General features: G+C 38.1%; 3 protein-coding genes across 3 annotated transcripts; 1 reads left to right on the top strand and 2 right to left on the bottom strand.

Annotated features, from left to right (window-relative positions):
- Positions 1–4,356: 4,356 nt before the first annotated feature.
- Positions 4,357–5,086, bottom strand: LOC111898011 (uncharacterized). Its single transcript, XM_023893959.1, has 2 exons — positions 4,632–5,086; positions 4,357–4,360 (listed from the first exon to the last, which is right to left on the bottom strand). Exons 1-2 carry the CDS (start codon positions 5,084–5,086, stop codon positions 4,357–4,359), a joined length of 459 nt encoding a protein of 152 aa, XP_023749727.1.
- A 20,537-nt stretch (positions 5,087–25,623) lies between these two features.
- On the bottom strand, positions 25,624–28,827 carry LOC111898012 (uncharacterized). Its single transcript, XM_023893960.2, has 6 exons — positions 28,681–28,827; positions 28,405–28,588; positions 28,224–28,363; positions 27,683–27,783; positions 27,319–27,493; positions 25,624–25,758 (listed from the first exon to the last, which is right to left on the bottom strand). Exons 1-6 carry the CDS (start codon positions 28,825–28,827, stop codon positions 25,624–25,626), a joined length of 882 nt encoding a protein of 293 aa, XP_023749728.2.
- An 8,803-nt stretch (positions 28,828–37,630) lies between these two features.
- Positions 37,631–38,860, top strand: LOC111898013 (uncharacterized). The gene has a single exon (XM_023893961.1). It carries the CDS (start codon positions 37,631–37,633, stop codon positions 38,858–38,860), a length of 1,230 nt encoding a protein of 409 aa, XP_023749729.1.
- Positions 38,861–72,089: the final 33,229 nt, after the last annotated feature.

The following is a 72,089-nucleotide window of genomic DNA, read 5'->3' as shown; positions in this document are numbered from 1 at the left end:
ATTTCCAGCCTTGATTCGTATTGGTATGAACCTCCTTATCCTTTCTTACAACTTGATTCATAACCTTGTTCTAGTTTTATGATTTCATCTTCACCTCTTCTCCTTCTTATTTTATTTGTAATTGTATGTTATACATCATCTCAAGATCCTATCTTCACCCCATATATGGTGGATGATGGATCTAGGGGATTACATGTGGCAAAAGATCATGGAAACCCTAAAAGGGAGAATGATGATTTTATGTGCTTATGTTTATTTTCATGTTGATTATTATTACATCCTTGTGGATAAATGAAATCCTATAGATCCCTAACCCTTTTTAGTAGCACCATTATCATGGGGACTGAATTGGGATGATGAACACATCTTAAAATGTGTTTCAAAAGGAGAAGGATGGATAAGCCAAAAAGGAATCACGGGTGGCTACGATTCTGTTTTCAATCAGATCTGTAGTCATTTTGTAAAAATAATATCTGGAGTTCTAGAACTCAAAAGGACCCCAAACCAGTTCCAAAAGTTCACAAATTGAGTTGGCTAACTTTCTTAAGAAGGCCAACCTCACTGATAGGGGCTTTATCTATGTGAAAGAATGGTATCTTTGCTGTTAGGTCTGATCCGGGTCTGTTCTGATATGTCATTTTGTTTTCATCATTTCTAAGGCTTGGAAAAGGATCCAGAGTGATTCCAAGTTTCTATATGTTCCTTATATTATGAATTTAAGATCTAAAGAATATGGGGTGTTATTTCCAATTATAAATTGGTTAGAATGGATGCACACTCCAGGTCAGTGGGCAGTCACCAGCTTTTGCTAGTGCTGTGATTGTCCATAATGTGAATTTTATATATGGAGTTTGAGAGATGATTTTCATTCAATTCCAACTCTGAGACTTTCACTTGTATGTCCTTTACTTCTCTTAATTTTCTTTTGGACGAATTCTACTCACAAGTTGGGTAGAATTGGCCAACATCACTTGACTGTATTGTTGGAGACAGAAGTGATACACCATTTTGTAAAATTCATATTTAATTCATCTTTTGGAGTTAGAATGAGTTCTTTATAGTTGTGGAAACCAGAGCAATCATAGTTTCCTATAAAATTTAGTTAAAGCTATGTTTCTGTTTTAGATTTTGGAGTAAATCCGTTTTGAACAGCAGGTCTGTTTCAGAGACCTTGCTGTGATTACTCTTTTCTCAACTCATAGCTTCATTACTTCTCCTTTCTAACCTTTAGTACTTCTTAGGTGAGGTTTTGAAGTTTGCTCAAGCTTGGTAGCATTATTTGATTGTTAGCCATCCTTAATACTCACTCAAGGTGAGTTCTCTCACACCGTTGTATTGATGATTGTGTTTGCTAGTTAGCTCGTGTGTGATTATTTGAATTTATTATAAAAGCATGCTATATAAGTATTGTTTTAATTCGTACATGTGCACTGTATGTAACTAATTATGGATATGGGGACACCACCAAAGGATACGGATTTACCGGTGCGGTGGGTAGGTAAGATCACCAACGTAATACTCTTCGTGAGGTGCGGTGATTAGGGCCAAATGATACGGGATCTTCCCGGTGCGGTTCAAACCTACAAGTCCTTCTCGTAATATAGACATTGATTCGTTCTTTGCCTTTATCATTATAATTGGAAAATGGATTAGGGCTAGTAAATATGAATGTTAGTACAATGTCTGTGTTTGAATTCACTAAGCTTCGTGCTTACGTTTTTCCCTTATAACTTTTCAGGTGTTAAGATTAAAGAGGCTAAGGCTTGATGTATATATTAAGGAATCCGAAGGTTAGCATTATGGTCCCTCTCTATTGAATGTACTAGAACCGACTGTTCTGTTTCTCGTTTGAAAAGATGTAAGTTTTCCCTACTTTATAACTATCTTGACTCGAAAATAGTTTGCATTAACTTTCAAGTGGAGCTGTCACATTATGAAAGTAATGCGAAAATGTAAGTACTGTAGTATTGTATATAGTAACTACTGTTGTACTAAATACCTTAAATCAACTATTAATTAAGGTAAAATGTGATATGTTGTAACCATACCTGATCGACTTAGTAAAACACGATGCTCGAAGACATCGAAATAGTATGACATTCGTCACCTATAGACCTGCAGGTCCCACTATATCTAGCAGCAAGGTGTAGGATGGTTAGTCTAGTATAGATCTATACACAACTTCACTCTCTCCCTCCAGGAGACTAAGGTTACAAAACGAGCCACATTTATGTTATAGTATTCTTGTATATGTATTGTATGTACTAGTGTAGTGTATGTTCTCTCTTTCTAGTATGTAGTATGTTCTCTTTGTTGCTCATCATAGTATGTTCTAGTATCTAGTATGAACCGAACCTCTAAACTATACCTCTTATAGTTTACTAGTGTTTTTCTTGACCTGTTATTGAAAAGACTCATTTTAATACTAAGTTATGCTTGTACTTTAAAAATGGAGTTTTGTTAAACTATAAAGTAACATATCTTTAAAAGAGTTTTTGAAATGTTTTGTTAACTTATAAAGACATAAGAAATATTTTGAAAGATGTTTATAACAAACATTTACACAATTATCATTGTGTTTAACTTGTATCCTCGCTAAAAGCATTTAAAACAGTTAAAAGATTCATTATAAGGGTGTGAACTCACCATATGTCGGTGGTTCAATTGAATATGTGCGTAAGGATGAGAAGTTCCACGAATGAAGTCCCAAGACTTAAAGAGTCTTAAATGACATATAATTGCATATATTGACATAAATATAGTGTTTAGAAGCAACCCAATGCAAGAAAACACCTTATGGGACTAGGAAACACTTTGCCCAAGTGTTGGAATCACATGTGATTGAACTAAGGGGACTGTACGGCCACCAATGGAGTTTACGGCCAAGGAAGTTCACGGCCGTAAACTCATGGTCAAACATGCCTAAGTGTGTGGTTTAAGGTCTTACAACATCCATTAAGGTTTCAAGGTTAAAGGCTTGGACTTTAGAAGGGTTTGCTGCCAAAATGGCACACTTATAGGGGTTTACGGCCAAGGGAGATTGCTTGGTTGTAAACTTCTTCTGTTCTTGCATTCTTGATGGTTTCAAGGATCTAATCAGGTGTTTCAATCAGATAACAAGTTAAGGAAAGGATTACTCATGATATTCAAGCTTGAAAAGGTTGATTTCGGCCAAGAACACTAGTGTGTGTTCTTGGTGTTCTTGGTGAAAGTTGATGATTTGAAGATCTAGTCAATAAGATGATTTCCTTGGATGAAATCATGAGATGATACTACATTAAGAAGGATTAACAAAAAACCAAAGGAAGAACAGTTACATTTATGAAGATCTAAGTGAGAAATCTTGATGATACTTGAGAGAGAAATGGAAGTCCTTGGGGAGGAAGTGAAATAATGAAGAAAGCTAAAGGATATGAGACTATAAGGGGGTGTTTACGGCCAACCATGAGTTATGGCCGTATACTCAAGTTTCTTGGCCGTGAACTCCTTTTCAAAGCAAAAAATTTTGGGTTCTCACATCATCCCCCCGTTAGATGGAATTTCGTCCCGAATTTAGCTTTCTTAGAAGTACTACTGGGGTTACACTCCTCGGATTGGCAGAATACCCACTCGTAGACCTGGCAACTTTGTGCTAGTGTTCATTATAGGATTCATACTCGGTCCATATATCATTACCTCATGTATACAAGTCACATATAATTAGGATTATTAAGATGGTCGGATGTGCGACTCTGCCCTAGGTCCACAACCAAACAAGGAATAGGAGATAGGGGGAAACACACACACTAGATCTGCGTAATCATAATCATATACCCCTTTCGCATATACACTGAATAGTAATAGGTGGGCTGTATTCCTCCTTATCCTCTGTGCTCGAACTTGGTCTGCTGGATGAGTGGTATTTCGGAAAGGTATGCGGAACATACAACGGCAAGGCTTCGGAGGACAAAGTACCATTCACACGAGTACTTCGGAGTTTAGAATACGAAAGACAAAACTGTGGTTTAGGTCGGACTGTTGTTACGAAAGATGAAGGTTTAATAAATTTGACGATCGAGGCGATGAAAACATATGAACTTAGTATGGTGAGGACCACGCCAACTCTTGATGAATGATATTAATGGACTCTATACTGAACAAAGTTTTGGCCGATTTGAAAAAAATGTCGGCTATACGATGATGTACCCCTAGTGTGCTCGACAATGTACTCTTTGTAAATGTTCTAGTGATTTCTGATTTCCCCTTGATGTTAACACTTGTACGTATCGTACCGCGATGAGCGAGTACATACAATGAAAGTTCTTTGATAACTAGTGTCGATACTTTATACTACGATCCTCCTTGGTACCACTCTAATCACCTGCGATATACAAGTTATAAATAATAAAGATTAATAAGACGGTCGACTGAGTAACTCTGCCTCTAAGTCTGCAAAATCTTAGTTATGCACAACCCTGTTATACATACTCAGCCGCCATAGCTTCTCTAAACGTATCTTTTAGTTCTCTTGAATATTGTGACTTGTTCCAATAAGTGAGTTATTATAATTACTTTTATGTGTTTATCCTCGAGTATTAATCTTATATAAATATAAATTAATTTTTAAAGTAATTGATAGATCGAAGATGTACCGCTGCTCGTTGATGACTCTGGGGTTGTTTCTCCTACGATGATCATCAGAATTCGTCCATTCGCGACTGAGTTCATTGTTATGGGGCAGTCCCCCCCGGTAGTGTCCGGCTTCGCCACAGCCGTAGCAGGCTTTGTTTTCTTCAACTCCGGGGACATGGGAGATCGGTTGAGTCGGTGCCCTGCAGAAACGGATTGTGTGTCCGTTTCTATGGCAGTTCAGACACTGCATTTCCTGGCATACTCCGGTGTGGTGATAGTTGCACTGTCCACACTTTAGGAGGGTTCCAGCATATTGAATGGCAGGTGCTGGAGTAGCAGGTGTTGTGGCGGCGTACATAGTACTCGTTTGTTGCTCCTGCGGGGTTTCCTGTGTTGTCTGCTTTTTCTTCCTCTTGTTCCCCGAATTTCGTTTGTAGTCCTCTCCCTTTGATGGCTCGGGAACTGGGACTTCCATACCATGGAGAAATCCCTGGTCAATGAGTCGATGGGCCAGGCGTTTGGCACTATCGAATATGGCTAGGTTAGAAGACAACACATCTCCTTAGATCGGCGTAGTTAGACCCCAGATGTATCTTTCTATCTTCTTTCTCCCTGGGGTAACCATCCCGGGGCATAGCGCTGCTAAGTCGCTAAATCTATCGGTGTACGTCACTATGTATGAGCCGACAATCGTGAACTCCCGTAGTTCTTGTTCGAGCTTTTGAACTTCACCCAACGGGTGGTATTCTTCTAACATTAACTCTTTTAGGTTCTCCCAACCTATTGAGTTAGCCACTGATAGGTCCAGTGACTTAACATGGATGTTCCATCATGTAGGGGCTCTGTTGGAGAAGGTGCATGCAACAAACTTCACTTTGCTCCCTACTGGGCACGAACATATTTCGAAAACCGAATCTGTTTTCTCGAACCATCGCATCAGAGTGATGAGACCACCCTTTCCATTAAAGGAATTGGGTTTGTAGTTCATGATGTCCTTGTACGAACACTCCCTTGGGTGTCCGTGAGAATCTTCGGGGTTGGCTACGTGGGTACCACTACCAGATCTGAAGGTACCATTTTTGCCGAAGTGAGCTAGAGTAGTTGCCACTGTGGAAGATATCACTGCTTGGAGAGCAATAGGATCGAATTATGGCGTTGGAGTTGGAGTTATCGGAGTAGTACGTCTGTTTGATCTACGAGGAGGCATCTTTGCTAAAAGAATACAAATATGAGACAAGAATAAGTCTATAGCAGTGGATATAAGCCGAAAGCTGAAAGACAAGGTTATCCTAGTTCTGAGTGTATCAGGTCCTGACTTCCACAGGGTTCTGGAAACAATTCATAAACGAGTCTATACCTAATAAACTTTATGAATTTGGAATGGCTATCCTGGAATGAATATCTGTTACCTGAATAACTGTTACTAGCTGTATGTAAGAAAATAATCCTAACACATAATGTGAGCATTGTTTCCACTAACTCATTAAGTTAATCAAGATTATTATTTATTAGTGTGACGCATAAGACGTTTTGGTTACTTCGGCTGATCTCTCTTTGAAATACTTCTCTTGAACTTGCTCTTGTTCCTCCTTGACTTTTCTGTTGTCTACTATGAGGAAGTGGTTACATCTATCAGGGTTTGTCGTACGAGAATGGAAGTGTCTAAAGAATCTATGATATTTAGGATAACTTTATGGGGTGATCCTTACAGATTCATCCTATCATTGTACAATGTATACAAGTTTTATATAATTCAAGATGAAATAGACCTTCGAATAACTGATCCTACTCCAAAACCACAACCAAACAAGGAACATGTAGTGAAGCGTAGATCACAAATTCTAAGTCTATAAAATCTCAATTATATATAACCTTGGGAGTATACATTGCAAGATAATAGACCTATCCGTAAGGGTCTTTTAAGTTATCAACTAAGTTATTTATATTGTGCCTAAAATACTCCTATATTATTTTAACGTAATGTACTTGGTATGTTTCAAACTTGTTATCGTGTTATAGTATCATGGAATACTCCTATAGTATTATGACTCTATGCAATTCATCTAGAATTCTCTTAGCGTTAGGTAAGTTTTAAGACTGTTGCAACACCACATCACTCCCAAACACATGTTGGTCACATCTCGAATGAATATAGTTGATCAGACTATATTGATCCTAGATATGATTACATAACTGTCCAGGTTTGACCGCATCGTTCAACCTTTAAATACTTCTATTCTGTTCTTCTTCTGATACTTGTTCGAGTATGTTTATATGTATAAGCACGTATGTATAATTTTATAAGGTGTTGTTATATCCTTAAAATATAATATTATCCAGAGCACTTCGGCCCCATTGTATTTATAGTTGTATATCTTTTATCGGTTGATATACTTAGTTCACAATAAACAATGCTCTGATACCAATCCGTCACACCCCAAAACCGGAACGGCGGAAACGTTCGAGCGTGGAGGACGTCATCTTTAGTATCACAAGACATGCATCATAGTAATCAAAGTAATGAACAACCATTTCATTAGAAAGAAAGGGTTTACAAAGTATGTGGTCACATAACATAGAATACAAAGTAAATAACAAAACAAGACTTGAAGCTATACTGCTCCATCTTTTGAATCCCAATGCCTGTACCTATCTACTAGTCTCCAGAGAACACAAGTTATTTTGAAAGCGTAGATAAGCATTTAAGATGGTGAGTTCTTAAGATTTTAGTAATATAAGGAGTTGTAACAAAGTTGTAGTAAGTTGTAAGTTCTGTTTAAAAAAGTTCGTCTGTTCCTCTTGAAAATCCTATATTTCCTGCTTTGATGAAAGATAAGTAAAAATGACTCTAAAATCCTTTCTGTGAGTACTAAGTAGATACAAGTTATATAAAACCTAGAGTAACCAAACAATCGATTGTGTGTATCTGCCCTAAGCCCACAACCAAACAAGGAACAAGAAAAGAGGCGAAAGGAACACATCCCATTGTTTGTTAGATGATCGTTGTATATAACCCTGGCGTATTCACTTGGTACTCGTGGACTTAACTGTAATAGTTCCTTTATATTTGATGAAAAGATTCTTTAAGAAAACCCTTATTTCTTTTAGTAAAAATGGTAACCACATTGGTTCCTTTTATAATCACTTGGCTTATACTAGCTATATATAATCTAATATCGAACAGATAGTTAATTGTGTGAATCACTGGACTAGGAAACACTTTGACCAGGTGTTGGAATCACATGTGATTAAACAAAGGGGAGTGTACGAACACCAATGGAGTTTATGGCCGTAAACTCATGGTCAGACATGCCTAAGTGTGTGGTTTAGAAGAGTTTATGGCCGTAAACTCCTGGTCAAAGGCTTGAACTTTAGAAGGGTTTGCAGCCAAAATGGCACACTTATAGAGGTTTACGGCCAAGGAAGATTGCTTTGCCGTAAGCTCCTTTTGTTCTTGCCTTCTTGATGGTTTCAAGGCTCTAATCAGATGTTTCAACTACATAACAAGTAAAGGAAAGGAGTACTCATGATATTGAAGCTTGAAAGGGTTGATTTCGGCTATGAACACTAGTGTGTGTTCTTGGTGAAAGGTTAAGATTTGAAGATCTAGTCAATAAGATGATTTCCATGGATGAACTCATGAGATGATACTAGATTAAGAAGGATTAACAAGAAAACAAAGGAAGAACACTTACATTTATGAAGATCTAAGTGAGAAAGCTTGATGATACTTGAGAGATAAATGGAAGTTCTTGAGGTGGAAGTCAAATAATGAAGAAAGTTAAAGGATATGAGACTATAAGGGGGAGTTTACAGCCAACCTTGAGTTTACAGTGGCTTTAGCAAACTCAAGTGTCTTGGGCATGAACTCTTCTTTGGTGGTCTTTAGGCTTGATTTTTTGTACAGTGGCTTTAGCAGGGACTTCCTAACACTTATTCCTTAAGTGTGCTAGGCTAAAACTCCTTAGAATGACCTTTAATAAGGCTAGAACTCATTACCAATGAGTCTGACACTGACTTAAGTTGAATGATTAAGTTTTCAAAGAAAAAATTTTCGGGTTGTCACATGTTCTCTTCCAAATCAATATTTCTAATATTCTTCTTGTTCATTTACTGTCTTACTATGATAAGTATCTATATTCTTCATTTATGGCTTGAATACTTTGTAAAATCTCTCACTTCAGACTTGACTGGTGTACCAGACTTGACTGGAACCTTCATTTAGTAGAAGACATTGATCTTAAGCATTAATTCAAGGTTTGATTTTTCGAACCTTGTCCCTGTGCAATCAGATCCTTTGTCATCACATGAAAATCCCGAGTGAAAGAAGCATATATGTTCATATGATTTCAAAATTTTATTTTTTCATCTTCTTCTTCATTTCTTTTTTATTCTTACATAAAAAAACCATTTAAACCATTTCTAGTACATCTTGGATGCTTATTCACTTCATGCATATGTTAGAAATCAGATTTTTGGTGCAATCCTAGTGTAAGATTCGGTGGTTCCAAGGAGTTCTCTATCACAAGAATGAAACACCGAGTTTGGGGCATTGCATAACCCTAAATCCATGGATTGGAATGAATGAACCTAAAAGTTTCTTGTTCTTCTATAAACTCGAGTTTGTTGTTATTTATTTTCGACCACAAAAGAAGTATGCGTGTTCTCTTTGTGAAAGTGACCCTAAGGGGGGTACTCAAAGCTACCAAGGATGACATGCATTCTGTCAGAATATTTTGTTCAGATTTGAACTGCCACAACTCACTCATTACTAACTTTCACACTCACTTGGTATGTAAAACCCCAAGGGCTAGAACCAATTCCTTATTTTTCTATAAAAATAATGATTTAATGGCTATAAATTCAAAATAATCATTTTCAGAAGAGATAAAAATCTAAAAAATTATAGTATTAATGTCTTCAAAGCATACCAAAGCCATTTAAATGTTCAGACGATTTGGACAATGTTTGGTCTTTTATCCATATTTTTCATTAAATTGGAGCATGAAATTACAAATTCGGATCATTGGACTCAAAGACCGTAACAAATGTTTTTCTCAACCTTAGGAACATTATGAGAGCCTGTAAAAGCTAAATTGAGAATTATAGAAACTGTTTACCATTTTTTTTTTGAATTTATCCTTTATTTGGGCTTTAATTAACAAAAAATATCAAATGAACTTCAAAAATGTTTACAAAATTTCTAGATACCAATGCCCTTTGTTAGAACCAGAAAACCAAATTTTGTAATTTATTTCCATGCCTTTGTGAAATTTTGAATACAATGCATTATGAATTAATGTTACCGATAATGAATCGTACACACTTTGGGCACATTTACGACACCACTTGTTGGATAGGTAGTTTTTAGAAAATAGCTTAGTGATATATATCTCACTAGAAAGTATTTGTTCCGTTGGACGTTAGTAGGAATCGTACTCATCACCATCAAACTAAGAAGCCCGAGCCACAAACATTCCATTGTGAGATTCATAGCCCTTATTTTACGATTTTAATATTTTGGGGTGGAAAGCATACTACAATTCCTATGATCATTATTTTATGAACTTGTGTTATGAACTATATGATATGAACTTTTCTGTCTGAACCTTTTATTATGAACTTATATTATAAATTAGGTGTTATGAATTTTTATATTAAGTCCTCGGAGAATCGATACAACCTATTAAATCGTATTCAAGCCGATGATCTTATGGATAGCACTATCTTGGGTCGACATCCCCCACTCGCCAGAACCTCGATTGCCTATTTCCACGAACTGAACTCATGGAAACCATGTACATGATGGAATGGGGCAAGAACGGTCGTTAGGCTTGGTTGTGAATGGAACTCTTTATAGTTAACCCTCATTTTTGCATTCATCATTTAAGTTATTAGTTTTTGTCACACCCCAAAACCAAGAACGGCGGAAATGTTCTGGGGCGGAGGACGTCATGTAAAGTATCACAACACAGTAAATGTAAATAGCAAACAACATCATCCATTGCATTAAATATATAATTTTAATAGAAGCGTGTTCTGTACAGTTATAGATACCAAAATAATGTAAAACAAAATAATATGAGATGAGTCTTGGATGCGCTCCATCTTCTCAAAAGCTGGCCTCGGTACATGTCTACTGATGACCTGAGAGTACAAGTTATTTTGAAAGTGTTTATCAGCATTAAGCTGGTGAGTTCATAAGTATTTTAGTGTCGGGTTTGTTATCAAAACGTTTGAACCTGTCGCAAGTATAAGTTGTAAAATGTATGTAAGTGTTTGTAAAAGTTTGAATCTCTCAGAAAAACCTATATTTTCTATTAAAGTAGCCTTCTACCAAGGCTTAACTGATTTGTATGCTCATTTGTTGAAAAAGTGTGTAATTTCCCAAGTGTAACTATCATTTAACAAAATATAGTTTGTACATTAATGTTTAAGTGAGGTTATCACTAAAAATATGTAATGGGTAAATCATTGTAGTACTGTAGTTTTGTATTATAGGAACTACTGCTGTACTAACTACCTTAAACCGGATTTTATATTAAGGCATTATGTGATAAATTGCACCATACTATCGACTAGTAACAACGACATAATGAATGGTCGTAATAACGAAATGACGTTTGGCACCCGCAGACCTGCAGGTCCAGCTGTAGCAAGCAGCAAGGTGTAGGATTGTCAATCCAGCATAGATCTATACGCAAACTCACGCTCCCCCTCCAAGAGACTCTGGCCACAACTCGAGTCATGACATTTAAGTCATGCTCCGATTTAAATCACGGTAATTTAAGTATTCTAGTATATGTAATGTAATGTTTCTCGTTCTAGTATAGTTGTATATGATTCTCCTCCTAGTATAGTTGTATATGTTCTCTTCCTAGTATAGTTGTATATGTTCTCATAGTATAGTTGTATATGTTCTCATAGTAATGTAATGTATAGACTCATGAATGAACTGACTCATTGATCTAACAGTTGTAATAGTATGATCCTGTGTTACCCCGATGGTAACTCACTAAAGATGTGTCTAGTACGTATGAATATGGAAGTACTTTTATGTCTATATATGTATATTTGATATATAATTAATATTGAAACGACCTTTGGATGGTCACCCGAAATCCCACCAGACCACATCCAAATCGAGAAAAAGGAAATAGGGCGGATGGCCTTCCTAAGCCCTTTAAACATTATTTATACATCTATACATATATGGGCATGCAATTTATAATATAAAAGCATAAATAAGTTTTTATAAGACATTTGAAACATAAATATTAATTCAAGAAAAGATCGACTTGATGTCAATCTATAAAATAATTTGAAGGCATAAGTTTGATGAAACAGTTCAAGTATAAGGAACATGTGTTTGAATCACAGTTGTAAATAAGTTTGAAAAGTAAAAGAGTTTGTAAAACATTTTGAAGTAAAACAGTTTGATAAACAGTTTGAACAGTGATAAAATCATTGGTTTCCTAGTTATTAATCACATGTGATTGAAGCAATAACTATATGTATTTAACTTGTATTCCCCCCCCCCCCATAAAGTATTTAAACATTTAAAATCATTTCAAAGGTTGATTTAAGGGGTATGAACTCACTTGATTGAAGTGGTTGATTTGAAATAGTCTAGAGAAGAATCGAGCAGAACTTCGACAGGAATAGTTGAAAGCGGGGGAAAAATCTCGGGATTCTCGGGAATCTCGGGAATCTCGGGAACACAAAACCTTCCTTCTGGACTTGAAGGTGAAAACCGGGGCTTCGGGAGCTTAACCGCAAAGTTTCAGCACGAGAGATGGAAGAATGGAGCACCTAAACCCGGCACCCCAAGAGTTCTATTTATAGGGGCAATTCTAGTGTGCCACGTCGTGGGGAGCAAGCCTTATCCCCTTACGTTGATTGGATGCCCTCAGTCACTTGCCGGGTCGCGGCCAAGCTGTGCCACGTCGTGGGGGCCTGACAGCCTCGGATTTTGGACCCTGAACTTGTTAAATCCGTAACTTTCGCATACGAGCTACATTTTCGACGTTCTTTATATGCACGCGTAGCTGAAAATGTTATCTACAACTCTCGTTTAGACTTCATCAGCAAATTTTGAATTTATTTTTAATTATTTATTTTTAACGGGCCGGGACACGAAAAGTCTGTTAAAAATCCATAACTTCTTCATCCGGTGTCCGTTTTCGACAGACTTTTCGCCGTTGCGCTACTAATTTTGAGACCTTAGATTCTCATTTAGGTTGTTTCGGTCAAAAGTATCTCGAGCTCTATTTCGTGTGTTTAGCTGTCTACTGCTATACCCGAATCTTGGAAAAATCATAACTTCCTCATCCGAAGTCAGATTTGGACGTTCTTTTTATGTACGCTCACGGTTTGAGGTTATCTATAACTTTCATTTAGATACTTAAGGCTAAAAAATATTGTATTGAAACTTCGCATTTACGAATGAACCAAACACTGGTGGAGCATGCTCAGTGCATGAGATTATTTACTGATTTATTGAAGCAATTTTGGGCAGAAGCAGTTAACACTGCTTGCTATCTGGAAAATATATCTCTATCAACTGCATTTGATCGTAATAGTCCTCAAGATATGTGGTCAGGGAAACCCTCTGAGAATAGTGGTTTACGAAGGTTTGGATTCTTTTCTTATGTTCGTGTGAATGATGGTAAGGTCGAGTGTAGGGAAATGAAATGCATATTTCTAGGATATGCATCTTGAGGGAATGGTCATCATCTGTGGTGTACAGAAGAACAAAATCCAAAATTTGTTAGTAGTACAGATGTAACATTTGAATCTGCTATTTGTAACTAGAGAGTAGGTGGTACAAGTGTTACGGGGAACGACCAGGATGCTAACCAGAAAGTGGAGTTGTTAATCAGAAACCCCACACAGTTTTGTGATAAATGAGGGAAAACAAGGTGGCATGGAACAACTTAGACATGAGGAATCCCTTGTTCAAGCCATGGAAGAAATGTTTGGTGATACTGATGTCGGGAGAGACAAGTTGAAGAAGCTTCTAGAAAACGAGCTTGTGATGAACGATTTAAGAGCTAAAAGGAAGATAACAAGGATGTAGATACAGAGTTATAGAAGAGTAGGATGGTTATATATTTCTCATTACTTTGAGAAAGTCTTGCAATCGTTCTATTGTGATATGTAGTAACTTGTTGGTTCTTCATTGGTGGTTCGAGGCATTGGGGGAAAATCTCATTATGATGTGGTCAAGTGGATATTGCGACACTTGAAGGGAACACTTGTTGTTTTTCGGGTGTTTGGTGCAAATGCACGACATACAAACTTGTTTGGATTGATAGACTTAGACCATGAAAGTGATCTGGAGATAAGAGGTGGCTGGTCTTGTTCAGAGTCTTCTTTTGAAGGTGGAAAAACCTATCATGTTTTATGACATGTTATGCATTCAAAAGTATAGTGCCAAGGAGAATCTGGAATACATGGTGAGAACAACGTTGCCCATAGAGAATTTCAAGCTTGGCTTGGACCTAATTGATGTTGCAGGAGGTTAGACCTTCGAGGCGTGATGGCAGGATGCGAGAGGATGTTCTTATTCAAGGTGGAGTTCATAGGATGCTCAAGTCAAGGTGGAGATTGTTAAATGTGAATCGACTATTTGGATCATGTTCATGGAGCATTTGGAGCGCTTGTAACACAATAGAGAACTTGGGGTTCATGGAGCATGTTACAAAGGAACAGATCATCTGAGAAAGGAATGGATCGCCAGTCAAAGGAATGAATCAAGTGCCAAAGGAACGGATTATATAGAAGGGGGTTTGGAGCAACTGGAAGAGGTTTGGAGCACTTGGGAGTGATAAGGAGCAGAAAGGGAACCTTGTTTCTCCATATGATAAAGGGATGGGCCAAGAGTGATGCTCTTGTGCCATGACATTTCCTCTTGCGGCATAGGGTACCTCTCTTGTTCCATGAGGTACTCTTGTTGCACGATGCATGGCCTTGTTGTGCCATGCATGTTCCTGTTGTGCCATGGTGATGTTGTTGCTAAAATCTTGATGTTCTTGTGCCACACTTGAAGCCCATTGCGCCATCTTTATTCCTTGTTGCACCATGATGGCGCAACTTGGACCCTTTTGGTCCTTGATGAGCCAAATATGCTATGAAGTCCTCTATGATGCTCAAGATCGTTCAAGGATGTTCTGAAGTTGGTATTGTTCAAGGATTACACCATGCTGTGCCACCATGATAGTTTTTAGGCCATTATTTTTCAAGATACACCACTTGTACATCATGACTTTTCACTATGGGACAAGGTGCTCCATCATGTGTGTTGCTGATGCTCATGGGTGTATGACATGGAAGAATATTCTAGAAGATGATGCTTGGCAAATTCGGATTGGTTGACACCTTTCATGGCCCTATAGGCCAATGGGCTTGGCCTATCAGGGTTTTAGACCTGATCCCTCAAGTATAAATAAGGATGATTGTAGAGTAATTTGTGTGTGTGTCATGTATCTTGAATTTTAGAGTGATACGTGAATTTCTGGTGAATTTTACTTGTAACGTCTTTTTGAGAACTCTGAAATAAAGAATATCCCCTCCTGCCCATGGACGTAGGTCACCTTGACCAAACAACTCTCTATCTTGGGAACCTTGTTTGCTCATTTGAAAGCCCAAGCCCCCACTATTGAAGCATATGACATTTTCTTTAAGAAAATTAATAAGAGCTTTCAGAGAGTATTTGAAAGATTATCTGAAATCCAAGCCACTGCTCGAATTTCCTTGGATGTTGGGCCTTCCGAAGCAAGAGGAGGAGATGGATCAAGCCGCAAGGATTGTTCAATCCAATGGAAACCTACCTCGGAGTTCACTCTCCAAGATGAATCGATGATGATGAGTTAATCTAGGTTGTATCCATGGACCTTCCTACAGAAGAAGAAGAAGAAGAAAAAGAAGATGGCAGCCAAATCAAGAACGCTACTGTAGGACTTCAATCGCCTAGGAAAAATCCCCTGTCACTTGGCCATCATCCTTAGCAGATGTACTTCAAAGAAGTCATGAAATGGCTAAAATCTTGACGAAGCTCACCATTAATGCATTCCGAGCTACTCAACCAACGATGCCTCCCATTCCATCTTTAAGAATCATCCTAGTTGATGAAGGTTATCCGGCTAGGAAGCGAAACGATATTCCAGAAAACCCCTGATCACTCTTCCTCTAGAGTTCATTATCTCTGAAACCATTAAACAAGTCATTTCTGACTTGAACAAACCTTATCAAGAAAAAGGGAAGAAAATTTCCTTGAAACCAAACAACCCTAAAAGGACCTTCAGAAAAGTCTGAAGGATGGTCTCAAGCTCAAATAGATATGGCACTTGAAGAAAGCATCCAGATTCAAGCGTTGAAAAATCATCCAAATCCAATGCTAGGCATATCCCTACTCTTCCGAGAAGGGATAATTCGTGATCAAGATATGGTGCCTTCATGTACTTCGATCTGCCCACGCAAGAGCCCGACCAAATCGATCTCCCAATCTATCCCTTCAGAAAGTACTACGTCAAGTTTGCTCCACTTTATCCAAACGATGATCCTCAGACTATCATCAGAACTGAGTGAGAGAGGATGAAGACATATTATTCCAATAATACACGTCCTTAGAAAGAGGTGTGGTCTCGAAATCAAATCACAAAGAATGTTGGGTTTGGAATCAAGGTTCAAAGCAAGTTCGACCTGAATTACATATTGTACAAAAATCACATTTCTTAGAACAAATAAGCTACCATCACTATCACGGACGCAATTTTTCCATCTCTCAAACCCAACGATATTCTCATAATTGTTGCTCATTTCTGAAGTCGTCAAAATTATCAATTGATCATCGAAGCATATAGTACTCCAATTAACTTCTTGAAGGATTATGTAGCTGAACTCTCCAGATCCGCTATCGAGTTGGCACACCTGTTTGGAACAGAAAAAGTGTTGGCGAAAATTTCTTGTGACCTCCCTGAAGCATAAATCCTAGCAAAACGTCCGATTGAAGAACTTGAACTCGGATACATCTATCTGAGAGAGAAGTCAATTAGGAAAGATGTGTCTTGGATAAGAATCTTGTTTCTTCAACCATTCTGCAAAAGTTCATCGCGAATGCTGCCAAGAGTGATGCTCCTGAGGATGTGAAGAATAAGGTTATCAATCATCTCAAATGGTATTTGGAAGTCTGAGGTTGGCTCTATAGTGCTTACCTCTTCATATCTAAAGATGCCAACTAAGTTGACCGATTTGTAAGTTCACTTAAGGCAGATTATTAATACATGAAGAGTGAACCTTTATCAATCCGGGGAAATCAAGATCCGAAGTCAACCTGTGTTCTTCATGTGAAATATTCCGAAGCAAGATCGAGTCTGAGACGAAGATATTCAAAAGTCAAAAGTTTGTACAAGCATTTATTGCTTTTTGTCTTTACATTTTTGTAACAGTTCTTGGGACTATATTGTTTGAGTCTTTTAAGTGTCAGATTGTCAAACACTTAGTTGTAACCAGTACTTAGAATGTGTCAGTGGTTTGTACCAAGTTCATCCTTTGTTATTTAGTGAGTGAATGTTTCATGAGTTATTAACCAAGAATAGAATTATCAATATTCTCTTCACATCAATCCAATATCTCTTGCAAGTTAAACTTCTTTCATTTACATTCTTCTTCTCTTATCTTTTCATTTATTATACTCAATCTTAATTCATTTATTAGTTGAATACTTTATTGATTGTTTATCTTCAAGTCATGACTGGTTTACCAGACTTGAATGGAACTAGTTATTAAAAGCAGAAGTTGATTTTAAAGATCAACTCACGGTTTGAGCTTTCTAACCTTGTCCTTGCGTGTTGATTCTTGGTCTCATATATGACACCGTTTGTACCAATCATGAACGAAACCGCAAAATGCTTATGTTTCACATAGTCGGCGTAGCGAAGGGATGTTTGGGATTGGTGTTTCGGGTGGAAGTTATGAGCCACTTAGAGCATTGAACAATCCAGGCACATGAGTATTGAATTGGGTAGTATGTGATGAATTCGTTGTTATATGTATTATATTTGTGGGTATAGAGTATTGTTGCTTTATGTTTTTATGTTATAAACTGACTTCTTGACTCATTTGGGAAATGTATGTTTCCCTACGACTATTTGTGACTTTTATTAACTCACTTAGTATGGGCTAACACTTGTTTCTTATACTTTGTGCCTTTGGCTCGGTACAGGTAGCTTAGGAGCTTGGATTTGGTGAGGTTAGGGACCTTTATCTTTGGCTAGTATGGTTTTATTTACACGATACAACTTAGACGTGTTTTCGTTTTTGCATTTTGTTTAATAATGGATTTAATAAACTTAAACAATTTTAATTAGCTTAGTTTTTAAAGATGGTAACACGTGGTTTTTTTAAAGCATTAAATTTAAATAACTAAGTCTTCCACTAAAATATTACGTTAAAAATTGTTTAAATTAAAAAATTGGAGTAAAAGTTAAGACGTTACAAGTTGGTATCAGAGCCATGTTGTAAGCGAACATAATACAAAGGCCGATGTTCAGACTCAAAGTGTAGACTGAATCAATTATTTTGTTTTAGACTCTTAACGAGAGAGTGCATGCTGAGAGTTATATGTTATTTTTTGTTAACCTTTAAGACTTTCCATACTTTCTAGTCTAGAAACAATAAACTTTCTCGACATTCAAGAAGCATGATATGCCTACAGCAAGAATGTGTGCATTCATCATGGTGGTGGACAAGGGTTGACACAATGATGAGAACCTTATTGGTTAATTCCATACCTGCTTCCATATGATTTGATACCGGTGGAAATAAATTATTCATGACATTATCTTTCTATTCCGTTTTGTATTACCTCGCTGTTATTTGCGGTTCGTATTAGATATCGAGTTAGCGACAGGAGATTCAATTTTTTTTGGTGGTCACATCTTTCCTGTATATTTGATTCTGATCTGGATTAAGTCATTTGATGTTAACATTAACATTGATTGGTTTTCCACCAATCCGTTTGAAAATGATTGCCTTGAAAATTGCGTGTATTATATTTCATAAGTGAGTGTATGTGTACTTTTGGTGGAGAGAACTCTAGGGTTTATTTTATTCGTTATTGTTAGAAAGTTACACGAGTATCTAGCAAGGAGGTGCAAGATTTTATTAGCTCATTCAGTTGAGGGATCAAGGAAGTAAGTTGGTCTCGCTTATGTGGAAGTGGTTAAGGAGTCTAGTAATGTTCCTCGATGAGTTATCATGTATACCGCCACCACTTCAGGTAGAGTTTGAAACTGATTTGACCCTAGTTTCGACTCCGACATTTAAAAGCATCTTATGGATTGGCTCCTAAAAGAGTAAAAGTGATGATGTTGAAACTTTAAGAGTTTCTTAAGAAAGACCGAGCGTCACACCCCCAAACCGGAACGTCGAATACATTCGGGGGTCGATGACGTCATATGTAGTATCACAACAATTGCCTCATAGTAATCAAAGTAAACACAAGCATTACATTGATTAAGTAAAACATTTACATAAGTCTGATTCGTGTATTTATACATAAAAAATATAAACAAAAGCAGAAGACGAGACTCTATATGCTCCATCTTCTCAAAATCTGGCTAAGGTACCTGTTTACTAACTTACTGAGAATACAAGAAGTTTTCAAAGAGTATCAGCATAAAGCTGGTGACTTCATAAGCATATTTTTGTAGTGAAACCTGTCTTTGAATCTATAAAATGTTTGTATGCTTCCGAAGAAAATCTAATATTTTCTAACATATATGTTTGATACTGTGTTCTGTAGTAATGTACAATGTATTAGTTAGTATGCCTGATTACCGCTAAATGTATTGTATATCATTGTTTTGAATGAAAATCCTTTATATAGAAACCATGGCTATCACCAGTAATGTATAGAATGCCATGTTTGAAAACACTAGTTACCTCCAGTATATATAGTAGTTTCATTACTTAAAATAAAACTATGAGTTGAAAACCCTGAAATCCTCCAGTTGTATTATGTAGTAGTTTTATTAATGAAAATAAAACTAATGAAGAACGAAATATCGTAAACACTATGATTAGTTTATACTATTGTGAGTCGTATAACCATGATTGATATGGCCTAGTGACCCCTATGACGTAACTAGCAGCTCAGGTGTGGCTTTTTCAATCCCGAATAGATCTATTCACAAATCTCATGGTCTCCCTCAAGGAGACTCTGGTTATAGTATGATAGGATTTAACTTGTACCCCGAAAGGTACAATTGAAGTGTTGTCTCATAATCCTTTGTTAACTAGTTTACGCGTAGTTTTGTAAGGTTCTCTATTATTTGAATCCATATAGAAACTGTATAAGGTAATAATTATACTTAAATAACTATTAAATGTTGTTCTCTCGTAGTAATATATATCGTAAACTAAAGCTGTCATAGTTTATATGTTTAGAAATGTATAACTCTGAATCCGTAAAACTATGTATTGAAAACCCCAAATTCTACCTATTATAGTTTGTGATATGTTGTGTACTTAGTTCACATATAGTTCAGAACACTATGCAATTGTGGTTGTACGTTGAAGATGACCCTTATGCTCAGCATGTTACAAAAGGGATAAAAGATCTAAATATTTTATAAAACATGGAAATCTTTTGGTTGTATCAATTGCTTAAGTTTTAAACATGTTGAAATTATTTTGCAAAAGTTCATAAAAATCATTTGTGGTTCCCTTGTATTCCCACCCCTAAAATCCTTAAAAATAATAAAAGCATAGGGGTATGAACTCACTGTTTGTCTTGTGAATAGTCAGACCGCGAGAACTGGGAGTGAAGACTCTCGAGTTGATGCATACGGACCTTAACGGGATCCTATTACAATTAATACACACACACACACACACACACATATATATATATATATATATATATATATATATATATCTAAATTAGCGAACTTGTTTGATAAAGTGTTAGAAAAATAGTTGCTTTCGGTTAAGGAATGGTACCAGGACTTCATTGAATCGTGGAAAACGGGTTTTCAGTCAAAATCACCACTAAGTGAGGGTCTACGGCCGTGAAGAGGGTTTGCGACCATGAAGAGGGTTTGCGGTCGTGAAGGGTTTACAGCCTTTGAAGGTTTGAAATGTGTACGGTCGTGAACTCAAGAACAAGTATACTGGATTCGGTGAAAAACGTGTTCTAGATGCTCCAAATCAACTCCTAATAACGTTTCTCGATGATTTCCGGAAGAATAGGGGTGTCTTTGGTGTTTACAGTCAAGATTTTAGAGAGAGAAGGAGTGAGTGTTCAGCCAAAAAGTGTAAATGAAGGGTCGGTTCTCGTATTTATAGGGGGTTTTCATTGTCGGTGGTGGGGTCCACCTGTCGCTGGCTATAAACGAGTGTACGGCCGTAAATGAGTTTACGACCGTGAACATCACTTCAGCCGAAAACTTTGATTTTAAAAGAAACTCGGGTGATTACCTTGATTTTTCGTTCCAACTCATATATATATATATATATATATATATATATATATATATATATATATATATATATATATATATATATAACTTAATTATATAATCCAAATTATTTTCCACACTAAAAGAATTTGACAGAACTTAATAAAATACAAATTTTATTAATGGAAATTGGCTAACGTTGATCATCCCCCCGTTGGAGGGAATTTTGTCCAGAAATTCAAAAACATAATACAAATCACGAACTCGGAAAGAGATGGGGATACTTCTGGTTCATATAATCTTCTCGCTCGTAAGTGAATTCAAGTCCCCGCTTGGCATTCCAGCGGACCTTCACTATCGGTATTTGACTTTGTTTTGTTCGTTTGATATCCCGGTCCATGATTACGACTGATTTTTCCACGAAATTAAGGTTCTCGTTGATCTCGATCCCATCAAGAGCGATCATAGGGGTTTCTTCGGATAAATACTTCTTAAAAATCGAGACGTGAAAGACGGGGTGAATGTTGCTAAGTTCTTGTTGTAGACGAAGTTTGTAAGCTACAGGATCGATCCTTGCGAGGATCTCGAATGGTCCAATGTATCTCGGATTCAGCTTTCCACGCTTTCCGAAGCATATCATGCCTTTCCATGGTGAGACCTTCAATAGAACATGGTCGTCAACCTGGAACTCCTAGGGTTTTCGTCTCTTATCAGCGTAGCTCTTTTGCCTATCTCTTGAAGCATTTAGTCATTACTGGATTTGTACGATCTTTTTAGTAGTCTCTCAGATGATTTCTGGGCCCGTGAGGGTACTATCATGGACTTGACCGTTGACTAGTTGTGTGTCGCCCACTTCAGCCCAGCATAGAGGGGATCTGCACTTACGGCCATAGAGGGCTTCGAACGGCGCCACCTTGATGCTAGTATGGTATATCTTATTTTAGGAGAATTCGACCAAGGGAAAATGAGTGTCCCACGGAGATGTGATCATATCCAACTTAGTTCTAAGAGCTTTCTGTAGTGACTGCCAAAATCTCGAGGTGAATCTGTTATCCCAATCGGAGATAATGGACACAAGCACACCATGCAGATGAACTATCTCTTGGACGTATATTCATGTAAGTTTCTCCATCTTGAATGTCTCTTTGATCGGCAGGAAGTGAGCAGATTTAGTCAGTCGATCGACAATAACCCAGATGGCATTGTGTCCACTCGGAGACCTGGGTAGCTTAGTGACGAAATCCATCGTAATCCTTTTTCACTTCCACTTAGGTATTTCTGGCTGCTAAAGTAGACCTGAGGGCTTTTGATATTCCACCTTCACCGTGGCGCAAGTCAGGGACTTGCCCATGAAGGTAGCGATCTCTGTTTTCATGTTCGGCCACCAATAGAGTTGTTTGAGATCCAGATACATCTTATCTGAACCTGGGTGAACGGAATATCTAGTCTTGTGAGCTTCGTTCATGATAACCTCCCTGTAATCGCCGTACTTTGGGGTCCAAATCTGGTCCATGAAATAGTAAACTCTGTCTCCCTTGACCTCTAAGTTCTTTTCCATTCCCCTCAATGCTTTGTCCGAAATGTTTTTTGGTTTTAAGGTGCCAATTGAGCCTCTCCGATTTGAGTGGATAGATGGGAATGGATGGTCATTGTTAGTGCCTTCATTATACGACCCGAATACACTTTCCGGCTGAGGGCATCCGCTACCACATTTGCCTTGCTAGGATGGTAGCGTATTTCGCATTCATAATCATTGAGTAGCTCTACCCACCATCGTTGCCTCATGTTTAACTCTTTCTGATCAAAAATATGTTATAGGCTCTTATGGTCGGTAAAGACAGTGCACTTGGTTCCGTAGAGGTATTGACTCCGTATCTTTAATGTGAAGACCACTGCTCCCAACTCCAGGTCGTGAGTTGTATAATTGACTTTGTGTGCTTTCAGCTGCCTTGAGGCATAAGCAATGACCTTTCCTCGTTGCATGAGCACATAGTCTAGGCCCTGATTGGATGCATCACAGTAGACAACAAAATCCTCTGTCCCTTCGGGTAGGGACAAGATAGGTGCGCTGCATAGGGCCTTCTTCAATGTTTGAAATGAAGTTTCTTGCTTTTCTCCCCAAGTAAAGGTTACACCTTTCTGTATCAGGGTGGTTTAAGGCATAGAAATTCTAGAGAAATTCTGGATAAATCTACAATAGTAGCCAACGAGACCCAAGAATTGACGAATTTCTATGAGCGTCTTCGGTGCTGACCAATTCTCAATCACTTTGATCTTGGAAGGGTCCACATGTATGCCTTCCTCACTAACCACGTGGCCTAGGAAGGTTACTTTTCTGATCCAGAATTTGAACTTAGAGAATTTAGCATATAGCTTCTCCGCTCTTAGAGATTTTAGCACTAGCTCAAGTGCTGAATATGATCTTCCTCGCTTCGGGAATAGACAAGTATATCATTAATGAAGACTATCACGAACTTGTCTAGGAAAGGGCGGCACACCCGATTCATCAAATCCATGAATATTGTCAGTGTGTTGGTTAGACCAACGGGCATTACTACAAACTCGTAATGTCCAGAAAAAGTTCAGAATGTTGTCTTGGGAACATCATTCTCATGAACTCGCAACTGATGGTATCCTAATATTAGGTTGATTTTCGAGAAGTCACTGGCTCCTTGAAGTTGATCGAATAGGTCGTCGATTCTGGGTAAGGGATAACGGTTCTTGATAGAGAGCTTGTTCAATTCTTGATAATCAATGCACATCCGAAAGGATCCATCCTTCTTTTTCACGAATAAGATCGGGGCTCCCCAAGGTGAGGAACTTGGTCTTATGAATCCTTTGTTGGGTAGATGATTGAGCTGGCTGGAAAGCTCTTGCATTTCTGCCGATGCAAAACGATATGGGGATTTAGCTACGGGAGTAGCTCCGGTGATAAAGTTGATACGCAACTCGACTTCGCACCCGGGAGGGATTCCTGGAAGATCTTCGAGGAAGACATCAGGAAAGTTGCAGGCTTCAGGGATGCTCTCGATGTCTTTAACTTCCTGCTTTTCGTTACCAACATGGGCTAGGAATGCATGTCACTCCTTCCGAAGATATTTCTAGGCTTTGATGCATCAAATGATACGAAGGTTTAAGCTGAGTTTATCTCCGTAGACTATGAGGGTTTTGCCCGAGGGAAGATTAAGATGGATGGCTTTTTCGTAGCAAAGGATATCAGCACGATTGGGGCTCAACCAATCCATACCAATTATCACGTCGAAGCTTTTTATGGAAATTGGCATAAGATCGATTGGGAAGGAAAGGTCGTTTAGGGTAAGGTTACAACCTAAGAATATGTCGTTAGTGATTTCTTTCTTTCCGTTAGACATCTCAATGGTAAATGCTTCGGTTAAAGGTTGGGATTTATGTTGGAGTAAATGATTAAATGTATGACTAACAAAACTTCTCTCCACACCAGAATAAAAAAGAATGCATGCATAAGAGTTGTTGAGGAGGAATGTACCCTCAACAACGGGGGGATCAACAGCTCCCTCTTCCTGGCCCATCGTTAGCACTCTCCTTGTGTTACCCCTTGTTGTTGCCTTGGGGAAATTCCTTTGAAGTGCCCGACCTCCCTACAGCCATAATAGGCTTGAATAGCGCCCGCTCCAGGAGCCTGATTGGTTGGTTGGACTGGAGCCTTGCAGAATCGAGTTGTGTGTCCCTTCTTACCACACTTGTTGCACAACATCTCCCGAAACTGGCCATGATGATGGAAGTTGCACTTGTCGTACCTTGGAAGAGTGCCTGCATACCTATTGGCAGGTGCTTGGGCTGCAGGAACAATGGTAGGAGTGGTAGCATCATGGAGGGGTCCTGCGAAGACTGGCACTTACGTTTGTTCCAAAACTTCTTCTTCCAACCACATGCCTTTGGTGGCTTAGGAGCGACTGCCACTTCATCAAGATCAATCCCGTGATCTATCAGAGTTTTCGCCAGGCACTTGGCGTTGTCAAAAGTGGAAGGTTTAGCCAAAAAGACATTTCCTTGAGTTGGGGGCGTCAATCCCCAAATGTACCTCTCTATCTTTTTGCTTTCCGGGGTTATGATTCCCGGACAGAGAAGAGCCAGATCGTAGAATCTAGCTGTGTAAGAGGCAATGTCGGAACCCTTCATCTTCAGGTTCTAAAGCTCGTGCTCTAATTTCTGCATCTCGCCCCTTGGGCAGTATTCAGCAAGCATGAGTTCTTTTAAGCTTTCCCAACCCATGACATTTGCTACCGATAGAGTTAGGGATTTGACTAGGCTATTCCACCAAGTCAATGCTCTATCTGTAAAGGTGCAGGCGGCAAAATTCACCTTGTTTGCCTCAGTACACGTGCAAATATCGAAAATGGATTCGATCTTCTCGAACCATCGGGTTAGGGAAATGACTCCTCCATTGTCGTAGAAGGATTTGGGCTTCGCATTCATGAAATCTTTGTAGGAACACTCCTTTTGGACTCCCTGACTACCCTCAAGATTAAGGGAATGGGTACCACTTCCCGATCCGCTAGATCCACCAAAATTAGTCTGCGACATCGCGGCATCCACAACGGCTGTAACTGCTGCCTAGAACATGGCAGGATCGAACTGAGGAGGTGGTGGCGGCGGAGGATCGTTGTTCTTCCTGTTGGGTCTCTTTCTGGGAGGCATCTTTTCTCTAATAGATACAAGGGAAAATTGACGATAAGTCTTCTTTACTGATCATGAATTAGATACTATCGAGCAAGATGTATCTAAATCCTACAACGATAATAAGGACCTATAACGATAGTTATTAACAATAACAAGGAACTACATGTCTTTCATTATACGGATTTGTATGAATAGTGATGACTCTGTGCAGTGTTATAGTACCACAAAATACTCCTATAGTATTTTAACTATGTGTTTTCATTAGTATAAGATTTGGTGAGTTTAGACTTGTCACGACACCGCAGTCACTCCCGAACACATGCTGGTCATATCTCGGACAAATATAGTTGATCAGGTTGTATTGGCCCTACATATGACAACATAACTGCCCAAGTTAAACTGTAGCGTCTAACTCACCCTAAATACTTTTATGTAATTCTTACTAAGTTGGCTTCTTGTACATATGTATACATGTATACTTCTTGTAAAAATACTTAACATTTTTAAAGTATACTTTTAGTTTCAAAGCACTTCAGCGCCTTTAGTGATTATAGTTGTATACCATGTAAGGTTCAGCATACTTAGCTTACTATAAACAAGAGTTGTGATACCAATCTGTCACACCCCCAAACCGGAACAACGAAAACGTTCGGGGGTGGATGAAGTCATATCTAGTATCACAACAATTGCATCATAGTAATCAAAGTAAACACACCCATTACATTGATTAAGTAAAACATTTACATCAGTTTGACTCATGTATTTATACATTAAAAACATATACAAAAGCAAAAGACGAGACTCTATATGCTCTGTCTTCTCAAAATCTGGGTGAGGTACCTATTTACTGATTTCCTGAGAATAGAAGCAGTTTTGAAAGAGTATCAACATAAAGTTGGTGAGTTAATAAGCATTTTTTGTAGTGAAAACCTGTCTTTGAATCTATAAAATGTTTGTGTGCTTCCCAATAAAATCCAATAATTTCTAACATATATGTTTGATACTATGTTTTGTAGTAATGTACAATGTATTAGTTTGTATGTTTGGTTACCACTAAATGTATTGAATATCGTTGTTTTGAATGAAAATCCTTTATATAGAAACTCTGGCTATCACCAATAATGTATAGTATGTCATGTTTGAAAACCCTGGTTACCGCCAATATTATAGTAGTTTAATTACATAAAATAAAACTAGGACTTGAAAACCCTGAAATCCTCTAGTTGTAGTATGTACTAGTTTTATTAATGAAAATAAAACTAATGAAAAATGAAATCTCGTAAACAATATGATTAGTTTATACTATTGTGAGTCATATAACCATGCTTGATATGACCTAGTGACCTCTACAACATTCTTCAGGCGTCAGACGATATGATATTTGTCATCCCAGGCATGCCTGCCTACAGTGGCGGAGCTAGGGTCAAAATAATGGGGTATGCCGAGAAAAAAAATCATGTAATATAAAATAAGAAAAAAAAATAAAAAGCGCAATTTTATTAGATAAAAACTTCAACTTCTATAATAAAGTTTTGTTTTAAAGTTCACCTCTTCGTTCTTTCATTTTTCGAAAACGATTAATTACATATTTAGTCTTAACATTCTCTAGTGCTTCTTTTTCTACACTACAAATCAAATCATCATTCTTAAAATCATCACCTATTCTATTACGCAAATCGGTCTTCAAGAACTTCATCGCAGAAATACACCGTTCAACGGTTGCGGTTGCGTCGGGCAAAATCAAAGTTAGTTTTAATAATCTATAAACCAAAGGAAAAGAGAGGTGCTTCCCAGTTTCCACCAACAAACAAGAGAGGTCTGCAATTCCTTTCAAGTTGAAAAATCTCTCATCATGGAGCAAAGAGTGATAATAGATATCAAGTTGCCCGTTAAGTCACACCCTTTCTTAATCGTCAAAATCATTTTTGTATATCTCGCTTAACTTTTACAGCTTTGCTTTATCAAAACTAGAAAATGAGTCACAAGGACTCAAAGCCGCCATGTTCTCCATCAGCTCCGTGCCAACTTCATTAAATCTTTCCCCAAATTCCTGAATTTGCATATCCAAAATCCTGTTAAAAATCACAACTTCAAAATGATGTTGATTAGTCTTATTGGTCCTACGCTTTCGTGGGGTAACATAATTTTCTGACATGTCCACAATTCTAATACTATGCTTTTCACAAAAAACACATACTTTCTTCCAAATTTGTGGAAAACCATCTTTTCTAAAAACTAGCATTGCTTTCTTTGTCCCTTTTACTAACGAAGCCGCTTCCAAAATATTTTGATCTTTTTTTGAAGATGCTTTGACTAAGTATCCGTGAGACATAGAATTTCCAACATCAAGTGTAAAAGAAACACGAAATCAAGTGTTTTGAAATATGACAAAATACCCTTTACTTGATTACGGTTAGATAAAGTAGACCCCTCCTCTTTGACATATTTAAGGACCGTAACAACTTCTACAAACAAATTCAACAAACTTACAATTGTTCTAAAATGTGAACCCCATCTAGTATCTCTAGCTCGAACAAGAGAAATCTCTTGATTCAACCCTCTTCTTCTTTCAGTTTCACCAATACCAATTTCGGCTGCCACTCTTTCTTTTTGCATCTCTCGCGTCATATCTTTTCTCTTACAAGACCCACAAACAACAGTAACCACAAACCTAGTTGTTCAAAGAATTCTTCAACATCATCATGTTTCTTTGCAACCGCCAGAACTACTAATTGAAGTTGGTGTGCAAAACAATGTATATAATGTGTGGAACTATTTTCATTTAAAATCAAAGATTTCAAACCGTTGAATTCACCACTCATATTACTTGCTCCATCATAACCTTGCCCCCTCATCTATATATTTGAAAAAAATTAATAAAAAAATATAACACATAAAAATAAAATTAATATCATATTAAAGGAATAAATATTTTATGATTTCTCACCTGATCGATAGTCAAGTTGTTGTTGGAAAAAATAGTATCGATGGCGGCTTTAAGAGTCAAACAGGATGTATCCAACACGTGAACAACTCCGATAAATCTTTCCTTTACAATCCCATGTCTATCATCATATATTAAAACTATAGCCATTTGTTCTTTTTTGGAAACATCACTAGACTCATTAACTAATATACCGAACACATCTTTACCAATTTCATCACAAATAGACTTGATTATCACTTTTGAAAAACAATTGACAATACCTTATTGAATTGTCGGAGAAGTCAACTTTTCATTTCTTGGAGCATTTTTTAAAGTAACATTAAAAATCTTTTCATTATCTTCTCTAATCAAAGATAAGACTTCAATGAAAAGTCCTTTATTATTATACTTTTCCGTCTCGGCGTGTCCATGAAATGGTAATGCATTTTTCAATAAAAATCTACAACTATGGATTGTAGCACGTAATCGAATTTCATAATTACTTTGCTTAATTTTCGTTTGCTTATGCAAAACTTCACCAATGGATTGGTTTTTTCTCAATAACAAATGACTCTTTTCTTCGACCATATGATGAGAACTTTGAATCTCACCCATATGTTTTCGGAATGATTTTTTTTACTCCAATTGTCAAAGCCTTCGGTTATAAATGCATCTTTTCCACCTTGACCCCTACCATGTCTCTAAACAAGTAGCAATAAAAACAATATGCCTTCTTTTTTTTAATGCTATACTCCAACCATGGAAATTCCGTAAACCATTCCATAACAAAACGTCTTTGCTTCTCACCAAATAAGGTAAATTCAAAATTATGCCCCTTTGGTTGACAATGTCATTTAATCAAATATGCCCTCCTTATTTCATCCCTTTGATTAGGATTATAAGATGTATTCTTTGGCCTCTCCCTTGGGTCCGAAGGAAGATCATTCAAATCAAAAGATTGTGGTACTTTTGGTTTTTGAGTATGCTCATTAGATTGTGGTTCTTGTGGTTTTGGAATATGTTCATTAGATTGTGGTTTTGGTGTATGTTGATTAGATGGAACTTGTGTACTTTCATTAGTCCTATTTTTTTTGAAGTTCCTTCACAGTTGTTGTCTCCAACATCAAATTGTCTTTTGAAAAATTTGTTAATATCAACCTACAATCAAAATATATCAACAATCAACTCTAATTTTATAACTTGATTTCAAGCTTCAACAACAAATAACATCCCGCTATCAAATTATCAAAATATATGAACTATAAACTTGATTTCAAGTTTCAACAACAAATAGTCACTAACTAGTAACCCTAAGTCTCTAATTTAATAAACCTAATTGGTAATTTCTACTTTTTCAACACAATGCCAAAAAATTGAATTTCAATTAACCAAAAGTAATCACAAAATTTCTACTTGCTTCATTGTGCTCCACTTTGATCAATAATCACCCACCGCCGGCCACCGGGGGATTTAGCCGGAAAACACCCACCACCGGCCACCGATCAGCGACAGAAGAAGGAGGACAGCAGAGTAACGACGAGTAGAAGGGCAAGGAGGGAATTAGAATTTGGAAGTTATGCTAATTAGATGCTAAGAATTGCCGTCAATAAGTTTTGTTGTATTAGGAACGTGTGCTTTTAAGTTTAGGCTAATTAGTTATTGGATTAAACATCTACAACAATATTTAAAAAATAAAAATAAAAAGTTAAGGTAACCCAAAATATATTTTAGACTTTCAGCAATATAAATAATAATTTTCAAAACAATTTATACTATTAAAAAATAAAATTGGGGCCACCTGTGATACCTATGGTGCTTTATTAAATCCACCTATGCCAACCTAACTGTAACTAGCAGTTCAGGTGTGGGATTGTCAATCCCGAATAGATGTATTCGCAAATCTCACGCTCTCCCTCAACGAGACTCTGGCTATAGTATGATAGGATTTAACTTATACCCCGAAAGGTACAATTGAAGTGTTGTCTCATAATCCTTTGTTAACTAGTTTACGTGTAGTTTTATAAGGTTCTCTTGTATTTGAATCCATATAGAAACTGTATTAGGTAATAATTATACTTAAATAACTATTAAATGTTTTACTGTCATAGTAATGTATATCATAAACTAAAGCTGTCATAGTTTATATGTTTAGCAATGTATAACTCTGGATCCGTAAAGTTGTGTACTGGAAACCCAAACTATACCTATTATAGTTTGCATGTATGTTGTGTACTTGGTTCGCATATAGTTCTGAAAACTATGCAATTATGGTTGTACGTTGAAAACGAACCTTATGCTCAGTATGTTACAAAAGGAAAAAAATATCTAAATATTTTATAAAACATTGAAATCTTTTGGTTGTATGAATTGCATAAGTTTTAAACCTGTTGAAATTCTTTTGCATAAGTTCACAAAAATCATTTGTGTTTGGCTTGTATTCCCTCCTGAAAACATTAAAAATAATAAAAGCATAGGGTATGAACTCACTGCTAGTCGTGTGAATAGGTAGACCATGAGAACTGGCAGTGAAGACCCTCGAGTTGATGTATACGACACTTAACGGGATCCTAATACAATTAATACATATATGTATCTAAATTAGCGAATTTTTTTGATAAAGTGTTAGCAAAAACACTTGCTTTCGGTTAAGGAATGTTACTTGGACTTGATTGAATCGAGGAAAATGGGTTTTCAGTCTAAATCACCACTTAGTGAGGGTTTACGGTCATGTTCAGTGTTTGAGGCCGTGATGAGGATTTGCGGCCGTGAACTGTTTACGGCCATAAATAGTCTTTTGAAGAGTTTATGTCCTTTGAAGGTTTGAAGTGTGTATGAATGTGAACTTAAGAACAAGTATACTGGATTCAGTGAAAAAAGGTGTTCTAGATACACCAATTCAACTCCCAATGATGTTTCTCGATGATTTTCGGAAGAATAAGGGTGTTTTTGGTGTTTACAGCCTAGATTTTAGAGAGAGAAGGAGAGAGTGTTCGTCCAAAAAAGTGTCGATGATGGGGTCCACCTGTCGCTGGTCGTAAAGGAGTGTACGACCGTAAACAAGTTTACGGTCGTGAACATCACTTCAGCCGGAAACTTTAATTTTAAAAGAAACTTAGGTTTTTCACATGATTTTTGGTTCTGACTCGTATATATAACTTAATTATATAATCTAAATGATTTTCTACACCAAAGGAATGAAATATCTAAAAAATACAAGCCAAAAATTTTGTTTTCAGAAATCATTTATCAAACATAGATATCATTGCCATAGTGTAAAACCATAAAACATGTATCTTGAAAACTCATAAACTCCTAGGCTAATCAACCGTGGTGTGTGTGCCATGCCATCAACTCGAGCCCTGCCCTTTACTAGCTTATGTACCTAAAACCAAAACTGAAACTATAAGCATAAAGCTTAGTGAGCTCCCTCAAACTACCACATAACATACAAAGCATAAATAACAAATAACATAACTCTGGGACTCTTCCCAACTGCATCGGGACGAACCCCGACATCGGCTTACCTGACATAGGACTCTTGTCTGGCATCGGGCTCACCCCGGCATCGGGCTTACCCGGAAACATACTCAACATAACATATATATCATAAACACATAACATAATCACGTAAACTGCATCGGGCTTGCCCCGGCGTCGGACCGGAGTCTGGAATATATAACACATAAGCTAGCATTCTTCGGGCTTACCCCGAATACATATACATGACATAATGACTAACATACGTCGGGTTTTCCCCGACATCGGGCTTACCCCGGAACACATAGCATATAACATAATCACATATACTGCATCGGGCATGCCCGACATCAGACCGGAGTCCAGAACATATGACACATAACACATAAACATACATGAATCACAAAGACATCAAGCATACATAACTACTTCTTGGGACTGCCCCGACATCGGACCGAAGTCCGGAAACATATAAACTACATCGGGCTAACCCCGACATACTCTACTACTTAAACAGGCCGACATTGGTTCCTTAGACTCATTCCTACTGGAGGGAAAGTCACCTCGTGTGACTGACTGCTGCAACTCTCGGTGAGAAATTTCTATTTGCTGCTCCAGCGACTCTCCGACTATAAATTCCATTCAAACGCTTAGTCAAAACTGATACTGATCTTAGGGTAAAATGACTAGTTTACCCTTGGCCAAAGTCAATCATCCTGGTCAAAATCAACATCTAGTTGACTAGACTTGCCGAGTTGGCCCGCCAACTCACCAAGTCTCTATACATTCCATTACCCCCAACCCAACTCTACTCGTCGAGTTTAGCTAGAAATCGACGAGTTCTACTTCAAGTGATATCGGCACAATATTCAACTGACTCGCCGAGTTCGACCTTGAACTCATCGTGTTCATCTTTATCATAAGTGCTACTAGTATGTGACTCACCGAGTTGTATGAACAACTCGCCGAGTCCGTTTTCATGGGTTGGGAGTTTGCCTTGGACTCGCTGAGTCAACCATTGTCCAAATCTAGTACTCAATTTTTGATGTACAACTCTCATCTAAAAGGTAGATCTGGGCTCCTTAAGACGATATAACACGTAGAGTTATGAACTTTACATACATGCATGGGACTTTTAGCTCAAAGGACCCAAAAATGAGCTCTATAGGATGCATGGGGCTATCATGGTAATAAAGCTTGCATCTTTATGCCACGAACTCCTCCCTAGAACCTAGATCTTAGATATGAACCACTTGGGACGTCCCAACCATCAAGGATCAAGGTTTTGAGACAAAACCCTCTAAATATGGGGACAAATAGATCTAAGAGGAAGAAGAACAAGTTGTAAGCTTGATTACCAGAAAAGTTGGCAAATGAGGTGTAGCTTTTGGATCTACTCCTTCTCTTTTGGGTATTCTATTGTAACAACCTCAAATTTAGGGCTATTATTATAACTGCCAATCTATCCGTTAATCTCATGTTAACCCGAATTATTGAGTTTTAGTGCATCTAAGGTAAAATTAATTATTTTATTTCAATTATTACATGATATAGTCGGAAATTTTGCATTAAGTAGTTTTGACCAAAGCAAATATTAAAATATTATAGTACATGTTCCCCTGTATCCGAAAATATAAAGACTGTCCAAAATGGAGTTCGTATGCAAAAGATACGACATTTTAACAAAACACATACTAAAACACTGTTTTTCTTTAATCACGTAAAACCGAATCGATCCGTTGAGGCACTTACGCTTTGACGAAGGCATTTCTGAGAGCGTTTTTGGACTTAGGTTATAGTCTATTATTTAATTGCACACTCGAAATATTTTTAACAACATTTAAAAAAATTGGGAAAACGGACACCGCGAGCCCTTTAGACGCAAAACTTCAAACGCAATTTCCCGGAGATCCGTAACTCCAAAAATTAATCCGTTTGGTGTTCAAAAATCCTTGAATTAAACTCTATCTAGCGGTACTTTCATAAAAATTTATCAACTTTTGTACCCCGATACACCCGATTTAGAGTGTTTTTAAGTAGTTAATGGGGGTGTAACCCCATATGGGGCCCACTAGGTTTATCAGAAGCAAAAATTCACAGTTCATTTCTCCTTGTACTTTCCACGTGACCTTGCCCTTCTTTCTTCCATCTTGGTTGCTTGCACACCTCACTAACCTAGTATAAGGCATGGCTCTCCATAAGATTTGTGAGAACCTTCAAGCTATAAATAGAAGGCTCAAGACCCTCTTCCACTCATCAAATCATCAGCCATCTTCCCTTCCTCTCTCTCAATCTGTATGTCCACTCTAAACTCTCTCTGTGTCTGATTTTCGGTTTCAAACTTCATCCCACAACACACCACCCTTGTCCGGCAATAAAACCACCCAACAGCCCCTCCATCAATGTGTGTTGATCTTCTGATCGCCACCAACCTCTTTCTCCTTCCCTCTGGACAAACTCTTCACGAAAGTCGAAGCAACGGAGCTGCCATCGTTGCACACTGTCGCCACTGCTGTGGAGTCCCGACCACCACCACCATCACCGAGCTGCTACTACCCAGTCACCTCCTACTGCCGTTCCTGCCACTGTAAGTCTCCATTGTCACCACCGTTACCTTTATTGTTCCTCACATTCTTTCCTTCCGTTCATAACTTGACCAAACAATGATTCAGAATTTTTATTATGTATTTGTCTTCACTGCGTGAGAGAAGAACCATAAACACAAGATGGAATTCAAGCTGAACTTAAAATTGTTTAAATTAAACCCTCCAGTTTAGGACTTGTACAGCTTTGGCCATTCCATTGATTTAAATTAGTTATTTTAACCCCCAAACCAAATACCTTTTCAAAACTAATCCTAAGGCATTGAAATTTCAATTAAAATGTACACAACTTACCCTCTCCTAGAAATCAGTTTTAAAACTAGTCCTACAACTTAAACTAATGTTTTATTTATTTACATTTAACCCCTTTCTTATGATTTATTTGCAAAATAAACCCAACGATCAAAGTTAGAAATTAAATAAATCATTTTAACCCTTATTTGGAAATTATTAGCAACCTTAGTCTATTTGATATATTTAAATTCGTAAATGGATCCCATACGTGGGTTAAATTTCCAAACAACTCTTCACATAATAACTTATGTTAATATTTCTAGGAAACTAAATAAATCTTGACGATTCTTATTCACGACAACACATCTCACTTTTTCCCGCAACAATTACTCGACAACCACACATTAAGGTGAGTGTTACGGCCCCACTTTTACATATTTTCGGGGGGGGGGGGGGGGATACATGTAGTACTTGTATATCTAGTATATTTCTATTTTCTAAATACTTTGTTTAAACAAACAACACTGCCGTTTTAATGCAATATAATTCACACAAAAATGTTATTTATTATGCTACTACTTATGGTACGTGTACTAAGTAATATTTATCATACAAGATACACAAAAAAATATCATTGTTTTGTGTAAATACTTTACCAGTTTTAGAAATAATTGTTTAAATGCTTACATGTTAAGTAAACAAAATCGTTTTAAACCTCAATAGTTTTATATGTTATGTTGTTAAGATAATACGACTAATAAAAATACCACATACGTTCCGAAAAAAATTGTGCTAAATCTGTATAGCCGGTTATCAACTTGGTAATCTAATTATACCTCATACATACATAGAAACATATAAGTTTATATAGTTATACAAGTATTGTACTCTTCAATTTGTGCGCTTATCAAATATACTTGTCAATTACCTATTTATCCGTATCTACGGTTGTTAAGTTCAACCTTGGCAGATAACTTTATCCGTATATCTGTATGTCTGTTTATGACAAAAATATATAGGTTTATACGTTTATACAAGTTATAGAACTTGTATCTTAGGCTCATACATGCGCTTGTGTACACTATACTAAGTTTTGTCAACTGTTTAAACAACTATCGTACACTTTATATGTATGATTATCAAATATACTTGTTGTTTATCCGTATCTGCGGTTGTTAAGTTCAACCTTGGCAGATAATTGTATCTGTATATCCGTATGTTTGTTTATCCGTATCTACGGTTGTGAAGTACAACCTTGGCAGAAAACTTTATTCGTTACTCGTACGACCATGGATTTGGTTGCCTTCAAACACAATTTTAAGTATGAAATTACTTATGGAACATAATTTTTTGGCTTTAAAGATTCATTACAAACACAGTTTTAAGTATGGAATTACTTATGAAACATAACGTTTTGGCTTTCAAAGATTCATTACAAACACAGTTTTACGTATGGGTTTACATATAGAAACTATACATTTTGGCTTTTAAGGACTCATTGCAAACACTGTTTAACTGTTGTTATACATACAAAGATAATACTTTTTAGACTTACAAAAAGTATTATTGCGTTAGCAGAAAACCTATGACACTCACCAACCTTTGTGTTGACTTTCAAAATTACATGTATTCTTAGGGGATCATTAGCCAGGCGTTCAGACAGAAGATTAGCTGTGGATTGTAGATGACCTAGCTAGCTTGTTTTTGATATCTGCTTACCTGTTTAAGGCAACTACTGTACTATTATTAGCTATATGATCCTTGTATTCAAACTTAATGATGAAATATAAATGCAGTTTTGTTTATCGTTGTACTTATGCTATATATTCAGTTTATCTGTGATCCATGAACTTAGTCCCACTCCTAGCGTGTTCCGCCTTGGCCGGGGGTGTGATAGAATGGTATCAGAGCTAAATTGGCTATAGAGAACTCGTATCCTCGAAAAAGGAATACAACTATTGCAACTAGCTTCTAATAAAAGTATTATTAATAATAACACTACTTCTCGACTACTTACACCGTTTAATGTCCGACCATCTTCTGTGCTCGGTAGTCGGGAAGAACAAACAAAAATTAATAATACTACAAACCCCACCAACCATAATATATAAGAGTTTATATATACTCTGACCCGCGATGAGAAAACTTAACAAAATTTTAACATCCCTTCAACTAAAACTACCAACTCAACCTTTTAGGTCAGACGCCTCAATTTGGGTTAGTACCGTACATAAGTCATACCATAAATAAATATGGAATGCGCACCTATGTTATTTATGGTCAGGCCCGTGCACAACCAACCCTGAGCAAGGAGTTTGACAGACTACAACGGTTGAAGGTTTTAGAGATTGAAGGATGTTCTCCACATTCGCTACAGCAACCTAGTAACTTAAAATCCATACATACATTTTAAAACACTTACAATTCATTAGCAATTAAGGTCCCCTTTCTATCCTTTAGAAATCTAGAGGATTTCTAAACCAAGCACCTTCTCTTTATCATTTGGAAATCTAGAGGATTTCTAAATCAATCCTCTTTTTCTTATAATTTATAGGATTTCACAAGAAAACTATATCATAAAATGCATCCCATGCATACTTGTTAGGACTTTATAGTATTAACACAACTTAACATGTCCGTTTTAAACATATTAGGAAATGGCCCCACGAAAGAAACCAGGAGTTCGTCCACCGCCAACTCCCCGAGGCAACCCGAGGAGAACCTCCCCAGTAACTCAAACATCAGTGGAAACGCCAAACCAAGGAGGAGACCCAGAAGTAACAAATGTAAACCAAACATTCCAAATGAATTCCGCCTTGACGCAGGACATGCTCGCACAAGGAATTGCTACGGCTTTGGCAGCATACGAGGCAGCCCGAATCGGAAACACTGGAAATAGTGGAAGTGGCACTCCAGCAACTCACCAAAGCAACACCAGACACTGCTCCTATATGGATTTCATGAGCTGCAAACCTCGAACCTTCTACGACACTGAAGGAGCTGTTGGACTATCCCGTTGGATGGAAACGACTGAGGCTGTCTTCCACATCAGTGCTTGCCCCGATGACTGTAGGGTTAAGTACGCTACCTGCATGTTGATGGACTCTGCCTTAACTTGGTGGAATAACCATGTGAAGTCCATGGGAATCGTTGAAGCTTATGCCATGGGCTGGGAATCCCTGAAGCAACTAATGACCAAGGAGTATTGTCCCCGACAGGAGATACAGGCTCTAGAACAAGAGCTTTGGAACCTTGTCATGAAAGGATCAGAAGTAGCTGCCTATACCTCTCGATTCAATGACCTTGCAAACCTTTGCCCAGGAATGGTGACCCCTGAAGACAGGAAGATTGAAAGGTACATCTGGGGCCTAGCTTCACCTGTTCAAGGTATGGTGACGACATCCAAACCCTCCACTTTGGATAGTGCTAAGCAATTAGCCTATCAGTTGACTGGACAGTGTGTCCGGCAGGGTACCATGAACCCACCGGCAGAGAAGAAGAACACTGGAGGCACCAAAAGGAAGTTTCATGGGGAAACAAAGGAGGAGTCCAAGCATCATAAGGTTGAACCAGAACCATTAGTTGTCTACGCCGCAGTTACCAACACTCCCGCACCAACTAAGTCCTACTCTAGGACTTTACCTCATTGTATAAAGTGCAATTTCCATCATGTTGGAAACTGCGGGGAGGTGATCTGCAACGAGTGTAACATGAGAGGTCACATCTCGAGGTACTATAGAAGAACCCCAACCACTACGGTAGAAGGAAGTCGTAACTCTTACGAGTGCAATCAGCCAGGGCATTTTAGGAAGGACTGCCCACAACTAAAGAACCAAGGTGGTAGTGGAAGGGTACTTATGATCACAGTAGGAGAGGCTCTTCCGTAACCACCTGTGGTTATTGGTATGTTTCATAACAAAAATGCTTAGGCTTTGGTATTTACCAGTGCCAATTAAAGCTCTATCGACCATAGGTTTCGAAAAGCGACAAAACACCAAATTTCGCAAATTTAATGAAACCTACGCAGTTGGTATGGAAAAGTACTCGCTAATTGCCTTTTCACCCTGAATAGTTACGTCATACATATAGTACCTAAGGACCCTAACTGGTAATATATGCTTGCTAAGTGTATACGTTAAGGTTGTATATAATAAGATTCTATAGACTTAGGATTTGTGGCTCCACTTTACTTCCTTTTCCTTGTTTGGATGTGGACGTAAGGTAGAATCACTTATTTGACTGTCTATTCGATATTGATTATATACGACTTGTATATACAATACAACTTATATATAGACGTCTAATTGCCTTCTAACCCTAAGTAAATCACGTCGTTCATATAGAAACTAAGGACCCCTGCTGGTAATCTATGATTGTTAAGTGTATACTTTAGGGTTATATATAATTAAGATTCTATGGACTTTGGATTTGTGGCTCTGCTTTGTTTCCTTTTCCTTGTTTGGATGTGGACTTGAGGTAGAATCACTTATTTGACTGTCTTCGATCTTGATTACATATGACTTGTATACACAAGAAAATTATAGATGGACCAGGCATGGATCAAGAACCATGAAAATACATTACTATTTATCGAAGCCCTTGTACTATCAGTACAATCTCAATTTCGGGACAAAATTTCCTCTAACGGGGAGGTAATGTGACAACCTGAAATTTAGGGCTATTATTATAACCGCCAATCTATCTGTTAATCTCATGTTAACCCGGATTATTGAGTTTTAGTGCATCTAAGGTAAATTTAATTATTTTATTTCAATTATTACATGATATCAGAAGATACCTTACTTCCAAATGGGTAAACCGTCAACCGAATCAAACCGCTTAAATGACAACGCTAATTAATGCGTTAGAAAAATTGAAATTTTGCATTAAGTAGTTTTGACCAAAACAAATATTAAAATATTATAGTACATGTTCCCCTGTATCCGAAAATATAAAGACTGTCCAAAACAGAGTTCGTATGCAAAAGATACGACATTTTAAGAAAACACATACTAAAACACTGTTTTTTCTTTAATTGCGTAAAATTGAATCGATCCGTTGAGGCACTTACGCTTTGCCAACGGGATTTCCGAGAGCGTTTTTGGACTCAGGTTATAGTCTATTATTTAATTGCACACTCGAAATATTTTTAACAACAATATTTACAAAAATTGGAAAAACGGACACCGCGAGCCGTTTAGACGCAATACTTCAAACGCAATTTCCCGGAGATCCGTAACTCCAAAAATTAATCCGTTTGTTGTTCAAAAATCCTTGAATTAAACTCTATCTAGCAGTACTTTCATAAAAATTTATTGACTTTCGAACCCCAATACACCCGATTTAGAGTATGTTTAAGTAGTTAATGGGGGTGTAACCCCATATGGGGCCTACTAGGTTTATGAGAAGCAAAAATTCACAGTTCATTTCTCCTTGTACTTCCCAGGTGACCTTGCCCTTCTTTCTTCCTTCTTGGTTGCTTGCACACCTCACTAACCTAGTACAAGGCATGGCTCTCCATAAGATTTGTGAGAACCTTCAAGCTATAAATAGAAGGCTCAAGACCCTCTTCCACTCATCAAATCATCAGCCATCTTCCCTTCCTCTCTCTCAATCTCTATGTCCACTCTAAACTCTCTCTATATCTGATTTTCGGTTTCAAACTTCATCCCACAACACACCAACCTTGTCCGGCAATAAAACCAGCCAACAGCCCCTCCATCAATGTGTGTTGATCTTCTGATCGCCACCAACCTCTTTCTCCTTCCCTCTAGACGAACTCTTCACGAAAGTCGAAGCACCGGAGCTGCCAACGTTGCACGCTGTCGCCACTGCTATGGAGTCCCGACCACCACCACCATTACCGAGCTGCTACTACCCAGTCACCTCCTACTGCCGTTCCTACCACTGTAAGTCTCCATTGTCACCACCGTTACCTTTATTTTTCCTCGCATTCTTTCCTTCCGTTCATAACTTGACCAAACAATGATTCATAATTTTTATTATGTATTCGTCTTCACTGCGTGAGAGAAGAGCCATGAAAACTTTATTCGTTACCCGTACGACCATGGATTTGGTTGCTTTCAAACACAATTTTAAGTATGGAATTACTTATGGAACATAACGTATTGGCTTCAAAGATTCATTTCAAACACAATTTTAAGTATGGAATTACTTATGGAACATAACGTTTTGCCTTTAAAGATTCATTACAAACACAGTTTTAAATATGGAATTACTTATGAAACATAACGTTTTGGCTTTCAAAGATTCATTACAAACACAGTTTTACGTATGGGTTTACTTATACAAACTATACATTTTGGCTTTTAAAGACTCATTGCAAACGCTGTTTAACTGTTGTTATACATACAAAGATAATACTTTTTAGACTTTCTAAAAGTATTACTGCGTTAGCAGAAAACCTGTGACACTCACCAACCTTTGTGTTGACTTTTAAAATTACATGTATTCTTAAGGGATCATTAGCCAGGCGTTCAGACAGAAGATTAGCTGTGGATTGCAGACGAGCTAGCTAGCTTGTTTTTGATATCTGCTTACCTGTTTAAGGCAACTACTGTACTATTATTATCTGTATGAACCTTGTATTAAAACTTAATGATGAAATATAAATGCAGTTTTGTTTATCGTTGTACTTATTCTATATATTCAGTTTATCTGTGATCCATGAACTTAGTCCCAGTCCCGGCATGTTCTACCTTGGCCGGGGGTGTGATATCTATCTTCCACTTCTTGTTGTACCTTCAATACACACCAATAAACACTCAAAACAACCATGAAAGCTCAAGATCACTTATGGAGGATTAGGGTTTTGGGTGAAATGTTATGGATGTGATGGAGATTGGGGTGGAAGCCTCATAAGATGTTTAAATGTGGTGCAAACTATCCAATTTAGGGTTTCACCCAGACAGGTCCTACTCGCCAAGTATGACTTTCGACCTGCCGAGTAGATCACTAAATCCCCCGATCCGGAGTCGAACTTACTCAACGAGATAATCCCCCAGCTCGCTGAGTCCAAGAGTAAAATATGGAATTTGACTTGGATTTAAATGCGTACCTGATACCGGGTGTTACAAGGAATTTGACGGAACTTAATAAAATACAAATTTTATTAATGGAAATTGGCTAACACTAACGGAAAAAGTTTCGGGTTATCACATCGAGTTCCTTACATTTTGGGATTGTCGGTCCAAATCATGAAATGGAGAATATACCATGGGGATTTCATGGTGTATAGTGGAGCATCCTATTCTGGTATGTGGTGAGTGTTAATGCAACAAGGGTGCTAATGCGACAAAGGACAATGATTGTGTATGCCCCTTGATAGATGAAGAGTACCATCATAAATTACTTGGTACATGATTTTGAGTTGGAGGTAATGGTTTTCCTCTAATACTATAGAAGTACGATTTTCATGGTACCAGGTGTACCTTATAAACTTACCGTAGGAGTTCGTAGTATACTCTAAACCAGAAAGAATTGAGTATGAGATAAAAATTTTGGGTGAAGTTTCTAGCTGGTTATAGATTTGAAATTAGATATTAACCAAAGAAGGCAGATGTGGTAGATCATCGGTTGACGAAGTTTCTCACTTTTTAGGAAATAATGAGAATGGGATGTTAGAAAGTTTAGTGAAGCTTTATGTGAAGGAAGTTGTTGTGTAGACATACAACTTTGTGATACTAAGTGTGGCTTAAAATAAAATATAGTGTATAACTTGATGCTATGATATAAAATACAATAACACAATGACTTAGAGACTCCGGGGACGGAATCCTTTTAAGGGAGGGATAATTGTAACAACTGGAATTTACTTTCGTAGTGAGGCTAACTTCCATTAGTCGAATATTTATTTTCATAGGACTATTTTGATTTTAAGGTTATATAATGAAATAAATTAGATAAAAATGATGTTATAATATCTGAAACAATTCATATTTAATTAAGAGATATATAATTTAATTAAATAGCTTTGTGGGAGTAGACTTTAAAAATTGAAAGATGAATTGATTTAAGTAAAAAGTACCATAATAAGTAGAGGGGATGAAGTGGTATTAAAAGAAACTTGAATTGTTACCCAATATAGGGTTAGGGTATGAGGGATATAAGCCTGAAACTCGAAGGACTAATTGGAAAAAAAATCGACATTAACCCTCATTGTGTAAAAATTGAAGGGAGTTGAAAGCTTAATCCACTTCTGCTATTTCTTTTATTCCGTACGTGTGCGAGGAGAACAAAACCTAATATTTCCATAGGCTTTGGCTTTGTTCAACGATTGACAGAAGGCAAGAGAAGTGATTGTTGGTGTGGCTATAGATTTTTGTGGGTGACGAAGGTGAAGCTACTTGAATCGATTATTTCCTTGGTTGAGTCCTCAATTCTTCATCTTCTTGTGTGCTTGAGTCAATTGGTATTGATTTGGTTGGGTTTACGTATCTGAATAGTCTCTTGTTGGTTCAATTAATCTTCGACTTTCACTTCAATTTGTATGTCATCTTGAATGGCCGAATTCCAGCCATATTGGAGGTGTTCTTGACAATTATTTTCCATCAAAATTTGTTTTGAAAACACTTCACCACGTGTTGGAATTGGTACTTAATAACCATATCCGTTTCATAAAACTCGAATTTTTTTCATTTTTAGATTAATTAAATAGTAACCATATGATTTTCATAAAACCAAGGTAAATAAATTGTATCAATACATCATAAATCATCAGAGTAAAACACAAAATGCACTATCGTGTGGTGCTTGACCTGCAATCATCGCAGGCTTTTCCCTTTTGAACCAAAAGTACCTGCAACATACACTGAAAATCATAAGCACAAAGCTTAGTGAGCTCCCAAAACTACCACATACCATACATAAACAATCACATAACGGGCCCCACCCAATGAGTGTATATGGCCTCGCCGACACTTGCATCATGAGCCTCGCCCACTAAGTGTAACGAGCCCAGCCCATTGAGTATAACGGACCTCACCCAAGCTCGCATAATGGGCCCCGCCCAACATTCAAACCATATAAGCATATATACATATAAGAGTCACATAGATATCTAGTATCCTAGCATAACCGATCATGGTTTGACATTGGTGCATTAGACCTAAACATGGTGACGAAACTCACCTTGCACTGCTGAGTGTCAAAGAGAGAATCCCCAATTGTTGGCCCACTAAAATCCTTGTGCTATCAAAAAATAATACCCAATTAATAATTGGATCCTAACTCACACTAACAGTCCAAACTAGGGTAAAAGGCATTTTGACCCTTTCCTAACTTTGCCTAAGGCTAAAGCCCAATCCAAATGTCCAAAATACCTAAATTCCAAAATAATCATCCAATGCTCAATATGACTCAAACTAACTAGGACTAATAAGCCCAAGAAGCACCAAACTAATGGGATCTAAGGCCCAAAAGCTCCAAGAGCAATCTTAAGTGGCCAAATGACCAAAATGCCCTTCGTGAGTCAAAACAGTTGAACAAGGTCAACTTGGTCAAAAAGTCAACAGTCAGAATCAGGTCAAGGTCAAAATCGGTCAACATGATGAGTACATACTGCATACTTTGTAGTATACCCGGCATACAACCAAAATAGGATCGAGGTCCTTAATGAGTACGCCCCGCGTAGTCTGACTGAGCCAAAACTCTTAACCAAGGGCTTAATCTTTTATGCCTTCACTTCCAAAGCCAGATCTAGGTCTTAAATAGCATCCTTAACCATAAAGTTTCCAAATTTATGGTTTTGAATGGTAATTAAGAGCTTTACACTAAAAACCGTCCATAAAGACACTGTAACTCATGCATGGAGGAAAACTAACGTCCAAGATCCCATTTTTATGATTCTAGACCTATTAAGACATCTGAAAGGTCAAATCAAAGGGTCTAGAGTAATGCATACTCACCAAGATCAATTTTTGGGGACAAAAGAAGCATAAGAGCATAACCGAAGCGATCTAAGCATTACAAGATCAAGGTTTAGACTTTATACCTTCTTGCAAATGAGAAAGGTGTATAATCTTTGGATCCACTCGCTTAGGCTCCAACAAAGCTTCTTCACCAACTCTTTCTTCTACCAAAGGCACCAACTAACCAAAGATACACCCCAAAAATGTCAAGAACATTCAAAGATGTTATTAGGGTTTGAGATTAGGGTTTTAGCATAATGGAGGGTGATAAAGAGGCCACCTCTTGGGACTTAAATTGATTATATGGGGTTTGAACCCTAAAAATTAGGGTTTTGGGTTTGAGCACGTACGTTGTGCGTACATCCTTGTACGGCATGTGCACGTGTATGGCTTTGCGTCCCACATAACCCATTTACGCCTCGCATACACAAGGTTGTATCCCAGCGTACGACTTCTTCTTAGCCCAAAATGACAAGTCCAATCCTTAGCCAAATAAATAAATGATAAATCATAAATTTCAAGATGTTACAAATCTCCCCCACTTGAATTAGACTTTTTCCTCGAAGTCCGTTGGTGCAAACAACTATGGGTAATGCTTCCACATCTCACTCTCAGGCTCCCATGTCCACTCAAAACCCTTCCGGTGCAACCATTATACCTTCACCAATCCCACAACCTTGTTCCTCAAGGTTTCCATCTTCTGATCAAGAATCGCTACCGGTCTCACGGTGTAATTAAGGCCATCAACCACCTGAATATCCTCCAAAGGAACCATTACGGAGTCATCAACCAAACATTTACGTAGATAAGAGACGTGAAAAGTACTATGAATTAGCAGGAGCTTCTCCAGTAGATCAAGACAACACACAACCCTGTCCAACCGGGCCGAAACCCTTAGAGGAACAATATACCAGTGGCCCAGCTTGCCCCTCTTCCTGAATCGGATGAAAACTTTCCAAGGTGACACCATTAAGAGAACCATATCCCCCACCTAGAACTCTAAGTGCGATCAGCGTTTGTCAGCATCAATCTTCTGACGACTTTGAGCCGAGCCTACTCCGAACCAGATGAATCATCTTAGTGTATTAAGTACCACCTAGGTACTCCTCATAACCCACTGACCGACCTCTCCCTAACAAATTGGGGTCCTACATTTCATCCTTTAGAACATCTCAAAAGGAGGTCGATCAATGCTAGCTTATAACTATTGTTATACGACAATTTTGCTAACGGAAGATACATATCCCAATTCCCACCAAAGTGCAAAACATATGCCCAGAGCATTTCCTCAAGGGTCTGAATAGTCCGCTCTCTCTGAACATTGGTCTGCGGATGGAATGTTGTGCTGAAATCGAGATGAGTACTCAACACATCATGGAACCTCTTCCAAAACCCGGAAGTCAATCAGACATGTCTATAAGAAACCACCGAAACCGGCACCCCATGACGTACCAAAAACTCCCTGATATAAATCTCAACTAATTTGTCAACATAAATACTCAACTGAATCAGAATGAAATGTGTACTCTTGGTCAAATGATCCATGATGATCCAAATCGAATCCACTCCGCACGTAGTCCGAGGTAACTTCGTGATGAAATCCATGGTAATATCCTTCCATTTACATATGGGAATCTCCAATGTTTGCATCTTGTTGTGAGGTGATTGATGCTCGACGTTGACTTTCCTGCAAGTCAAGCACCGCTCCACGTACCAAGCTGCATTCAGATTCATGTAGGGCCACCAATAATCAGGATGAATAGATAACTTAGACTTGTGTTCCTACTCCATCAGGATATGAGGCACACTACCCAACATGGAACCCTAACCTGCTGATGTAGAGTCAACAACCTGATGAGTTAAAAATTAACTCGAAGATCGTTTGGATCTTTATAGTAGGTAAAGTGATGAATATGAAAACTGTAAACAACTCAAGTATAGATCGTAGAATGTCGAATGATTAATCAACAATCCTCAGCAGAGCTCGATAAAGAACTTCTACTGTAGAGGATTTAGGGTTTACAAGAACGATGAAGAAATAATCTGTAATCTATCGTAATTGCTATCAATCGTTAACCTAATATGCATGCAAGCATATATATATTTATATTAAACCCTATCAGCTCACGGTTGGACAGGCCCAAACCGGAGTAACAAAACTTGGACTATTAATCGAGCCCAATGGACGCAATACATCAAAAAGATATGCTATCCAACAATCACCCCCTTTGCGTCAAATTGGAGCAAGATTACTTCTTCTTCGTGCTTGGGCCAGCAACGGGAACCTTCTTCATTACAGTTTCAAACAGACGTGAGATGATCGCGAGGATTGTCTGTCTGAACCGAATGTACCATTGTATCATGTCGTCAAAATACTTGATATCATCCGCTGTATTTTCTTTGCATCTGTGGACGATCCCCAACACATGCTCTAGGCAAGAAGTGGTATAAAGATTTTAATCAGCTAAGGCAAAGAGACATTTCTGTCCTTCACTCCTAGTGAACATGACTGAGTTTCGCCTCGGGTCAATTTTTCCCATCTTCATCTGGTTTAGATCACTGGCCGAGCCAACAGGAGATATCTTTGGTTTCTTCTTGAAGACAGTTGCAATCTCCTGATCCATCAATGCGACCTCCATGATATAGCACACCAACATCCTCTTAAGATGGTCGATGATCGGACCATATTCAGCTTCGTTGGTCAGAAGGATGTTGTGCAGAACAATCCAATCATGTGGATTGAGGTTCGGTAGATCTGCTAAAGAAATGGCATGTTTGGTTTTTGCAGATCCCCTAAGCACCTTGAACCGAACGTTGATAAACTTCCCTTCAGTGTACGGTTTCAAGACCCAAACGTTGATGATCTTCTGAGCGCTCCAGGATTGGTATTGGGGTTGAGCAGCCTTCAGATAGAATTCAATCAATTCCCGATCAACCTCCGGATGAGGATGAGAGAACTTAGCAACGTTGGCGAAGGCGTGAAAGATGAACGCCTTTCGGGTAAGTGGCATGTCGAACTGAGAGTCGACAGAATTGTAACAGTCAAATAAGATAACTGGTTCAAGCCACAAGATGCTCGGGGTGTCGATTGCCTCCTTTATCATCCTCTCTCGAGTCCAAGCAGGAAAAAGAGTTTTCCTACTCTCGAGAAGGTCGTGGGCTTCTTTCTTTTTGCGTTCAACTTCTTCAGCTTCTCTTGCCACACGAGCACTATCATCTGCATCATTGCGTCAACTCTTGTGTTTTAACAAGTTGGCAATGGTTTCTTGATCATCTTCCTCTTCTTCCTCAGCAACCTTCTTGCCTTTGTCTTTCACACCGAACCGGAGGCTTGGCCTATAGGAGGAGGTTCGGTGGTGTGAGTTGCCTTTGAGGAATGAGGTGGTTGAGGTGCAGACTCCTTTTCTCCCCCTTGTTTCGGAATGGACACGAAATCGGGTAGCCCTTCAATTTTTCTTAACAGGTCTAGGGCAGGAGTGAGCTACTCTGCAAGGGTACGCCTTACAGAATGATTAAGTATAGGATCATGTGCTTCGAGGATGTTAGATATTGCTGAGTGGACATCCGAAACACACGTCTTGATGACTTCCCTTTCGGACCGAAGAGTGTCAATCTGTTGTTGAGAATTGGAGAGTTGAGCACTCTTGACCTTTAGGGCTGTGGTCTTCTTTGCCAAAACATCCATCAATGAGTTCTCAGCAGCCAAATCTTCTTGCAGCTTTGAGAGACGCTCATCAATAGAAGCACGAAATGCTGAGTTATCGTCTGTAAGCGATTGACGAAGTGAAGCAAGGAATTCAACTCAGTAGAGACAAACGTGGCCAACTGTTGAACAATTGGTTCCAACGTAGTCTTGGTGGCATCAACACTCTCCTGTAAAGACTTTAACAGGGCAGAGGCATCAGAAAATAGTTTATCGACTTTTTCGGTCACAGCCTGACAGGCTTTCGTTGAGGCATCGATGGCGGTGGTGGCAGCAGCAACAGAGTCTTGCTGAGCCCTTGAGAAAGCATCAACAAGCTTTTGAATGGCAGCTTCAGAGAGGGATGATTGAGACGTAGAGGAAGAGGCAATGAGCAAGTCTACCTTGTCATGGAGCTCCTTAAGATGTTTCTTGGTGACTGGAGCGTCATCATCATCATCGCTCTGGACTTGAAACGGACTGTAGTAGACCGAATCAAACGTCATGTTTTCCCCGCCAAGGAAAGGGTTATATCCGTCAGAGACATGACCGGGAGATGGTGGTGGTGGTGAAGCTGGTGGTATAGTGGTGTGGGTAGGTCCAGGTTGGGTTGTTTTGGGTGTAGGTGTAGGTGTAGGTTCAGGTTGGTTTTGGGTAGGGGTAGGTTCGGGTGCTTTTTGGGTTTCGGTTGAGTGTATGGTTTCGGGTGCTGGTGGTGGTTCGGTTGCATCGGTATGAACCCCCGTATCAGATACGTTGGCTCTAACATCTGCAGTTGATGTTGTGGTTGCTTCAGTGAATATTGGTGGTGGCATTGGGATGGAGGTGTTTGGAATGTGGGTGAAGGGGTTTATGGTGGGAATGGAAGTAGGAATACTTTGAGTAGGAAAGGGAATTGAAGAAGTATGGATTTGCATTTCAGGGGTAGGTGATCTGGGTGGAGTGTTGCCTCTTGGAGAGCCATGAGAATCCGAACTTTCACCCTCTGACTCACTGGAAGAGGAAGCGATAATCAGCTTTCTCTTTGGTTGACTTTTTCGCCTCTTGTGCTGCGGAGATTGAGCAGCTTTCGTGGGTTTCCTCTTCTTGGGGGAAGGGCCTTTAGCCCCTTTCGCCACCTGTTTCCCTTTGTCTACCTTCTTGCCTCTTGGAGCAGGTTTGTCAGCGTCGTGGATCGATTTCAACATCTCCTGTGTGAGATCCCTCGGGCCAGATTGTTTGAACTCTTTGTAGGTTCTGATAATCCAGATGTCAGCTGGAACGTCAGCATACATGGTTTCCGGAATGGAACCATTGAAAGGGAATTTCGAAGCATCTGAAACGATGATCTTCGTGGTATGGAATGTACCAATCGAAGACATCGGTGCACCGGCGACAGTGGGTACGTTGTACTTGTCCATTACCCACTTCGTGATCAGGGTCCAAAAACGAGCATACGACACCTCTGAATGCCGCGAAGAAGATGAGAGACTCTAGATGAGTTATTGCCAAAGAACAAACCCATAGTCGACATTGATGCCATTGTAGACCCCATATAAGATGGACAGGAACAGTCGATTGGAACCATCTGAGCCAGAGCTCCTTTCAGAAAGACCTTTGAATAGCACAGTGAACATCCCGTTCCAGTGTGGCGGCAAGCATGACTTCTTGAACTTGGCGACGGAAGTAAGCACCTCCGTATAACCCATGTTGTAGAACATATTAAACAGGTGCCCCATGGGAATTGTCTCTGGATTAACCCTTGTTGGATCAGCTTCAAACCCTAACAGAGAGCAAAAGCGTTGCTTGGAGATAGACGCTTTATGATGAGAAACGTCAAAGAAGATCCTATCGACCACTTTGTCGTAATGAGCAGTCGCATAGATCTGCGACAGAAACTCCATGGGCACTGATTCCACCCTTGATAGTGCAGGAGTAACTGGCGAATACTTCAAGCACTCGATGATGGCAAACATGTAGGAATCATAGACATGAGGGGTTAGATCGATAATGAGGCATTGTTGAGGGAGAATAGGAAGAATGTGGGAAGTGGCGTGAACGGAGGATGAATCTGCCATTGTTGAAGAAAGTGAAGAAGCTGATGAACAGTTAGGGTTCAGGGAATTCTTGCGCTCTGGGATTCTTGATTGCAGTAAAGAGGTAAATGGTAGATGATGTCGCCTTTTATACTGGGGTTTAAGGAGAGAGAAAAATCTTCTCAAATCTTCTATCGAAATACGAAGGGTTTGTCCGGAATTTGACTGATGCGTGACAGTTAGGGAAACCGATGATCACACATGAGAGAGAGTGTCAGATTCCTTAGAAAACGCCTCCCATCAAGCGCCGGTTGGATAGAAATCGTTTCGGATTCACACGCGCCCTTTCAATGCTTTTTAGAGAAGAACCGTTTCAAATTCGCACACGCGTCTATGACGGCATTTGGAGATTGGACGTTTCAAATTTGCACGCGTTCCCTTTTTACCGCCGTTTGAAATCAAATCAATTAGACTCCCGCCTGAGTCAGCAACCCTTCATCTTATCCCTGTAACGACATCTTTTGAATAATACGCCCACGTGGATGAAAATTGACCACAACTTATAATTAACCACCAATCCAATGAAAAAGCCTGTAATTATTAGAACCAAAATTTTGTAAAATCAAAGATTTTCGTGCTAAGAGTGTAAAAGAAAAGAAATAAAACAATCCTTTTTTAGGAAAAAGTGTGATGTCAATAAAGACATCAAACAAATGATCCTGGGCATGAATCTCATCCTTCAAAGTCAAGAAAGACCTTAAAGTGTTAATGTGGTTTCCCGTTGAATAACGATCAAACACCTATTAAGAAGTGTTGAAAGGCATCTTTTAATTAAGCTTTTTAGGGTGGCTTTTGCTTTGATTCAACAGTCCTAATCTTGAAATAAGATAGAAAGTGAACAAAGTACTTGTGAGACCGGTGTAGTCCGTTGAACAAGTAGGTTTGAAATAATTTTAAAGTGGCGGGGAAATATAAAATCTCAACAAAAAAAATTAAAAACTGGATCCCAAGGGAAGAAATGTTATGGTTTTTAACAATTTCATATGAATCACACAAAAGAAAATTTTGAGACTTTATGAAGATACGTCCGTCAAGACATTAGTGAAAACTAGAGCAAATTAATTGTTCACCGTCAATTCAGATTGGGTATTGAATTTTGGGTTTCACTCAGCTCATAGTGGCACGAAACTAAGATCATAAACGCAGTTTTTGAGTAACCATAAACCTCAGTGGTAATTTCTGAGAGTCTCAAGGGTTACGTTTGTGAAACGAATTTAATGGAGAAATGCAATGGAGATGGTGTAAGAAATAAAAGTACCTCTGCTATAAAAATAGGACCAAGCAGAAAACTCTTATCTCATGTGAGAAGAGAGTTTGGTAGCTCACGATTAGAATAAATGAGATAGCCTAATTGGGAAGACAAGGTTTGTGTATACCAAGTCATTAAGGCTATTATTCAGAATCTGATGAGGCTTTGGGCACATACAGCAGCATGCTTCTAGGGACACTTAACTAATTCGACAATTTCCCCATAAACAAACACACAAATAAAATTAAAGTCAAAAAGTAAATAAAGAACAAAATATTTTTTTGCAATCTCCTGATCCATCAACAATCCTCAGCAGAGCTCGATAAAGAACTTCTACTGTAGAGGATTTAGGGTTTACAAGAACGATGAAGAAATAATCTGTAATCTATCGTAATTGCTATCAATCGTTAACCTAATATGCATGCAAGCATATATATTTATATTAAACCCTATCAGCTCACGGTTGGACAGGCCCAAACCGGAGTAACAAAACTTGGACTATTAACCGAGCCCAATGGACGTAATACATCAAAAAGCTATGCTACCCAACACAACCCATGGCTATCACAATCGAAGGAAGCCACCTGGCCCACAATCATCGTCATCCTTAAACATATACCTCTTATTAGAGCCGTAGCTGCCTTGCAGCTAAGAGCATCAACCACCACATTAGCCTTCCCTGGGTGATAAAGGATCTCAAAATGATAATCCTTCACCACATCCAACCACCGGTGCAGCCTCGTATTTACATTCTGCTGATCAACCAGACACCTCAGGATCTTGTGATCTATGTAAATGGTACAAAGGACCCCATAGAGGTAATGCCGCAAAATCTTAAGGGCAAAACCATAGCCCTTAGCTTTTAGTCATGCATCTGATAATTCGCCACATGAGGCATCAGCTGCCTCGTGATCGTCGCATCAAAATAAACCAAAACATGCTCAACACCCTCTGACACGGTCATAATCGGTGCCTCACACAATCGCTGACTCAAAGTCTCAAAAGTTGTCTACTGCTCAGGCCCCGAACAAAGTGTAATTGTATTCTTTTTCAACCAAGTCATAGGAAAAACTATCATGGAGAAATCCTTGATAAATCTCTGATAGTAACCAACATGACCAAGGAAACTCTAAATCTCAAATGGATACATCAGAACCTCCCACTACATCATGACCTTGACATTGGCCGGATCGACCAGAATACTGTTCAGGTTGACAAAGTGCCCCAGAAACTGCACCTCATGCAACCAAAATTCACACTTGGAGAACTTTGTGAAAAGTCTCTCCCTCCACAAAGTCTCCATCAGTTACCTCAAGTGCTCCTCTTGCTAGTCCTGACGGTTGGTGTTGACCAAGATATCATCAATAAATACAATCACAAACCAATCCATCAACGGCATGCATATGCGATTCGTGAGATCCATGAACGTGGATGGAGCACTAGTGAGCCCGAAAGGCATCGCCACAAACTCATAATGACCATAACGAGTCTAGAAACCTGCCTTCTGCATATACTCCTCTCTAACCCTCATCTAATGATAATTCAATCTCAGATCAATTTTAGAAAACATGGATGCACCCTGAAGCTCCAACAAACTCCCATTAGTAAATGCACATATGATGAAACCCATCATTTTTCTTCACAAACAAGATTAATGCTCCCCACAGTGAACTGCTCGGTCAAAAATCCATTGTCTAACACCACCTGCAGTAGCGTAGACAACTCCAACATCTCGGGATGAGTTAACCGATACGGTGCCTTGGCTATCACAACCGCACTTCGAACCAGATCAATCCTAAACTCAACCTGTGTCTCTGGAGGAACCCCAGGAAAACCCTCTAAAAACACATCGGGATAATCCGTCACAATCGACACATCATACACGGTCACCTTACCCTTATCCCAGGTATCCATAACATAGGCGACAAATCCCTAACAACCCTGTTGCATATAACGTCTCGCCTCACCGCTGAACACGACAACAAACCACTCTGAGCTCTCTCTCCTTGAAACACTAACTCTCCCCCAATTAGGGTTCGAATCCTAAATCAATACTACTCACAATCGATCACCGCTCCATTAGGGCTCATCCAATCTATAACAACAATAACCTTATTCTCATGCAATGGAATGGAACCAAATCAACAAAATACTCCTTAGTGAACAACTGAAGAGTACAACCCTGATGAACCCTCGTAACCCGAATAGATGAATCATCTGCGATCTCGACATATAATGGACAATCTAGCTCCCTTAATGCTCTAGCAAACCACTTGCGAAGCGAAACTGATACGAAGGATCGAGTAGCCCTCGAATCAAAAAACACCAAAGCTGAAAATACCGTTCATGAGGAACGATCGTAAAATAAAACACATAAATATAAACAGAGAAGTCAATATAAATAAAGAGATAACATGTTCTTCACCATAAGTGAATCCGCCTGCCCCTAGTGGCCGTCAGTATTCTGAAGAGTTGCAAGAGCGGGTGCTGAACCGGTCCTGCTGTAGCCAAACTCGGACAATGGGCCTTCTTGTGGCCCCTCTAATTGCAATGAAAGCAAATCAAATCAGATATTGGGATGATGGTGGTAGTAGCAGTGAAATCCCTATTGATATGACTTGTTTGGCCACACTTGAAGCAGCTTGAACCACCCACCCTGCACACCCCATCATGCATCCTGCTGCACTTGCCAGAATGGCCCCAACCCTCCTAGCCCTTCCTTATCGCATCAACAACCTTGGGCATTTTTCCCGAACCACCCGATACCTGAGCCTCATCCGGCTTCTTCTTCGTCTCCATCTCGAGATCAATCTCCTTCTCCCTATCCCTCACTATTATATCCTTTAGTGTCTTGCAACTAGATCGAATCATAAACGACATGATATCCCTAGTCAACATGTCATGGTACCTCGCTTTCTTCATCTCCTCATCCGCCACATACCGTGGAACCAAAAGTTCCCTTTCTAGAAACATCGTGGTGATCTCAGCCACCATCTCTGTAGTCTGCCGGAGATCATGAAATTCTCATGCCAACTTCTGAACCACAATCACCTGTGAAAACTCAACCCTAACCTAGTCACAAAATCATCCCAAGACATTGTATCAATAGCCTGATCACCAAATGCACGCCCTACCTCCTCCCATCAATATCATTCCCTGTCCTTTAGAAGACTGGAAGTAAGTCTGAACATTGCCCCCTCGGGGCAACTACTGGTTCGGAAGGCGTTAGGAACATCCGCTAACCACCCCCTGCTCGCTATCAGGTCCTTCGACCAATGATAGTCCGAAGCTCAACATGTACGGAACTCCCTGAAGTTCAAAGAATGCGTTCCTATGAAGGCCACCATCTTATAATGAAATAAGCTCAACCGCTCATCTCAAATCTATAGAATGCCCTCCTTGAATGTACTAAAGATCACAAGATTCTGCTCAAGAATTCAACACGTAATCTCATACGAGATGAACTCCTTCGTCTAATCATCCAACTGCTCGACCCGGAACCTGAGCCCAAGCCCGAGCCCTCCCCAGCACTAGACCTGCCAACAGGTCTGCCCCGCAGAGTCATCATACTGAAATATACCATACATACCATCATAATAAGCATCAGAATCTATCGATGGTTCACAAACTCTACAAGCTTCCTGGTTTCATCATAACTCTGCTTGAGTCGATTACAAATCCTCTACTTTCAGCAGTACGGGCCCATACTACCTTCCCTATTTATCTGTACTTTCCTCAAGGATCACCTTAATTCCACCAAGTCACCTAATATCTACAGAATTAGCCCTCATCAAGATATGACTCCCAGCATAATATCTCATCCTAGGTTTTCCTAGGGTAACTCTACATCACTCTCCGCCATAAGCTGTAGAAGGAAATCCTACTAACTTCCTCTAAATAGCTCAGAAATACAATTACATATCACAAAAACCAGAAAATTCTTCAAATGAGAGGTCTCACAATACAACGAATACAACGCTTGGACTCAAACAAGAGCTGCACAATAGAGTAAAAACATAACCTTGTAAAATTATTTACTTCCTACAATATGTAACTTAACATATTCACGAACTACTTATTTGAAGCTATTTAGAACTCCTAAAAGCACAAAGCAAATAGTATTCAGGCATCAAGTAACCATAAACAAGCATAAACTAATCAGGCCATCCTATCAATGATTGATCAGTACTAGCATGCAAGTCTACAAGCTCATACAATAGGCTTACAAAGGCATCTATCCTAGCATTATATCATTCAAATATTAAGTCGATCCTTAGCCCTAACTAGCATACGATTTACATATTCACAAATCAAATCATATCAGTTAACATGTATGGGTATTTTGGGAAAACTTACTTGAGCTCGGTCGATTGCATGCACCTTACCGTTTCTTGTATTAGAAAACTTTTTTTTTTCTCTTCAAAACATTTCTTTTTGAAAAACTTTACTAAATCCTTAGTTTGACTTTAGACACACCTGAGTGTATGTCCAAATCCCTCAGACCAAGTCTCTGATACTAACTTGAAACGTCCGCAAAACAAGACTCGAAATTTTGTCATTTTGGTTTCATTAAATATTAACCATATCATTGTCATAAAACCAAGGTAAAGAAATCGTATGAATATTGTTGGATTTAGTGTCTAAGCCCGTAACTATAATTGGTATGTACTTGACCCGTGAGTAGCATTGTTTATTTGGGTTGCATGGCACCGGGACAATTTGTAAGGATGGACTTATGAGGAGAGGATATTTATGATTTGTTAATATATTGTAAGTGCTAATATATTAATGTGAAATCATAATATTTAATTAGTATTGATCAAGAATTAATTTGGAATTAATTTTGTGATCAAAAGATACTAATTAAATATATGGGGATTGATTGTTTAAAGCATTCATTCTTATAAAGTGGGCTTATGATCATAGTTCTTTATATTGGGCTACAAACATGTGGTGACCCATGGATACTCGTTGGAGGTTAAAACCCATAGAGCCTAAGGAATGTGGAAATTCATGCATATTAGGGTTTTCATGTTGTAACTCTAGTTGTGTCACAATATATAAGAAACCTAATGGCTATCAAAATCGGCACCTAAGTGATCTTAGAATAGTGCTATCCGATTTTATGAAGAAAGGAATCCTCTCTCAAGTCCTCCAATGTTGGTGGTGTTGTGTGAAGCATTTAAGGCATCGCACTTGGGGCGCTATGCTCTTAAGGGCTTAAGATTTCAAGCTACAAGAAAAGGTATGTCATTCGTATAGTTTTTTCTTGTATATACTCCGTAATATGCTAGTTAGGATGATGCCTTGGAAATTCGAAAGTTTGCATGTATAATAGACAAAACATAGATCCAAGGTATCTAGGGTTGCATGTACACCTTAGGAGTGTTAGAATGCTCAAAACCCTTCAGTAGTATCAAAGCCTACGCTTGCTTTACATTATACTTGATGCTACTTGTCTTCAAAACTTGAACAAATCGATTTTCTGCTTTCTGGATAGTGGACTCGCCAAGTCCACTGACAGATTCACTGAGCACCCATAAAAACTAACCAACTCGTTGAGTCAGTTCTTGCACACGACGAGTTGGTGCTTCAGAATGCGAAATTTCAATATTTAAAGCTAGAATTGGACTAGGATCATTTCCTTAAACTAATTTTGAAATTATAAACCTGTTTTTGATGTGGTAATGACCATGCTTATCCAATTCAAAAGATAATTAACAAAGATTCATATTTTTTATTAGTTTATGTGGTTAGGCTAATTACATGAAATTGGTTTTATATGAATTGTGTTGTTCATATGAGTTTAATCTAGATCATGGACATTACATGACATGCTTGTTAGTTTAATTGATGATCTTAATGGCCTTTGATGTGCTCCATAACTTCTCCTCAAGTTATGGAAAATGAAACATCACTTCTTTAAGAGGAATTAAAACTCATAGTTTATGGACTTGCAATGTTTTGACAAGTTTCAAAACTTGCTGTCATGTTTTGGAATTTGTAAAGTCACTTTAGAATACTTTAATTCCAAATCCTAGAAGTTTAATAGTTTAAAATTCAATCCTTGTACTTTATAGTATTAAAAGTTTATATATATATATATATATATATATATATATATATATATATATATATATATATATATATATATATATATATATATATATATATATAAGATCAATTCAGTCTTACCGTAAGTAGGCCTCATTCACGAAGCCGGTGTATAAGGGGGGTACAATGTTACTCCCTATAAAATGGCAGTTTAATGGGTTTCCACTCTCATCCATCACTTCCTTGACTAGTGGAGGGGTTGTTAGCCGAACGGGTAGGATATGACTATAATTCTCATTAAGTATAATGATAATAAACTAACTAAATGTTTAATTAAATTCACAATAAAATTCACAATCTTAGTTACTTTAGCAAAATATGAAATTGATGCTAATCCATGAAATTGCACTTTGCACCTTGCCAAGTCGTTAGTGGATCGTGTGTAGTTAACCGGCACACTAACATGGACTAGTAAGGGTGGCAAAGGTTAGCTTGATATTTATCATTGATCGGTGGAGCGTTTGTGGTTAACTGGCACATTGATTAAGTGATAAAATTAAGAGTACCAAGTTAATTTGCATGGTTATTCACACCTTTTTTGTGATCGTCGGTATCCCAGTCACAAACCTGAAGGGCATAATTGAGATTTAAACATGCCATTGAATTGTTCAATGAATCTCAAAGGATCTAGGAGTTTCAATCCAATTAAAACTTAATAAAAATTTTGTTTTTTCATGGTGGACATTGGAAATTCGTCATTTACCTACCTTCAAATATTTTCCAAGTTGGATTACGACATATCTCTTCCAATCTATAAATATTGTGTTGGGTCATAGCCTTAATATTTCATTTGGGGTGTTATATTAAGGAGTCTTTATCTAATCTAAAGTTTATATTTCTTTCTTTTTAGATGTCTTCTAACACTGCTTTTGGCTCAAACCCTACTGAGAGAGTCATATTTGTGGGAGAGTTATCTTTGATGGTTCCAACTTCAATGAGTTTATTAGGAACATGAGGATGGTCACTTGCTTTGAGGACAAGGAATATGTCCTTGACAAGGAGCTAAAGGAAATTAATGAGTCTTCTGCTACTCTTAAGGAGGCCGTTGAGTTCAGGGCACATGAGAAGGATGCCACCAAGGTAGGTTGTATCATGCTCGCCACTATGTCAGCTAAAATCCAAAAGTCCTATGAGGACTTCTACCCTTATGAGATGCATCAAGACCTTATGGAAAGATACCATTAGAGTGCTCGTCAAGAGAGGTATGAAATCATCTCTTCCATGATAACAACCAGGATGAAGGATGGTGAACCCATGACGGGCCACTTGCAGAAAATGCAAAGGTTTGTGGCCCGGTTGCTAAAGTTGAATGTGAACTTCCCTAAGGAGTTGGATATAGATATATTACTACACTCCTTGCCACCATGTTATGATTAGTTCCACATGACCAATCATATGAACAAGGAGGAGGTCACACCTAGCAAACTTCAAGGGCTTTCAAGGACTGCTGAAACTGGTCTCAAAGGTAAAAATGTTGTTTCTACTCCTACAACCGCCTTACCACGGCCCTTATTCTGGCAATTGGGCAAGGGAAAGGAAAGAAGAGGAAGGCTCCCTCATAGAGCTGCAAGGGAACGTCTCTTGATGGATCCTCTTCAAGTGGGGCCAAGCCTAGTCCTGATGCTCCCTCTTCCATTCCTAAGGAAGCAAAGTGTTTTCTAGTGTCTTGACAAAGGGCATTGGAAGCGAAGATCCCCGAAATACTTGCAGGATATCAAGCATGGGAAGGTTAAACCGACCCATGCAAGTATTTATACTATTCTATCTAAAAACTCATCGCATTCTAACTCTTCGGTTCTTGACACATGTTGTGGATTTTACATTTGTTCTGATATGTAGGGCCTAAAAAGAAGTAAGGATATGGAGCACAGGAAGATAAAATTGATCATGGGGAATAGTAAGGTTTCACTTGTCACCAAGATTGGAGTTTATTCTTCATTTCTTAGTATTGGGTTCGAAATAGATTTGAATAATTGTTGCTACTCGTCTGATATGGCGAGAAATATTATTTCCTTTCATGGTTTGTACAAACAAGGCTATATTTTTTCATTTTATAATGAAATTGTTGCTATAAATGCTTATTATAATGGTGTTTTTTACTTTAAAGCATTACCTTGTAATGGTATATATTAAACTGTGAATGTTGTAAATAAATTAGGGAATAATGTGTTCCATATAGATTCTTCCAATGAATTGGATAAAGCATGCTTGTGGCATTGTCGTCTTGGACTTGTCAGCAACAAGCGCATAGGCCAAGTCCAAAAGGCTGGAGTACTGGAGTCATTCGACTTAAGGTCGGATGACACTTGCAAATCTTGCTTACCTGGAAAGATGACGAATTCACCCTTCACCAGTAGATGTGAAAGGGGTGAAGGTCTGTTGGATCTCATACACACCGATGTGTGTGGGCCCTTTAGAACTGCCACATGGGTTTCTAACCGCTTCTATGTGACTTTTATTAATGATTACAACAGATATGGCTATATCTACTTAATCAAACATAAGTCAAAAACCTTTGAGAAATTCAAAGAGTTTAAACAGGAAGTAGAGACTCAACTGGGCAGGAAGATCAAGATGCTTTGATCCGATCGAGGTGGTGAGTATCTTAGTATCAAGTTCCTTGACTATCTTAAGGAATGTGGAATTGCTTCACAGTTGACACCACCTAGGACACCACAACTTAATGATGTGGCTGAGAGGCGCAACTAAACCTTCTTGGACATGGTTCGTTCCATGATGAGTCGAGCTTCGTTGCCAATCTCATTATGGGGGCATGCCTTGGAGACTGTCGCCCATATCCTTAATCTAGTCCCTACCAAAAAGGTTGCCAAAACACCTCACGAGATGTCGACTGGGATAGCTCCCACATAGTAGCACATCAAAGTTTGGGGTTGCGAGGCTTTCGTGAGACGCGATACTCATGACAAGCTCGAACCTCCAATTGAGCGATACTCATGATCAAGCAGGGTCAAATATGTTACTCTATTACAACGAGAACCATGAAATTTATGAGAGCCTAAGTGCATGTATATGGAAGTATACACTTTCAAAGTCGCATATAAGGTAATCTTTTAGAAAAATAAACAAGTTAAGCAAGACAAAGTGGTACAAATAAATTGGGATTCAATCTATAATGCAATCAAACAAGGATCACATGGTGTAGACACAAGAACATGTAGTTGTGTCAAAATCTTGAGCAATTAAATTATAAGGACAACATAATTGTATTTGCTATTGATTAAGACCATAAAAACCTTCCTAGGACCATCCAGGACCATGAACATCTTTAAAAGAAGTACTTTTAGCCGTGAACACCTTCCTAGGAGGTGTTTTGGGCGTAAACCCCCCTTAAAGGGGAGGTCTTGGCCGTGAACCACCTAATAGACCCCACTTTGGCCATAAACCACTCCCAATGACACCTTTAAGCCGTAATCCCCTTCAAAGGAGAAAGAATATGGAACCGTGAACCCCCTTTGGTGGACCATTTGGGCCGTAAACTCCATAAGGATTCCAAACTTTGACCATGAACACTTCCCGAGGAGCATATTGGGTGTAAACACTTAGATATTTTAAGGGTTTACAGTGGACGAGTTGTCAATTTCCATTTTCCCATGCAATCCCAGTAAAACATGTATCTACCTTATATAGCAAAGTCGTACCCACCAGTACTCCAAGAGTATATCATATCAATTTTCTTATTCCATATGAAAGGGGCATATACCCGATTCTCCATTTCCACCAAAACTCATTTCACATTCTATGAAGTCTTAACTGCTCTTAAAAGTATTCAAGCTCCAAGCCTTATTTTCTTCATAGCATCCCCTAGATTCTTGTAAGTAACTCACATTTAGCTAGTAATTCTCCATATTATTTTGTGTATTTCATCATATTTACACATAAAGTTATGTGTTAATATTCTTAGGATGTTCTAAGGTTCAAAGAGTTTATCAAACTATTCAAGTATTAAGACTTGAACTTCTTATCATCTCTCCAAATTATCCACCAAATCAAACCAAGGTGAGCTTCATACCTCACTTTTGATTTTTCATTGCTTTTGGGAGAGGATACAAGTCAAGGGTCTTGTGAAATATTAGTATATTTTCTTATTTATGCATGCAGGTTAAGATCTATGTGCTTAAGTCATTTTTGGAATATTGGATAAATTTGAGTGGTTATTGAACATTTTGATTTAAAATGCGCCAAAAGTGGAATTATTTAATAAACAAGGGCCATTTAGGAAATTTTTTGAAAATACGAGCCTAAAGTGAGTATTTTAGAAAGAATGGGCTATTTTTAACAATACTTGTATTTTTGAACCATTCATAATAATTTTTTGAAAAATGTGGGTTACAATTGAGAATTTATAAAAAGATGGTCCACTTTTGTCAACATCGATAGTCTTGAGTCATTTTTGATTTATATGATTTAAAGTGGATTATTTTCGATAAATGAAAACGAAAAGAACCACCTGGTCAACGAGCATAACTATGGTTATGAAACGAAACCAAACAACTAGTCAACGAGCATGACTAAAGCTATGAAACAAAACGAAACATGTAGTCAACAACCACAACTCTTGTTATTTATTAAATAAATAACGGATTTCAACTATTGCGTAAATATATGTTAGTATTCTAGTCAGACACATCTTCGTTGTACCTATATAAATTAGTGTATATTTAAAGTCCTGTAAGAGTAATAACCAGAGTCTCCTGGAGGGAGAACGAGAATTTGTGTATTGATCTATACGGGGTTGACACCCCGCACCTTCATTGTTCGCTACAGCTAGACCGGCCAGTCTAGGGTGAAAATTTTCTTAAATGAAACTGACACCTGAAGAACGTTAAGACAGACACTCCGTCATATTAGTATGGTTATAACGACTTACTAGAAAATAACAATAATATTTTTCGGATTTACGTGGAAACACCTTACAAACAGTAGCACATTGTGTTGATCGTCCCCATACATGGTATTGATTGTCCGCATTCGTTGTGTTTATTGTCCACATGCATCGTGAGGATTGTCCACGAATACCTGTTAATTTTTCATACAACTCCGGTTTTAGGGATTTAAGCTTATAAACGATTACACCGTTTACACTGATTACTTTGTCTTTTTTTTTTTTTTATAATCAGTTATGATTTTGAAAATCTTGAATGAATCTTTACCACACAAGTGTTGGGGTTTTTAAGACTACTATTTTTGTGTATCAGAAAATACAGGATTTTCTGGGCAGAAAATGATTTTATACGACTTCGAAATTGATAAACTAAACACACATGCAACTATACTTGATTGGAACAAGACTCACAATTATTTTGACAATAAAATATTGGATTTTCTGGGTTTCTAAGCTATCACAAATCTTTATACAATATGTAAACATTTTAAGTTTGTTATCTAAATGTATGATGTTTGGATTTGCTATGTTTCAGTTATATTCAATTGTTATGATATTGCACAATGACGTCATCCGACCTCGAATGTTTCCGCCGTTCCGGTTTGGGGGTGTGACAGCTACCCACAGAAATCCTTTAGTTATCTCTTCTACAGACTGAGTGACAATGTTCTCTTCGTTGCGAGGAGAGGAGTCTTTCTTGAGAGAGAGATCACAGGCCAAGGATACAGTGGGAGGAAAATATGGTGTTGTACTTGGAATATTTATATTTTGCGTTCTGCCGTGCTTTTTGTTGTTGTTCATTCGTATCATTCGGCTATGAAAAAGGTTCTCTCATGTACCAGATGATTTACTCAATAAAATCATGTGCATTTGAAGTCATTTGTGTGTTCTTGAATCATTTCTTGAGTAATATTCGGCATTCTTTAAAAAATTATGATTGATATCGTAAAGATTCATAGTTTTGGGACTTACAACTGGTATCAGATCAATAAAGGGTATCAATCGATTCATGGAATTTAGGTTCGATATCTTCCTGTTTTGAAGTATTTATTTAATCGAGACATTTGGTTAAATTGATAAACTTTTTCCATTCTTCGTGAAACTGTTCTTGGTGTTCTTCATGTTCATTGAGAATTTTGGGCATATTATTCTGATTTGTCAGCGTTAGATTTGGATTATTATCATTTAGATCACTAAATTTGAGGGATATCAGTATGCTGTTAATTAACAAATTAAGGTTTTCGGTTGCTCATTCTTCATGGTTTTCGGTGATTATCTAGTCAAAGCTTGAGTTTTTGGTCAACGCTTAGATCGAAATCTGTTCTAAAAATTAACCATTTTCGGTTTTGGTTCGTGACCAAAATCATCTGTTTTCGGTCTATAATTCTTGGAGTTTTTGGTCAACTCATCTGTTGAGTTTTCTAGCTTTCGGTCAAACTTTGAGTTTTCGGTATTCTAGATTTTTGCTAATTTAAAAAATGGAGTCTCAGTACAACATTTCAATGCATTAGGAATTGGACTCTATTATGGGAACTGCCACTCGTATTCCTCGACTTCTGTCTGCTGGTGGATTTCTAGAATCGAAATCTAGAATTTAGTCAGAATTAATGGTTTATGATGGTCTTATAATTTATTTGGGCTTAGATATGTTATGTTAGTGGGTCTATAGAGTTTTTTTGGTTTAGGGGACCGAAATCAATTTGGTGATTTCTGTCATGATGGGCTTGAGCCTTTATAGCGTTGTACTTGGCATATATATTTTTTGTGTTCAGCTATACTACTTGTTATTGCTCATTCATATCATTCGGCTGTGAAAAGGTTCTCTCATGTACCGGACGATTTAGTCAATAACCTCATGTCCATTTGAAGTTATTTTGTGTGTTCTTAAATGATGGATTTATTAATATTTCGCATAGTTTAAGCAATTAAGAATGATATCGTAAAGATTCATAGTTTTTGGACTTACAGTTGCTATCAGAGCAATCAAGGGTATCAATCGATTCAAGGAATTTGGGTGTTATATCTTCTTGTTTTGAAGTATTGATTTAATAGAAATATTTGGTTATATTGATAAACTTTTTCTGTTCTTCATGAAAATGTTCTTGGTGTTCTTTGTTTTCATCGAGCATTTTGGACATATTCTTCTAATTTATCGGGATTAGATTTGAACTGTTATCATTTAAATCACGAAATTTGATGGATTTCAGTATCCTATTAAATAACAAATAAAGGGTTTTCGGTGATTATCTAGTCAAAGCTTGAGTTTTCGGTCAACACTTAGATCGAAATCTATTCAAGAAATTAACCTCGGTTTTGGTTCTTGACCGAAATCATCTGTTTTCTGTCTATAATTCTTGGACTTTTCGGTCTATAATTGTTGGAGTTTTTGGTCAACTCATTTGGTTACTTTTGTAGTTTTCAGTCAAACTTTGAGTTTTCGGTATTCTTGATTTTTGCTAATTTAAAAAATGGAGTCTCAGTACAACAATTCAATGCCTCAGAAATTAGACTCTATTATGGGGACCCGCCACTCGTATTCCTCGACCTTTGCCTGCTAATGGATTTCAAGAATGGAAATTTAGAATTGAGAAGTACATTAAAATGAAGGATATCAAAATATGGAGGAGTATTCTCAGAGGTCTAATCTGGATTACACAGCCTAGAATTATGAAGTTGAAACCATTTTTGATAAGAAGATAGACAACTACACGGATGAGGATTTTGAAAAGGTTGAAGAACATGACAGAGCTCTTGCCACTCTTACGATGGCCTTATCTCCTGAAATTTCCCAAGGCTTTAGGCAATACGAGTCTGCAAAGGATTTATGGGAGGTTTAATTGAGGTTTATGAGGGAAATGAGGACATGAGACAACGCAAACAAGACTTGCTTCAATAAAGGTTCAACATGTTTAAGCATGTTTTAGGGGAGTCTCTTGCAGCTCAGTTGCAATTATTTGTTACTCTCACTACAAAGATGAGTACAACTAGGATAAATTTACCACGTACTAAGATTAGCAAGAAGTTGTTGAATTCTCTTCCACGCAGTTGGGACATGAATGTGGCAGTGATCAAGAAGAATAGGGATCTGAGGAAGCTTACCCTTGCTGAAGTGATGGCCATAATCAAGGCATATGACATGGATGATAAGCAACGCAAAATCAACTATGCGAATTCCTACTCTACTGCCAATCTGGGAATCTCAATAAATAATGCCTTGTCTGTTCAACAAACAGACTCTGTTAATCACGTTGTGACTCATCAACATCTGGCTCCCTCAAGTTCTTTTGGCTCAAGTTCTAAAACCTCAACCACATTTCAGCCTTCATCAATTCCAAAAGAATCTAAAGAAAATAAGGCTTTAATGGTTGGGTTTATGAATTGTTACAATGCACTCATAGCCGGAGATTTGGCCTCTCCAATCATGGTTGGAGAACTGGATCAAATTCATCTTGAGAATGTGGAGGAGATCGACATCACGTGGCAAATTTCTATGGCTTTGTTTAGGGAAAAGAAGTTTACTCAGCACACTGGGAAGAACAATTGGGGAATGAACATGGAGAAGAAGGTGGGGTTCGACAAGAGCAAGCTCTAGTGCTTCGACTGTCATGATCCAGGTCATTTTGCTCGTGAATACACCAAGCCAGACACCAAGAACAGTCCCGATAGGACGCTGGTGCCTACAAGAAAAAACAGAGGAGCTGCAACCTACAATGAAACAGCTAACTTCGAAACGGTGGCACAAAGCTTCAACTAGGAAGATCAAATGCAGACGCTGAAAGAGGATCAAATGGTTGGAGAACTGGATCAAATTCAGCTAACTTGGGAATGAAGTAGTAAACTAGGCACAAATGAGTGAGAATTCAAAGGTGGAAGAAGCTAAAGAAAAGATGATGGAATTGCAATTCGCCTTCATGGTCTCTACTACACTTGCCACAAAAGAGGTGAGTGAAACTTCCTTTTCTCAAGCTTGTAGTGATAAAATTTAATATTATCGTGATCAACGTGAATTATTAATTAGGGAAATTGAGGGCCTTAAATATGAAGCCTATACTCTCAGAAAGGCCCAAAAACATTTAAAAGAAAAATTAGAGAGAAAAACCAAGGACTTTAGAAAACTTGAAGACGAATACAACATAAAATGTAAACACTATGATTATGCTAAAGAAAAGATTGCTAGTCTAACTGCCGAGCTTGACACATTGAAAAATAAGTTTAAAAATGCAGATGTTAATGTTAAAAAATTTGATGTGTCAAGTAAGAAAGTCTAGAAAATGATTGAAAAACAACTTAGATGGCAAGGTAAAAAGAATGTAGGTCTTGGTTATGAAAGTGTTCCTCCTGCATTGTAACCGAGGAAGAAATAGAAAGAGAAGCACACCTACAATATGGAAAACCTAGTGTAGTTGAGCCAGTAAATAATGATAGGGTGAACGATACTAACATTTCTACCTTATATGCAGATTAGTCCCAAGTACAAGATGGTAAAGAGGATGGAGAAAGTGTTTTTGTTTTGAAAAATGACACTACTTTTAAAATTAATGCTTTAAAAACTGAGACTGCTATTTTGGTTAATTCAGTTGATATTTCAAACAATCTTGCTTTGAAAACAAATACTTCTTTTGTTTCAAATATTTGTGATGATGTGTTTGTGAATTCTAATACTAATGGACCTGTTGTTAGTAAATATAGTCCACCAAAAGAAGTCAAACAGACTGCCAACTATAAGTGTACTTGTGGACACAATCTGGACACATAACAAGGGATAAGCGGTAACAACCCTAATGTGATGAAACATACTTGTTTCCACTGTGGAACACCAGGACACATTGCTAAAAACTGCCCAAATCGTGCATATGTTCCCTACTATGCACAAGGTAGGCATAACGTATCACGAGGAAGATCTCTCAATATAAATTCCTCGAGGTCATATTCCAGTGATGGTGATTGGAATGCAAATAAGGACTAAAATCATGATGTCAAAGAAAATCAAGTCAAAAACAAAATTCAAGAGATACTTTGGCAAAACCGAAATTGATCAAACTAAGATCGGTGTCCCCAAATTAATCTCATGGGTCATCATCTAACCAAAGATATCCAAAAAGGTCAATCACAGAGGACAAAAAGGCTTCAAAAACAAATGCTAAAGCTCTGATCTATGTCAGTAATAAAATTCTTAAACCTGATTATAGATGGGTACCCAAAGGTCCTGCGGCCCAATCACCTCACCATCCTTTTAAATTCGTTAAGTACATCATTGGATTTAAAGGATATGGTATGGCAAGAAGTTAAATGTGTAGATGGAAATGGCCAACCCAGTGTCCATATTGATTGGGTTCCGAAATCTAACTATTCTCGCAGATTGTGTAGGAACAACTATGGAGGAATATCATTAGACCTTGGTATGTTGATAGTGGTTGTTCCATCCACATGATAGGAGACATTTATCAACTGCATGACATTCAAAATTTTAATGGCGGGTATGTTTCCTTTGCGGGAGGAGAAGGAGGAAAATTACTCAGAAGGGTACGGTTACTAATGGAGTTTTGAGCTTTGAAAATGTTAACAATGCTCCAGAGTTGAAACACAGTGAACATCTCTTAGATATGTGACAAATGTTTTTCAAATAATTTCACAAACAAGGAATGTTTAATTTTGAAGCCTAGTATCATCATACCAGAGGACTTGATTTTTGTGAGATCTGAGCATGAAGGGAATACATAAATCATCGACATGAACCAAAATGTTCACGAGCAAGTAACATGTCTATTCTTAAAATTCTCAAAGCACAATGCTATGCTCTGGTATCGTCATCTTGGTCATGCAAACGCTAAGAAACTCAATCTACTTACTAAGAATAACATTGTTTGAGATCTTCCAATAACAGATTTCATTACTTTTGAGAAATGTGTGGTTTATGCTTAAGGCAAACATCATCGAAAGTCAAACAAGCCCAAATTGGTCAACAAAATCAGCAAAACTCTCCAACTACTTAATATGGACTTATTTTGTCTCGGGAATGTTCTGAGAATTAATAGAAACTGTTATTGCTTGGTTATAATTGATGATTACTCACGCTTTACATGGGTATTCTTCTTATCTAAGAAGATCGAAACAATGGAACTTATCAAAAGGTTTACTGTGCTCATTGAAAATTAGACCAATAAGAAGGTGAAGGGGATTCGAAGTGATAATGGCAACGAATTCAAGAACGTTGTCATGGATCATTTCTGTGACAACCCGAAATTTTCCATCTTGTTCAGTCTAACACTTCATTGAAAGTTAAACTCATTCCCACTATCATTTAGCACAATTTGGTGTCTGTTTGAGAGTTCTGAGCCTTGACACTTCAGGGATAAGTGTCGGGGTTTATCTGCTGAAGATATATCACAAAGAACAAGTCTAAAACCCCTTTACAAGGAGTTCACGGCCACCACATGGGAGTTTACGGCCGTAAACTCCATGTGGGCCGTAAACTCCCCCCCGCCTATATGTTGATATTTTGGCCATTTATTCCATTCTTTCACTTCCTTGGCTGAAATCCTCTCAAGTACCATCCCGATCTTCGTCCCCGGTCTTCAAAAATCATAAGTTTCTTGCCCTAAGTGGTTAATATCTTACATGAACTAGTGATCTTATATGATTTCATATGTGAAATCATTCCATTTGTGTAGATCTTCAAGTTTCACCAAGAACACCAAGAACACACACTTGTGTTCTTGGCCAAAACCGACCATTCAAGCTCCTAGATCGTAAGTGCTCTTGTTCTAACTCGTTGACTAGTTTTAACATGTTTAGGCCTTAGAAAACACCAAGAAACACTTGATCAAAGGTGTTTATGGCCAAGGGATGTTCTTGGGCCGTAAGCCATTCTACGTGAGGTTAAATGCACTTGGATACTAGTCTAGATCATATCTTTGATGTACTTAGGACCTTAAAACATCAAAAGACCATGAATCATTAGATTTTACGGCCGTAATCACATGGAGAAATGGTCCATGGGCCGTAAACTCCACAAAGGAGTGAAATGATGCCACAATCACTTCCAAAGGCTTAGACATGAAGTAGGAATGCTTCTTTATGACTTATAAGCTTCAAGACACAAAATGGTAGAAGTACCATGTGTTTACGGCTATAAACTCATGAGTTTACAACCATAAACTCCATGGGATTTGGTCCCAAATCCGTAAACTCATAAGGAGTTTACCCTTGTACCCTAAACTCAAAGCCCAAGTCCGACAACCCCTAGATGCAATCCATAGGACTTATAGCACATAAATCAAGTGTTTAGCATGTCTTAGGATGTATTAAATTTTCTGATTAGTGTTATAATCACTAATTGTATATATACATATGTCTTTATATGTTATAAGGATCATTGTGTGTGTTTAAGTCTTCACTTGACACCAAGCACTTGTCTGACACTTCCAAACAATCCACTCACATCAGGTGAGTTCATACCCTTAGTTAACCTTTTAAATGTTTCTAAATGTTTATAAATGCTTTTAAGGGGGGGGGGGGGAATACAAGTTAAATCATGATAGTTAGTATATCAAACACATGTGATTAATAACTAGCATACAAATGGATTTACTACGCTTTTAGTTGTTTTACCAAACATATTACTTCAAATGGCTTTTCTCAAACGTTTTTTTATTGTTAAAACTCTTTATCAAACTATCTTACATACTGTTTGTTTCCTTTCAAACTCTGTTACAATTGTGTTTCAAACAAAGGTTTCCTTATACTTAAAATTGTTCTTATCAAACAAACTGCTTTCAAATCGTTTTACAAACTGACATCAAGTCATCATTTCTTAGTTATTAAACTTTTTAAAGGTTTTATAAAACATCTTTTATACTTTTATATTGTCAAATGCTTGCCTATATATGTATAGTTATAAAAGTAATGTTTAAAGGACTTAGGACGGCTAGCTAGCTTTATTTCCTTTTCCTCGTTGGGATGTGGCCTTAGGGCATCGATTATTAGTCCGAATGTCGTCTAAATATTAGTTATATATCATGTATACATATATTGACATAAAAGTTCCATTAGTCAGTTCAGTACCTTTGGGTAGTAAAGCCATTACTTCGGTTATGCACGTACATTACTAGTAGCTATAATAGGTATTGTTAGGAGATACTACTTACTATTCCAAGTACAAGGAATCACACAAGAGTCAGTTCATTCATGAGTCTATACTAATACAATACATACTATATGAAGAGATACAATTACAGAAATACAATTAAAAGAATACTAATACATTACATACTATATGAAGAGATACTATTACGTACAATTACAAGACATACAATTACAAGAGATACAATTATTGAGATACGTTTAGATAGTGTAACAACCCGTTATCCCGGGCATTATAAACCGAGTCTTGTAACCCCTTTTGAATGTAATGGGAATATCATCGATAATTGAATTGTTCAAAAACTCTGATTTGGAGTACGCTATGTAGTAGATATCGTCTTAAAGGTTCCAAATAAATAAAGAAACACTAAAATCTGAGTTATGGCGAAGAAGCTATGACCATTCTAAGATTTCTGTCAAAACCGACAACACCGATCAAACGAAAAACGCAAAGTTTCAATACGATAACATTTAGCCTTAGGTATCTAAATGAAAGTCATAGATAACATTAAACCGTGAGCGTACACAAAAAGAACGTCCAAATCTGACTTCGCATGAGGAAGTTATGATTTTTCAAAGAAATTCCTTAAAAGCGATTAGTTATAAAATAAATAATAAAAATAATTTTGGAATTTGCCAACGGAGTCTAAACGAAAGTTGTAGATCGTAGTCTCACCTACGCGTGGATATAAAGACCATCGAAAACGGAGTTCGTATGAAGAAGATATGGATTTTTGAAGTTTATTAAATAAATTAATTAATTATTTAATTCATAATTCGGATATTATCCGAAGAGGAGTCAGCGTCCTTCTCCGAAGTACGCGCTGCGTACTCCTGTACGCCCCGCGTAACCGAGAGGATTGGCCTCGGATCGTCCACGTCGCCATATCCGAGGAAGCCGACCCGTCCGACCCGTCCGACCCGACGTCCCATCCGACCCGGCGTCCCATCCGACCCACCTCCCCAGCAACCCGTCCCATCCGACCCGATAACCCAAGAACCCGTCCCATCCGAACCGAGGC

This window comes from Lactuca sativa, chromosome 5, assembly GCF_002870075.4.
Source record: "Lactuca sativa cultivar Salinas chromosome 5, Lsat_Salinas_v11, whole genome shotgun sequence".
Taxonomy (NCBI): domain Eukaryota; kingdom Viridiplantae; phylum Streptophyta; class Magnoliopsida; order Asterales; family Asteraceae; genus Lactuca; species Lactuca sativa.
The sequence above is the reverse complement of the archived record's forward strand: the minus strand, read 5'-3'. Positions and strand labels throughout refer to the sequence as shown.

Bases quoted from the DNA above. Each gene is read 5' to 3' on its own strand.
- LOC111898013 (XM_023893961.1), top strand. From the start codon at position 37,631: ATGGCCCCACGAAAGAAACCAGGAGTTCGTCCACCGCCAACTCCCCGA.
- LOC111898011 (XM_023893959.1), bottom strand. From the start codon at position 5,086: ATGGAAGTCCCAGTTCCCGAGCCATCAAAGGGAGAGGACTACAAACGA.
- LOC111898012 (XM_023893960.2), bottom strand. From the start codon at position 28,827: ATGGCTATAGTTTTAATATATGATGATAGACATGGGATTGTAAAGGAA. The intron at 28,589-28,680 runs GTGAGAAATCAT...TCAAATATATAG, and splicing joins ACAACTTGACTATCGATCAG to ATGAGGGGGCAAGGTTATGA. The intron at 25,759-27,318 runs GTAATTAATCGT...TGTATCTATTAG, and splicing joins AGAATGTTAAGACTAAATAT to AGAAAAGATGCCTCCCAGAA.